This window comes from Carica papaya, chromosome 1 (assembly GCF_054855325.1).
Source record: "Carica papaya isolate Zhongbai chromosome 1, ASM5485532v1, whole genome shotgun sequence".
Lineage (NCBI taxonomy): Eukaryota > Viridiplantae > Streptophyta > Magnoliopsida > Brassicales > Caricaceae > Carica > Carica papaya.
Window position 1 is genome coordinate 4,619,350 of NC_142309.1, and position 70,725 is coordinate 4,690,074.

The 70,725-nt window shown below is 36.8% G+C and overlaps 6 protein-coding genes and 1 long non-coding RNA gene across 18 annotated transcripts; 5 read left to right on the forward strand and 2 right to left on the reverse strand.

The window, feature by feature from the left end:
* Window positions 1-397: 397 nt before the first annotated feature.
* ACR6 (ACT domain repeat 6) lies at window positions 398-4,635 on the forward strand. The gene is made up of 7 exons (XM_088215714.1): window positions 398-817; window positions 1,522-1,567; window positions 1,796-1,910; window positions 2,015-2,082; window positions 2,665-3,273; window positions 3,767-3,871; window positions 3,968-4,635. Exons 1-7 carry the CDS (start codon window positions 771-773, stop codon window positions 4,307-4,309), a joined length of 1,332 nt encoding a protein of 443 aa, XP_088071840.1. The 5' UTR covers window positions 398-770; the 3' UTR covers window positions 4,310-4,635.
* A 113-nt stretch (window positions 4,636-4,748) lies between these two features.
* Window positions 4,749-10,041, forward strand: LOC110825052 (Tetratricopeptide repeat (TPR)-like superfamily protein). The gene is made up of 3 exons (XM_088215707.1): window positions 4,749-6,592; window positions 7,166-7,415; window positions 9,936-10,041. The coding sequence occupies exons 1-3, from the start codon at window positions 4,942-4,944 to the stop codon at window positions 9,991-9,993; spliced, it is 1,959 nt and encodes a 652-aa protein (XP_088071833.1). The 5' UTR covers window positions 4,749-4,941; the 3' UTR covers window positions 9,994-10,041.
* Window positions 10,042-10,743: 702 nt separating this feature from the next.
* On the reverse strand, window positions 10,744-19,558 carry LOC110825532 (uncharacterized). Of its 2 annotated transcripts, none has more exons than XM_022055999.2 (11): window positions 19,130-19,558; window positions 18,126-18,188; window positions 17,930-18,024; window positions 16,546-17,415; window positions 16,362-16,461; window positions 16,121-16,279; window positions 15,223-16,017; window positions 12,745-15,135; window positions 12,601-12,667; window positions 11,389-11,528; window positions 10,744-11,295 (listed from the first exon to the last, which is right to left on the reverse strand). In XM_022055999.2, the coding sequence occupies exons 1-11, from the start codon at window positions 19,203-19,205 to the stop codon at window positions 10,967-10,969; spliced, it is 5,085 nt and encodes a 1,694-aa protein (XP_021911691.2). In that variant the 5' UTR covers window positions 19,206-19,558; the 3' UTR covers window positions 10,744-10,966. The 2 variants fall into 2 exon arrangements, with proteins under 2 accessions (XP_021911691.2, XP_021911689.2); XM_022055997.2 differs by having other exon boundaries at window positions 16,121-16,294.
* A 1,268-nt stretch (window positions 19,559-20,826) lies between these two features.
* On the reverse strand, window positions 20,827-29,045 carry LOC110825514 (uncharacterized). The gene is made up of 10 exons (XM_088215729.1): window positions 28,647-29,045; window positions 27,888-27,982; window positions 26,627-27,502; window positions 26,444-26,543; window positions 26,203-26,361; window positions 25,266-26,060; window positions 22,768-25,173; window positions 22,619-22,685; window positions 21,760-21,899; window positions 20,827-21,651 (listed from the first exon to the last, which is right to left on the reverse strand). The coding sequence occupies exons 1-10, from the start codon at window positions 28,720-28,722 to the stop codon at window positions 21,326-21,328; spliced, it is 5,040 nt and encodes a 1,679-aa protein (XP_088071855.1). The 5' UTR covers window positions 28,723-29,045; the 3' UTR covers window positions 20,827-21,325.
* Window positions 29,046-40,998: 11,953 nt separating this feature from the next.
* On the forward strand, window positions 40,999-48,513 carry ARP2 (actin related protein 2). 11 transcript variants are annotated; one of them, XR_015817762.1, is made up of 16 exons: window positions 40,999-41,157; window positions 42,129-42,239; window positions 43,509-43,643; window positions 43,756-43,827; window positions 43,922-44,000; window positions 44,258-44,307; window positions 44,779-44,882; window positions 45,007-45,075; window positions 45,155-45,218; window positions 45,523-45,591; window positions 45,987-46,070; window positions 46,473-46,531; window positions 46,757-46,823; window positions 47,423-47,506; window positions 47,706-47,894; window positions 48,196-48,513. XR_015817762.1 is itself a non-coding variant. In XM_088215746.1 (16 exons), exons 1-15 carry the CDS (start codon window positions 41,116-41,118, stop codon window positions 47,784-47,786), a joined length of 1,170 nt encoding a protein of 389 aa, XP_088071872.1. In that variant the 5' UTR covers window positions 40,999-41,115; the 3' UTR covers window positions 47,787-47,824; window positions 48,196-48,513. The 11 variants fall into 11 exon arrangements, 7 of the variants coding, with proteins under 7 accessions (XP_088071872.1, XP_088071877.1, XP_088071864.1 ...); XR_015817765.1 differs by having other exon boundaries at window positions 48,238-48,513; XM_088215746.1 differs by having other exon boundaries at window positions 47,706-47,824.
* A 3,593-nt stretch (window positions 48,514-52,106) lies between these two features.
* RWP1 (HXXXD-type acyl-transferase family protein) lies at window positions 52,107-54,709 on the forward strand. The gene is made up of 3 exons (XM_022056021.2): window positions 52,107-52,330; window positions 52,621-53,112; window positions 53,549-54,709. Exons 1-3 carry the CDS (start codon window positions 52,328-52,330, stop codon window positions 54,422-54,424), a joined length of 1,371 nt encoding a protein of 456 aa, XP_021911713.1. The 5' UTR covers window positions 52,107-52,327; the 3' UTR covers window positions 54,425-54,709.
* Window positions 54,710-66,003: 11,294 nt separating this feature from the next.
* Window positions 66,004-67,255, forward strand: LOC148269104 (uncharacterized). The gene is made up of 2 exons (XR_015817784.1): window positions 66,004-66,195; window positions 67,039-67,255. It is a non-coding gene; the product is annotated as an uncharacterized LOC148269104 (long non-coding RNA).
* The last annotated feature ends 3,470 nt before the right edge of the window (window positions 67,256-70,725 follow it).

A 70,725-nucleotide genomic window follows, 5' to 3' on the forward strand; every position in this document is an offset into this window, starting at 1 on the left:
AAGCCCTCGCAATAAGAATTAGGGAGAGATCGAAAAAGTTCAAACACATCAAGTCTGCGCTGCCCACTCGGGCAGCGTTAACCTTAGCTGTTCCAATAGAAATTTGCCACTTCATGAATGATCTAGTCGGTAATTGTAGTCGGGCTGCCCGAGATTTAAATGTAAGAATTTAAAATAAATTAAAAACTTTAGCTATATTATTTTAAATATCTTAGTAAATTTTAATTTGTTTTTTAAAAATATAATATAATTCTAGAGATTTCTTAAATTATAATTTATAAATGTGATTTTATTTTTTAGCATACAAATTTTAAATTATAATTTATAAAAATAATTTTCGGGGGTAATTTTTTTTTTCTTTATTAAATTTTGAAAACGGAGAAAGTCGAGAAAATAATTTTCAGACACCCCACAAGTGTATGTGGAAATATGGCTAAGGAGGTCTCTTTATACTTTTCTTATACCACCTTTCTTTTTTCTTCTTCTTCATTTTGAACTCTCTCTGTGAATAATCTTATATCTCCCCTGTTAATCTTCTCCTCTCTCTGTTGATTTCTTTTTTCTTGGTAAGATTTTTCTTGGGCTTCTTTTTTCCCTTGAAAATTGGAGGAGGCATCCTTGTACAGTATTATATCTACCTCTCAAGAGAATAAATTCTTTTTTAAGAAAAAATTCCAGTTCGTGGGTTATTATTCTTCTCTAGCATCTCATTATAAATTGTTTGGGAGGTTGTTTGGAGAATCTGTGAAGTTCTTTTTGGGAAGAAGGAAATGGATGATGAGTACGCTAAGCTTATCAGGAGAATGAACCCACCCAGGTAGCTTTTTAATTTTTTTCTTTTTCAGAATTTTTGGTTTGTTTCACTAGTTTTCTTCTGTGGTTCTGGATTTCTGCCGGACTTTTTTGGTTTTTATCGTATTTTTATAGTTAGTTTCTCTTTGGTTTTGGTGGATATTGTTGGGGTTGTGTTAATTTTTGTTTATTTCTTTGGTTATAAATCTTATCTTTTCCTTTTATAGAATCACATGGTTATACTTTGCAATCTCTGCAAGTTATCCTTTGTTATAATTGATATCTATATTCTTTAAGCTCCTGGAAAATATTGTTGCATGTTTCTGTTTGTTTCCCGGGAAATTACTGATAAGTGAGGGACAATGAAAGACCTGCCCTGAATTTTTTGCCGAAGTTGTACAAAACCTGATTGTTCCTTTTTTAAGTATGTATTTATTTTTTGTATTTTTGGGAAAAGCTACAAAAGTAGTCTACTACTTTTCTTTTTTCTCTTAGATCTCTTTTAGGTTACTTTCCCTTTTCCTTCTCACAAATTTCTCATACACAATTTGACTTCCATTTTCACCTCCCTCTAAACTAAAATCATGTGGACAATAATGGGTTTCTTTTGGATAATTCAAGTAATCTTTCTACGATTAGCCTTTTGATATTGTATTTCCCATTTTTCATGCCATTTTTTTAGTTAATATTATGGTGGCTTTGATCTTGATGTTTTTTTTTTCCTTGCAGGGTGGTGATTGATAATGATGCTTGTGAAGATGCTACTGTGATCCAGGTATGGAAGCTCATGTGTTAGCATAGAAATCCGACTTTGATTTAGTTCTGGTTTTTTGCAAAACCTTGTTGGTTAGGGTTATATAACTTGTTTGTTGGTTATTTGTTTTCTGATTTTCTATAATTTGATTACTCTAATTCCACCACGATAAATCTGTTCTAAGATGTTACTTAGCTCTTATTGGAAAACAAAGTGAATTCAGTTCTAAGAATCGGATTATCCACGCAGGTTGACAGTGTCAACAAGCATGGGGTTCTCCTTGAAGTTGTCCAAGTACTAACTGATATGAACCTTGTAATAAGAAAGGCCTATATCTCATATGATGCGGGATGGTTTATGGATGGTGAGTGTTTTGTCTTTTTTTTTGGGGCTTGAGTCAAAATGTGGCAAGATTTCCAAGTTTACAATCTGACAATCATCATCTTCTCTGTGAACTTTACTGTTCAGTGTTTAAAGTGATTGATTACGACGGGAACAAAATCAAAGATAAAGAAGTCATCGATTATATTCAAATGGTGAGTACTTATTTGATCATTTTTGTGTTTACTGCCTTGCACGAAGCATGATGGCTGAGAAACCAGGGTGAAGGGAAGGAAAAGAAATGGTCATTATTACGGTCATATGCTCTTTGGAATTGTAAAAATTCTGTAGTAATTTAAGTAGTATTGTTTTTTGGTTTCGGTGGAATGAAGTCTTTTCGGCTATTGTTCTTTGGTCTTATGAAAATTTAAATATCATAGTTGTCAAATTCTTTTTCTCTTCCTGCATTTTGTCTTCAAACCATGTTAGTTACAGAGCTCGGAGTAGGAAACCAAATTTTGGTTCAGGACTAGTTTCTCGTGGTCTACTCAAGTTTTCAGTTTCAAACTGCTTTTCTCATTTCCAATAGAACTCTTTACTCTCTACCTTAATTTGGAAAGGAGAAAATTAGTGAATAAAAAAAAGGTTGGTCAGCTTTTGTGGCCTTTGAGGTAACTTGTAACTTGTAAGAAACTTATAAGCATCCTACTTCATGTTACCGAACGCTAATATAAGAGCATGAGTGCTTAAAGTAGCTTATAACCACCAAATAAGTAATTATAAACACAATTTTGCAGAGGCTCGAAAATAATGCTAGCTTTATGCCTTCCATGAGAAGCTCTGTTGGGGTGATGCCTTCTGAAGAGCACACATCAATTGAACTGGCTGGACCAGATAGGCCTGGTTTATTATCAGAAGTATGTGCAGTTCTTGCAGACCTTCGCTGTAACGTTGTAAATGCTGATATATGGACACACAATTGTAGAGCTGCCGCTGTAGTTCGCGTAACAGATGATTCGACTGGATGTGCAATTAAAGATCCGGATCGTCTCTCAACTATAAAAGAGTTGCTTTGCAATGTCCTTAAAGGGAATAATGACTTGAAAACCGCAAAAATGACACTTTCAGCGTCTCGAATCATGCATACAGAACGACGCTTACATCAGATTATGTTTGCAGATAGGGACTACGAAAAGGTTGAGAAAGCAGGAACAGGAATTAATGTTGAGGATAGGAGCACAAGACCTCATGTTACTTTGTTGAATATCGAGAAAGATTACACAGTGATTACTATGAAATCGAAAGACCGGCCTAAACTGTTGTTTGACATTATTTGCACCTTAACAGACATGCAATATGTTGTCTTCCATGGAATGGTCAACACCGGAAAGATGGAAGCTTACCAGGTAAGATGCTTTTTCAGAAAAAGCTACTTAAGTACCATGTGACTTAGCCAACTTCTTTTTGTCTGGTAAGTAGACTATGAATGTAAGTACCAACTAGGAGCAGGGTTTTCAATATGAACTTCTTATGTTGCACTGAAATCCTTTTTTGTTTTGTGTTCGTTTGTTTGATTTTGCATGACTAAAACCATGTTTGGCTCACTTTAAATTCTAAGAGCTTATAAGCTATAGGGTTTATAGGCACTTCAATAGCTTATGATGATACAGTTTTTTCTTATATGCTCTTTTATATTTATCAAGTATGTTAAAAAATTTAAAACACTTATCAGAAAAATTTATATAATTCATCTTGATTAAAAAAAACACGACGAGGCAAACACCATATTTTATCTGTTAACGGTTGGCTAATGACAGTAATTGTTTCCTCTTTCTCATTAAACAGAATTATAATTGTTTCCTCTTTCTCATTAAACAGAATTATTCTGTTTGGTTGTAGGAATTCTATATCAGACACATTGATGGACTCCCCATAAGCTCAGATGCTGAGCGAGAACGTGTTGTACAATGTCTGGAAGCAGCCATTGAAAGACGAGCATCTGAGGTAAACGAAAAGCAGAAAACTTGCAAGAAAAACTCAAGTTCCATGGGCATTACAAGCTATGAAATCCATACTAAGATGCCTTTACTTACATTGCAGGGACTGGAGCTAGAATTATGCACAGAAGACCGAGTTGGACTTCTCTCAGACATCACAAGGATTTTTCGAGAAAACAGTTTGTGCGTCAAGCGAGCAGAAATCTCAACAAAAGGTGGGAAGGCTAACGACAGATTCTACGTTACAGATGTAACAGGAAACCCAGTTGATCCCAAGATCATTGACTCAATTCGACAACAGATTGGAGTAACCAAACTACAGGTGAAACACAACTCAATGCTTCAACCAAAACCTCCTCGGGAGACGACAATTGGTTTTCTCTTCGGAAACCTCTTCAAAGCTCGATCTTTCCAGAACTTCAAGCTGATCAGATCTTATTCATGATTTCTGTACATATATTTTCTACCCAGTAAAAAGGGTAAAATAAAAAATGAAGATCAGATGTTTAAGAAAAGAAGAATTTACCTTGCTGGGGAGCAAGATTTGTTGTAAGTAGTCTATATATCTTCTCTCCCCTGTATTAGCACAGCAATGAATCTAGATCTACTCCACTGTGATAACGGTGGTGGTTATAGATGTTTACTGTGGTGAAACTATGTAGCATTATACATCTCTGTGTCACATGGCTTGTACAGAAGCTGGATGGTTGTGTATATGTACAGCAGTAAATATCAATTGATAATGGAAATAAGAAAATATGTAAATGTGTATATATGTATGTATGTATGTGTGTGTGAAGGTATTACATAATGAGCCTTTTGAATTCTGTAATATAGGGGATTTTTTTCCCCTAACATTCTGATCTAAATTATGGTTTTTTACTATCTAGTTTTTTTACCCTTGAATCACAAATTTATCCTGAAAATTTGAAGAACATAAACTGGAAGAACGGTGTCGTTTAATTAGTGAGGCAACAAGGGGAAGAAAGGATAATAAAAAACTGCGCGTTTTGGCGTATCATCTCTTTCCCTCTCCCGCCCGCGGCTTTTTCCTTTTCGTTGCTCGGTTATTGGTTCATGAGATCTGCAACTGACTTGGCCACTCGGATAAGCCGAGCTCTGATCTCCTACTCAAACAACTTGAGTCCAACTCGGACATGGAATCCGTCACTCGAGCAGACTCTTCACCGACTCGGTTGTCGCGACTCTCTGACTCCATCACTCGTCGCCCAAGTCATCGATCCGCATCTCCTGAACCAACATTCACTAGCTCTAGGGTTCTTCAACTGGGCAGCTCAACAGCCGGGCTTTTTACACGAATCTGTATCTTACGAATCCATCCTTAAGTCTTTGTCTCTGTCCCGCCAATTCAGCGCCATTGACGCTCTGTTGAAACAAGCAAGAGCACAGAAAATAACCCTCAATTCTTCTGCATACCGAGTAGTGATCAGTTCACTGGTACTGGGACAGAAAACCCAGAACGCGTTTTCCGTTTTCAAGGAAGCAAGTTCACTAAGTCGAGAGATTGGTACTGATGTCTGCAACTCGCTTTTAGCTGCCTTAGCCTCAGATGGGCAATTCAATTCCGCCCAGAAAATGTTCGATGAAATGACTGAAAGAGGTATCTCGTTTACTACTCTTGGGATTTGCGTGTTCATGTGGAGGAGTTGTGGGAAAAGTTTGACGTGTCAGATTTTGTGTATGTTAGATAAGGTGAAGAAGCTTGATTCAGATATTAATGGGTCAATTCTTGCTGTATTGGTCGTTCATGGGCTCTGTCAGGCTTCCAGAGAATCAGAGGCTTTCTGGCTATTGGATGAACTGAGGAGCAGAGACTGCAAGCCGGATTTCATGGCTTATGGGATTGTCGCCAATGAGTTTAGATCAAAGGGGAATGTGTATGAGAGGGAGATGGTTTTGAAGAAGAAGAGGAAGCTGGGAGTAGCTCCAAGGAGTAGTGATTACAGAGAGTTCATTTTAGCTTTGATTTCAAATAGGCTCATAAGAGAAGCCAAGGAGTTGGGGGAAATAATTGTGAGTGGAAACTTCCCTATTGAGGATGATGTTTTGAATGCATTGATAGGATCAGTTTCAGCAGTTGATGCAAGTTCTGCAACTATGTTTCTGAATTTCATGATTCGTAAAGATCAATTCCCGACACTATTAACCCTGAGCAATTTGAGTAGGAACCTATGCAAGCATGGGAAAGCAGAAGAACTATTAAAGGTCTATACGGCTTTGTCTTGCAATGATTATTTTACAGACATGGAGAGTTACAAAATAATGGTTTTCTTCCTCTGCAAGGCAGGGAGAGTGCGAGAAGCTTATGGGATCCTCAACGAGATGAAGAAAAAAGGAATCGAGCCAGATGTCTCATTATACAATTCAATCATGGAAGCGTGTTGTCGGGAAGATCTACTTCGACCCGCAAAGAGGCTGTGGGATGAGATGTTTGCAAATGGGTGCCGTGCAAATTTGAAGACTTACAACATTCTTATTAGGAAACTATCAGAAGAAGGTGAAGTTGAGGATTGTTTGAGGCTTTTCCACCACATGTTAGACAAGGGAGTGGCTCCTGATAATATGACATACAGCTCTCTTTTTGTTGGGCTTTGTAAAGAAACAAAGGTTGAAGCTGGTTTTGAAGTCTTCAACAAGGCTATTGAGCAGGATCCAGTGCTTGCACAGAGCATATCAAGCACATTTGTCCTGCAGCTATGTCGAAATGGTATAGCCCTAATCCTACTTCTATACGGACCGATATGGTTCCGTTTCCTATCCTATTCTCTTCCTTTATTTGCTTGACTATTCTTGATGTGTAGATTTAAATGGTAATTTTCATGTTTGATTAATTAAGTCTTCCACTAGATTTGTAGTCTTAGGGGTAAATGACTGTAGGCTCGCATTAGATTCCTTGAATGGATTTGACTCCTATATAACTATTTATAGTAAAAAATCACCCAACTTAAATTGAATAATAAACATACTTCTGTTTTACCATTGCTCAATTTTGTTACAAATCAACAATTTCTAATAAATTCATTTCTAAATGGTAGAAATGCATGGTTGAATTAGGAAATGCTAAGAATCTATTTAGTCCAGAAGGAATTTCAAATAGAACTATGATAAGATATTTGAAAACCTATTGATCTTGATAAAATTTGGAATATATCTTTTCAATTTCACTTGGGTTATTTGTATGAACTCTATTTTTATTATTTTCTGATAAAATTTTCAGCTGTCCTAATATCAAAACTAAATTTTCAAAGAAATTTCTCAGAAATCCATATGAACTATGCAGGTCATTTTCTTTCTGCTTCGAAGTTGCTCTACAATCTTCCTGCTGATATAGTGTCCTCACACTCCCATGTTATTTTATTGAAATGTTTGGCTGATGCGAAACTGATTGAGATGGGAATTAAGCATTTGAAACAAATAGAAGAAACCTCACCTTCAATGGCAGAAGCTATTTCTTCTGAACTCTCAGCATCACTTTCTTCCTCGTTGACTCCGGAGCCGATTCTAAACATGCTTCGAGCATTACAAGAATTGTAATGTCCAATTTTAATTTAGTGTAAATTAAATTAATTTATGCAATTTTTTTAATTTTTTTTAATTTCAATTTAATGTAAAAATGAAAGAAATTTGATGGAGAATGAAATTGAAAACATTTTTGGGAAAACTATGTGAAAATTTGGGTTTTGAAGGTATTTTTGAAAGAAAAATAGGAAAACGGGAGTTAAAATACAATTTAGAAAATTTGTACCACGTAGGATGTCCGGTCAACAGCTCCGGCAAACTAGAACGAGCCGCTTGACAACGGACGTTGACGCAGTGCTACGCAGGAGGTCACGCGGGTGATCCCCGTACCTGCGATCGAACGGCCTAGATCCGTTTCCACGCACACGGATGGCCTGAATGCATTCTCTCCCCAAAATGCGATCGGACAGTCAGATTTAAACGCGATCGAACGGTTCAGATTGGATCGTGATGAACAGTCCATATTAGATCGCGATGAACGGTTCAGATCAAACCTCGATGGACGGTTCAGATTAATTAGGGACGGATATAAATAATCCTCTTCATATCAAACCTTAACCCTAACCGCTAGACACCTTTACCGGAAAAGAGACCCAGCCACGGGGAAGGAGAGCTATCGTCACCCGCCACCGTGCCGGAGCTACTTCGGACCGCCAAAAAAGGTAAAAAAAAATTTTTTGGTTCGGAATTCAATTTTAAACACCTTCATGGCCAAATCAGAGTAAAATTGTCAGTCGATTGACTGAAAATCGCGGGTAAAGCCCGGCGGCGCCGTCACGAGGAATTTCACAAAATGTCTCCGATGTGACCCTTTTCGATTTTCGTTCGGTGTAATTTTTCTACCATTGTGATCACGGTTTTCTTCTCTATAGGTTGACCAAAACAAAATACCCAACCGCAACGTGAGCTGGAAGAGCCACTGCATCGTAGAGCCCCGCCATCGGTGAGTTTCGATTTTTTGTGTTTTTTCGGTCAACCGAGACCTCTTAACGTGTTTTCTCGCATGGATTGATGCAAAATTAGCCGAAAACAGCCGACTCGAGGCGGACCACCGCCGCAAGCGGCAACGCCGTCATCGGAGTACGGCGAAGCCGCTGTGTCGGAATTCTGGAATTGACCAAAATTGGGTCTTGAGACTGATTGTGGATTTTTTAGAATATTTATAGGTACTTATAGCGCGTTTTAATTCTCAAAGAAAAATTTATGGAATATAGGGATAGTTGGTAGATGCAGTCAACAAGTTTCGCTTTTCGGGTATCGAATTGAGTAAGAATCTCTCACTCTATTCTCTATTATGGAATTGAAGTATAAATAAATAATAATACGGTATTTTGTACAATTTGAAAAATATTCATAATTAATTATGGGTTACTAATGGAGGCAGAACTGGAAATTATCTATTGTTGATTCTGTTGAATTATCTTACAGTTAATTGCATGATAGTATTTCATTGATCGATTTTATAATTTTGAATGCATGTATTGTTTAATTTATGTGATTACCATTTAATTGAAAAATAAAGACTAAAGAAAAACGGAAAATTGTGTGATTAAGTGAATAGATGAAACGTCAGCCTTACTGAATATCCTGAGAGATTGTGGACGGACCGAGTATAATAGAGAACCCTAACGTAAACGTTGTCTCATACCGGACGGGGTGTCGAGACTTGATAATTTGGCGCTCATACTGGACGGAGTATGGGGACAGCTTGTTTCACCCCTATACCAGACGAGGTATTGATGTTTAATAATTTGACGTTCATACCAGACGGGGTATGTAGACGGCTCATTAATTGAGAATGTCAAAGAAAAGGGTTCAAGCGTACTAGGGATATCTCTATGAACCCCCATGAATACCAGCAGGCTGATGAAAAGGACGGAGTATGGGGACAACTTGTTTCACCCCTATACCAGACGGGGTATTGACGTTTAATAATTTGACGTTCATACCAGACAAGGTATGTAGACGGCTTATTAATTGAGAATGTTAAAGAAAAGGGTTCACCTGTAGTAGGGATATCTCTATGAACCCCCATGAATACCAGCAGACTGATGAAAAAGACGGAGTATGGGGACAGCTTATTTCATCCCTATACCAGACGGGGTATTGACGTTTAATAATTTGGCGTTCATACCAGACGGGGTATGTAGACGGCCCATTAATTGAGAATGTTAAAGAAAAGGGTTCACGCGTAGTAGGGATATCTCTATGAACCTCCATGAATACCAGCTGGTTGATGAAAATGGACAGTTATTGTTTGATTTATTGAATATGGATTTATAATATGTGCATGTTACTGATTGCATATGAAATCATGATAAAGATTATGTTATTGTCTCTAAAGGTTTGTTTTTTATAAATTTCGTTGCGATAAGTGGACGGTAAACGGTTTTATTATTAATAAATGCATTTGTTTAATTAAATGCTCCATTAGTTGTTTTAATTTTCTATCAATCTTTATTTCTGTGTCGGTGAGTAGTGTAATATTCTTATTAGGTTAGTGTATCTCATTCTTTATTTAACTATTTCAGATCAAGAGGATCAAGATCTAAAACCCGATCCACAAGAGTGCTGCGAGTGAGATACTAATTTTATTTTATTTTTTATTTATTTTCTTAATTTTTTGTATTTCTTTTAAGTCATATGTAAAGAATGTAAATCTTAACTAATCATTTTGTGTTCGTACTTAAATTATTATTTATTTTTTTAAAATTTTTGAGATCGTTACAAGAATCGTATATGTATAGCAATAAGGACAATTGGAAGGATTCTGCAACAAATTCTACTGCATCATTTTAGGGGTCCTCTCTTGTATAGACAACAAGAAAGGGATAGGGACAGTGAGTTGCCCTTAAAAGTAATAAAAGTACAACTAAAATTTATGTATTGTGTATTTGGTTGTATATTTTATATATTTATATGAAATCGGAAAATACTACATCTTAGTTCTTTATTATTTTTTAAAATTTTTGAAATAAATTTTGAATATAAAAATAAAAATAAAATGATTATATTTATAATAATTAATTAAAGTAAATTCAATTATTTTCTATAAACTTAGAGTTTGACTAAAAATTTGTAGAATGGAACATTAAACCATTATTTATTTTTTTAGGGAAGAAATTATTTATATTTTATATTCCTACCATTTTTATGACCAATTGAAATAGCAGTCGGCTGGCCGATTAAGTGGGTTCTGTCTCTAATCCATTAAGTAGGTACGTCAAATTCTTCTACTGAATTATCAAAACATTCTCTTCTCTACCATTCCACCTGAGGCAGAAATCATTATTCACTTCCAACCAAAAAACATATCCAGAAAAATAACTTTGAATAACATTCCCATTCAAATTTTATTTTATTTATTCTACCTTTTTAATTCTTATTCCATAAAGTCACCATTCTGAAAAAAAAAAAAAAAAAATCAAAGAATTTTGAATAGCTATGCTCATCAGAAAAAAACTGTACAAAACTCATCTAAAAGAAATGAAGAACAAAATTTACAGAAAATGTACAAAAAATATACTGGCCGCCGAGTGATAAACAACAAGGGGAAGTCAAACTAATCTTCAGGTCGTTGGATCTCCCCCATGAGAATGCGATTGCTGGAAACTTTGAAGCCAAGAAGAGCTGGATCTATCTGCCTACCTTTCTTCCCTTTTCTTTTACCAATCCGACCTGCTTGTGCACCATCCGATATCTCCTGTGCAGCTCCATTCAAAGTATCAACTTCGGAATGCACAGGTTTCTTAAGCACATCCATGAATGTTTCTGCCACAAAGGCATCCCCACAAGATGATGTCCTCCTAAACTGAGCGTCCTTCTTACTTGATGCCTGAGTTTCGGAAATTCGAGTTGCAACCGGAATTCCTATAGCCTCTCGTCTTACCTCTGAAAGTTTATGAGAGTGTCATCAGAAGTTAACAAAAAGTTATCTAGATCTGATTCACATTGGTTGACTACTCGAGTGATGAAATATCATACCGCTAGAAGTTGCAAGGGTTTTTGAACTCTTCTGCTTGACAAATGCTACTGAGGTCAAATCAGACACTACATCCATGGAGGATGATGCCCGCAACATAGGGGGACGTTTATGCAAAACATTGTCGAATGCTTTTGATGACCTATATCAATTGAAAGTGGACATAATGTAAGGAAAGCAAATGATGACTTAGGTTACATTGTTGATATGCTAACCAATATGTAAATCTTTTGTATACAGGTTGTGCCCCCTTGGCACAAATACTTAATACAATTCTCACACTTTTATTTCAAAAATAAAAAATAAAAAAAAATAATGTCAGGAAAGCAAAAGATTGGTAGCAGCTGTTCATATGTGAAAACCCCATAATTCCTTATGATGCACACAGTACAAGTTCAATTAATAATTGACAACAAATAGACAAAAGCATGGGCTACCTATGAGAGATGGTATTACGACCCATGTGGTAATATTTTCTAATCACTGGCAGCTGCTCAATTAACATTTTCCAGCCACTACAAGAATAGAAATTCACATATACTAGCAAATATGTGTAAGAGAAAATGTCAATCCAAGTCATTTAACTATGTCTAAGACACCTTAGAAATCTCTAGTAAGTTTTGTTATAGCACGAAATCAACCAAAGACAGCAGACATCTCAGTGGTGATGCAACCAATCATTTACTTAAAACTACAGCTAATCATTTGCACCTAAACAACCCACAAAAAAGGTCCATTAGAGAATACTGAGCTTCATTCTACTAGCAGGTGTGTCAACATTGACCAGTTAACCTACCAGTTAGGTATTTCACTCAACTCTCGCTTATGGTTTGGCCATAACTTAGATATTTTTAATTATGAATTTCCAGTTAGGTTATTTTAATCCATTGGCTAGTGGAGATCAAACTGCAACCCTAAATTCCAAATAGGAAGAGCACACAAGTTCTTCCACCCAGGACAAAATCAATCAAATCATAAGCATGCATCTTAACACTTCCATCTTTCACTATGTCTACGTAGCAATCTAACAAGAAATTAGGAATATTTGGAACATCAGCTTATGATGATTTCTCCAGTGCAGAGGGGCTCAATTGTAATGCAAAAAACATCAGCACACCAACTCAAATCAAATATTAGATGACATCTTATCCACAGCATCAAGGTCATCACAAGAATTAATCCAGCAATGTAAAACAGCGTGAAAAGCACCTTACCTCTCATTAAAAATCTCCTCTCCCACTGATTTATCTGTTCCAATTTCACATGGAGCTCCATTTCCACCTGTGAGTCATTTGAAACAGCTTCTAAAATTTCATCCAGGAAAGGGTCCTAAAAAAGAAGACATTTTAAAGAGTTACCTGAACTACTCAGTGAGCTACTTCTGCTATGGGCATCAACTCTTAGCATCCCACCATCAATTGTTGTTTTTGTTTGCTCTGCCTCTAAAAAGGAGCTACCCATCATGCCCTTGGAGACATATCTCTTCCCTTCCAGCTCAGATAGATCTCTATCCATGGTTGACTTAGCAATCAGGTGTGGCTCTGGGAAACTAATATGCGGATCCTGAGGACCTAGGAACAGAGACTGTTCGGCTACTGATCCAGATTTTGATCTTAGCGGTACCTTTTCACTATTTCCCACAGGGTTTACTCGTTCATCAAAAGCTACACCAAACAAATGATTGTGCAACAAGGCATCCTGATTGCGATTTTGAAGTTCTTCCACAAATGAACTGTTTGTACCAGCTTCTTGAGTTATAGGAAAATTTGAAGTATACTGCTCAGAGAGAGGCACAAAGGCTTCCCGACCTCTAGAAGATGGAACATATGGATAATCAGTTTTTGATTGCTTTAGATTCAGAATGTCAAACAGAGCTTGCTTAGATTTGTCCCCATCGGTCATAGGAGCCCAAATGCTCGACTCTGAAGAAAAAGAATTTTCTGACATCTTCCTCTGCTTATCAGCCTCAAAATGCAACGAATGAAGATGTTTTTCAATCCAACTGTTTTCTGCTTGTCCCTTGTTTCCAGAGCGGTAGCTGTCCATTACATCTGGATGAGAAACATAAAACTCATCTGAGGGGATACCCGTAGAGAAAGAAACAAGTTGGTCATTGGCATGCATATGGTGGTGGTCTGACAAATCAAAAGCATTCACATTGTCCAAGTTGATGTCAGGTGCACCAGCAGCTAGCGACATTTTCCTCTCAAATGACAAAGAGCTGGGCTCAAAAAGCCCTCGGTGATGACGCTCCTGTAAAGCATGATTTCGTTTGAGGTTGCTTAAATGATCCTCAAGAGAGGAAAGCCTGTTCTGTCGGTGGTAAGTATCAGCAGCAGTAAATCCAACAGATGGAGGGAGGTGATGACCAGCAGGATTGCTGAAAAGCTGATCAATTTCATCGACTGACCATTGCGGAACAATATGTCTTTCCCCATCCATTCCTAATTGTTGTTTAAGTGCCATTGACAACTGTTGCGCATGCAACTGCTCATGTTGCGAACAGAGCTGCTGTTCTGAAGGGAAAATACTGCCATGCTTTGGATGTGATATCATATCCAGTAAATCAGTTTGCTGCCCCCGCAGCGCATTCTGGCTAATCTTAGCTTGCATGATCTGCTCCATTGCTGGGTCAATGTGCCTTGGCGAGTGAAAACTCTGCTGTTGAAGCTCGCGAAGAAGATGCATCCTGAGCTGAAGTGGATCAACTAGATTGTCCCTCATAGGATCTAACTTTGGTTGCCCATAACCAGGATCAGACATCTGATGCTGAAGCAACTGTTCAAGAAGAAGCTGTTGAGCTTGAGAATGTTGCTGCTGCTGCACCAACTTCTTCAGATGTTGGTTCCGGAATTCTTGTTCTTGCTGCTGTTGCTGCTGCATCAATAACTGCTGCTGCATAAGTTCATGCTGCTGCTGAAGCTCAAGTTGCTGTTGAAGCTCAAGTTGCTGTTGAAGCTCAAGCTGCTGCCGAAGTTCAAGCTGCTGCCGAAGTTCAAGCTGTTGCCGAAGTTCCAGCTGTTGCCGAAGTTCCAGCTGTTGCCGAAGCTCAAGCTGCCGCTGCTGTTGAAACTTAAGCCGCAACAGATGTTCCATATCTTGCACTGAATGATGTTCCATATCTTGCGCTGGATAATGAAGTGATTGCTGGAGATTAGGATTCCTACTCTGCAAAGCAGCGAAACTTGGTATTTGCTCTACACCCAAACCGGTAGAATGTGAAAAAGAATCATTTACATGATTCTGTTGTTTAAAATGTTCCTGGAGAAACTTTTGTGAGGACATGTGCTCACCCAAGTCAAGTGCATTAAATTCCTGGTCCATAAGAGATAACTGCTGCGCACCAACAGGACCTAGACGTGCATTAGGGTTAATGCTAGAACTTCTACAATCATCAGACCATGTTTCCAGAAAAGCAGGTTTGTCAGCCATGGCTCTGAAAGAACTCGGACTGGCAAAAGCAGCATCTCTCTCAAGCAAATGATCGCTAAAGTGACTTCGATCAGTTAAATTTGAAGCCATGTTGGATGACTGAGAACCCCTCACATGAGAGGTCTCTCTAAGCTCAGACATCAGCAAACCAAAAGGATGTAATTTATCATCCTGATTAGTAGGCAAACAACCTTCTGAAAATTCATTTACAGGAGAAGGGTTAGTAGTATGATTGGAAAATGAACTACTAATGCCTGCAGCAGGAAACTTCAAATGGTCACTCTTGCTACTACCAGGCCTTCCAGGAAAGACAATTTCTGCATTAACAAGAAAATGAAAGTGACATCATGAGCAGTGAAAAGAATTAAATAAAAATTAATTGCAGATCCAGCCCAGAAACATACCCTCATCTTGAGCAACAAGATTTTGGAAGGACTGATAATCAGAATGCTGGATGTCAGAGTATGAACTTTGATTTGCACTTGACTTAGCATTCACACTTGAAGTAGCTTCAAAAGTAGATGAAGCCCACTTCCGCTCATTTATAGCTGTAGATTCAGGAGCAGAAGCAGAAATTAAGTCTCCTTCCTTAACACCACCAACAGTATTAAGTTGTGTGCTATTAACCAGATCAGTGTCAAGGCCAGGCCCAGCTCTTAATTTTAGATGTGGCATGACTTCCCCAAGTTCCTTAAAAGGTGATCCATCAGGAGCATCTGATAATCGAATAGGTAAGTCAGTTCCAAAGAAACCTTGCTCAAACCATGCAATGATATCCCTCCCCTGATAGGGCCCCTGAATTACACCCTGTGGGTCAAGATAACAAAAACTTAAATCCTCTGGAAGGATAACAGTTTCTGGAGTATTTATGTTCTTCTCAATCTCCAGAGGGAGGAGCTTGTTGCTTAGATTTTGTTCCTGTGATGTATAATCAAATACGGAACTTGAACCTTCAGGAACCTTGATGCAAACTTCTGAAGTAGATGCCTTACTAACTTCAAACTTAGAATGTTTAGAAACCAAATCAACAACTTCTTGGTTCTCAAAAGATTTTGGTTCACTAACATTATTTCTTGCAAGGTTAACCTCATTGCCACTGCTTGAATTGTATAACTTCAAACCTGCTAGCATTGAGGCCTTGGCTGCAGCAACATCAGCACATTTTGGGTCTTTGTCAGCATATCCAGACGTGTCCCTTTCTGAAATAAAGGGCACAAAGTTACACTAGAAAAACCAAATGCATTATATTTGCAGGAGAAATGAATCAGCAACTGTGAAGAAATATAAACAAAATTTTCTTACCCCAGCTGGTAACTATCTCCTGATCCAAAGCAGCATCTGCCTCACCACCATAAACTTGATTAGAGTTATTTTTAGCAACCATCTCGGAGATTTCAATCATTTCTTCTTTGTCAACTGAAGAACTGTATTCCCCCTCAGTAAAGGTCATATCACCATATCCTGAACATGACAAACCTGTTCCATCAGAAAGGAGTCTTAAGAGTTTACTAGCAGAAGTCGATGGAAATGCCACTTTGATTACCTATTGTACCATTACTTAGTCCGGAATTTCTGTCTAGAAACAAATTCGGTGACCCTCCACGCCCGATGATTCTTCCTTTCCACATATCCTCAATGACAGTCTGCAAGTATTATATAACCAACTTCAATTTGAATTATAATAAAAGAAGTTACCACCTAGAAAATTATAATCAATAGTGCCATACCTCCTCCTCTGCATCAGGAGCAACAAATGCTAAGGGCTCAATAGCACCTATTTGTGTTATTGGTGATATATCGTCCATATCGGGTACAGTACCAAAATTTGGAGAAGTTTTTTGCTTGCGATAAATGTCAAGAAGTTTTCCTCTTGGGTAGCGATATAAACCAGTAGGTTGACCAAATTTTAAAAACGTACTGCCATTCCTATCAACAGATGCAAATCCAATAGCAGATGTAGTGGGAGGCCTTCCAATCTGAAAACTTCCATTAATGCTACTATTAGATCTTCCTCGGCCAGGAGCAAACCGGAAACTTGAGCCCTCCATTCTTCCCTTCTCCAGCCCAAGTCCAGGTGGAGGGCGATATGGGGCAGATCCACCAGCATTAACTTCCATACGATGGCGTGGTCTCCACTTATCGCGAGTATCAGTATCACGATCAGCAGCTGGGCGGTTGCCAGTTACAAACAATTGTTTTTCAGTGTGAGCATCTTCCTTTTCAGTATCCATTCTCTTCTCAGCTCGAGTATCCTTTTCTTTATCTTCAGGACCCCACCTCGTAGACCACTTGTTATCTCTTCTGGTTTCAATACCAGAACTACGAGTATTGGTATCCCAACGATCTGAAGAAGGTAAAGGTCTACCTTCAGAAGCATCCCTAATAGAAACATCAGCACGCCGATCTTCTTTTCTGCGGTCTCTTCTACCAAGTAAGCCTGTTTCTCTCTCCTCTTCGCGCCAACGGCGACTGCTTTCAAGGTCGATGGCACTCTTCCTCCATTCTTTCTTGTCTTGAGCTCCATCTAAACGCCAAGAGTCCTTCAGGTTTTGGTCCGTTGAGTTACCTTGGGGCAAAGGATTGGGTGCTCGCATTTTCTGACATTTTTTTTGGATACAGAGAATTATAATGTAGACTAGTAGACATATCAACAAGGGATATATTGTACCATGAATCATTCAACATTCAGACATACAACATGAATAGTAAAGAAACATCTCTCAAGTCAGCTATTTAGATATTGTGGAGAGGTTGCTTTTCAGTTAAAAACTTGGTATCCAGGTCAACATAAAAAACTTAATTTTCAATCTCTATAGGTCTAATTGCAACTAAACAACAAAGAAACGTGGGTGTTATCACTATAGCCCAAAGCTAAAGCATGAAATCATAAGAAAGAAAGTATACTTAACAGCTGACAACTGCAACTGTTGCATAATTGTGATGATAAAAGCCTAAAGTACAAGCGACAAACACCACACCCCATATCGCAAAAGACTACCAGGAAAAGAGTGCGGCAATTTTTTACTAAGCTTTCATAAAACTTGAACAGATCCATTCACTTCTCATGTAGCTAAAAGCAAGAAAGCGGAGTAAGTATTCAAAATTTCATACCCCGGATGGTCCAGTCGTTAACATCTTTGCATCCGTTGATTTAGAATACAGCCACTGAGGAGACAGAGGTATGCTACTTTCTGAGTTTACTTGATCTACAATTGCAATAAAGGAAAATATGCAAAAAAATTAAAAACTTCGAACAGACAACACATGAATTAGGACTGCGTGCTAAACACATTTACAAGACAACTACCTTTTGTCTCATCAGCTAACCCCATAAGCACCTTCTCCTCACCATTTCCTTCCCAAGACTCATCTGATTCAGGATTAGAAAGAGAGAGAGAGTGAGAGAATACCAAGACGTCAATGACAGCTTTAAGCTCAAGTTTTTCTTTTAAAAAAAAAAACCTATTATATGGAAAAGAGAACTAAAGAAAAAATCAGCATCCTATACCCAACATCTTAGGCTGCAATTATTAAAAGAGAATTATAATTAAGCAAAAAACCAACGAAAGAAATTAAAAAACATGAGTGAGAGAGAGAGAGACAGAAGTATAAAGGATAGAAAGAGAGGTATAAAGGATAGCTTATAGAAAAAGAAGTTCAACTCTATCCTCAAAGAGACTTAGGGCACTAATATAAACAACATTTAGATGTGCACGAAAGCCATGCCAATATTAAGAACAACCACAGGGAATTTGTACTTGATTCAACTTCTGACATGTCCGATTGAAACCTCAAAACTAGGTTCTGTAAACTTCATAATTAACCAAGTGGATGACTAAAAAAAGAGTAGTACAAAATTCGCTCAAAGTAGTAAATCTCCATCCCCTCCCCCCCGGGGCATTCTCGAACAGCTAAGCAGATAATTGAAAGAGGATTCTCGCATCAAAGCATATAGAACACTGGAACAGGTTTAGAACTCCCAATTCGAAATGATTTTGAGTCCATTTATTACTCCAAACTGACGCTAAACAAATAACACCAAAAATAAGAAGACGCGACCTCAGAAGAAGTCTAACAGCAGTAATAGAAGCAACGAAGTCAATGAAGCTTACCGAGTGGATATCTTTCAAGAACTAAATCAGTGATAGGAGAAGATAACGCACCACAGATCCATAGAAAATGACTTGAGAAATCAAATAAAGGGAAAAAAATACAGAAACAAAGATCACCATAAAAAATGCAACTGAATAAAAATAAACGAATACGTTAAAGACAGACAGATATAGCGCAAGAGAGTACTGTAAGAAATACCTTTAACAGAGCAGTGTTCATCAATCGTCTGAGAGGAGAGGAGATCTTCAGGCAGATCAAGCTTTCCGTCAACCATCGCTGTCTGGCGCCTACTTCCGAGAAAATTCGAGGCAAAGATCGAGAAGAGAACGCGAACACGGCGCTCAAATGACAACACTCAGAGAGCGGGAGAGAGAGAGAGAGAGAGAAAGACGGAATCAAATAGTTGCGGACCTCGGAGAGAATCAATCTTGTGTGCAGAAAACGATTTCTAGGGTTTGAGGAATTGCAGAGAACAGATGCAGAGAGGGAGAGGGAGAATGGAGGGAGGAGAGAGAGAGAGGGAGATAGAAACAGACCGAGATGGTAAGGGTTTGGAGATGTGTTTTTGTGCTGGGATCTTTTTATTTTTCATCCGAGCTCACAGAAGATATACTGAGCAGTTCTGGCCCTTCTGGGCTTGTAGCATCATTTTCATGTGTAGTTTTAAAATTCTCTCTCTATCATGTGTAGCAAAATTTCCCATAACAGAGTTGAGACCCGGAAGAAACGTAAAATATTTTTCTTTTATTTTTGTTTTAAATATTAGGGCATTTTTTATTTATAATAAATAAATAATTTAGCAAATATAAAATTTTAAAAATGGTAAAATAATATAATACTTACGTTATTTTTATTATTTTTTTAAATTCTAAATTTTACTTTTAATAATTATAAAATAAGTTCAATACAAAAAAACCTTCATTTATAAAACAGGACCTACATATTTTAATTTCTGATAAAAGAAAATTTCTTACTAGTGTTCTGTTGTTAAATATTTCTTTATGAAATTTAACTATTTAATAAACATGTTGTTTAAACTAATGAACTAAAAAATCTAAACATTTTAAATATAAAATTCTTCAAACCAATGAGACAATCACAATTTAAATCTAACTATACTCCATTAGATATGCCAAATTTCTAAAGAAAATTATCTACAATAAAATATTTTTAATTAAAGTTGTAATAATTTATTATAATAAAATTTTATTTAATCATCGTAATTATACCAACATATCAATATATTAAATTATAAATTCATTAAATCAAATTTTATAAATAGTTAGTCCACAATGTACTTATAAAAAAAAATTTACTGTCTTTAATAAAATTTAAATATCTAACTTTTAACTGAAACATTCAAATCTCAATCACTAATACTTATGATAATACACCAAATTTAACTAATCCTACCAAGATTATTAAATTCAATTGGCTCAATTCAACCTAATTTGGTGGAAATTCAAGTTTGTCCAACGTAATATTTCATTAACAAAAACAATAGATGAATAATTCATCTATTGCAGTTGATAGAATTTGAAACAAATTTATTTGAATTCTACAAAAGTTTTCATATAAGTTCAATTTTTATTACCTCCCAAAAAAGTTTACATAGTTCCTAACTAAAATAGATATATGAATTTACAAATAAATTCCGCTATCTATTTGTGCAATTCCACAATAACTAGAGTAGAAATGCTTAATGAGATCTGCTTTAACAATACGCAACTCATTTATACAAATTATCCCAAAGGAAGCAACTAGACGATGCAAATTAAGCCAAAAATAACTCAAAACTCTCACGAACCTGTCAAAGGAAAACCATAAAGATTCCTTCCAAAACCAACAAGGTTGCCAAGAAGCCCAACTTTTTATACACAAGTATAAAAGGACACTTTTCAGTAAGAGGCAAACCATTTTAAATTAAGCATCTCACAAATATCTTTTGTTAGTAAAAATCTATTTCTTCTACTCACAATTTAAATTTCATCGGGTGAAAAAAATACAAGACTGATGGTTATGTTGAATCCTAATGGTCGGCAACTGCAATTTTTCCTGATCTTATTGAAACTAAGACTTAATCTTTCCATATGACAAGAGTAGCCTAAATAAAACTTAAAATTAGAGCAGCTCCAGCCTCATCCTCCTACCATATATCCTAAACTACTACCCTACAAAGAATCTATTACGCACCTTAAGACATCCTCCGGGCAGCTGCCTTGGCAAAAAGCTCTTTCCGCTTCTGTCTTCTGCATCTCGGGATGTTTGCATAGAGCTATGTTTATCGAATGAACTATACAAAACTATCTAAAAGTAAATGGAGAACAATTTACAAAAAGATGTACAAATATGTGCCAACTGCGGAGAGATATACAACTCGGAGCCACAAACCAATTAATCTTCAAGACGTTGGATCTCACCCATCAGGATACGGTTACTGGAAACCTTGAAGCCAAGGAGAGAAGGATCTATCTGTCTTCCTTTTTTTCCTTTCTTTTTGCCACTTTTTCCCACTTGTGCACCATCAGATACTTCCTGGGCCCCGATCAAGGTGTCAGGCTCAGGATGTACAGGTTTCTTAAGCACATCCATGAATGTCTCTGACACTGAAGCATCACTACAAGACGATGTCCTCCTAAAATTCACATCTTTCTTGCTGGATGCCTGAGTTTCAGAGGTTCGAGGAGCAGCCGGTATCCCTACAGACTCCCGCCTTACTTCTGAAAGTTACCAGTCTCCTCATCATAAATAAACCATCTATGATTGAATATATATGAAACCAAAATTCTATACACAGGTGTAACTGTTCAAGTAATGTAATCTCATACCATTTGAAGCTGCAAGGTTCATTGAACTTTTTTGCTTGACAAATGCAACTGGGGTTGAATCGAACAAAACATCCTGAGATGATGCAGCCCGTGATAAAGGCCGCCGCTTATGCAAAGTATTGTCAAACCCTTTAGATGACCTATCAATCAAAAGTGGATATAAATAGAAGTAAAAAAAAAAAAAAAAATAGCAAAAATGTCCATTTATCGAAACCCAGTAGTTCCTCAACAAAGTAATATCCTTCAAATCATTGTGCTTGCTCAAGTAACATTTTCCAGCAATTCCATCAATTATAACCATATCCTGAACAACAGGTGCACAAAAACATATCAAGTGCTGCGAGTTATTTAATGGGCATGGCCATTAGATTTTACCAATCTTTATCATGTTTCCTGAAATACCAGTCTTCATTCTATAGTTTGCATTATAATTGAGTATAACTTGACCATGCCCATAACTTTCCACATGATTGCAACACCAAGTCATGCAACACAAAGTAAAACCAATTACAAATAAGTATGCTACATAATTTCCATTTTCCTTGAGATGCTATAATAAAATAACAAGAAATCAATAGTATTGCCAAACAGTCATGTAAGATTGAAACCAAACTAATTAAATCTCAAGCATACCACCCAACCACCCAACTTCCCAACTTTCTTTTGAGTTTATAATGAATTAACAAGAAACTATCAATTTTTCGCTCATCAAGTAAGACTCTTCCCCAAGCAAAGAACCTGAAGTTGCAAGGCTGTGTTGATAAACTGATTCCCTGAGCAAATATGTAGACAACTTATTGGGCATCAAATTCATGACAAATATCAGTCCAGCAACATGAAACAAAGAAAAGAATCCCACCTCACATTAGAAACATCCTCTCCGGTTGATTTGTCCAATCCAATTTCATATGAACTGACAATCCCACCTGCAACATTTAACACTCCTCCTGAGTTTCAAACATTAATTATAATGATGAATCACAGAAAATAACAGATTTTAAATATTACCAGAACTACTAAGCGAGCTACTCCTGCTATGGGCATTAATCTGCAGCCTCCCACCATCCATGGCTTTTTTTTTTTGCTCTGTCTCTAAAAGGGAGCTGCTTGTTGCTTTGGAGCCATACCTCTTTCCTTCCTTCCCTCCTTCCAGCTCTACCAGGTCTTTATCCACGCTTGATTTGGCAATCAAATGAGAATCCGTGTAAATAGCATGGGAGAGATCCCGAGCACCTAATAACAAAGACTGCTCATCTGCTATTGCTCCCGAATTCGATCTAAGGAGTAACCTTTCACCATTTCCAGTACGATTTACTTGTTCATTCAAAGCAGCACCAAAAAAATGATTCTGCAAGATGGCACCTGAGTTGGAATTCTGGAGCTCTTCCACAAATAAACTATTTGAACCAGTTTCTTTAGGAAGGGAAAAACTTGAAGTATATTGCTCAGAAAGAGGATCAAAGGTCTCATGTCCTCTAGAAGATGCTTGAGGATATGGATGATTGATTTCTAATGACTGTGTAGACTGTACGCTCTCAGCCTGACGATTGAGAAGGTCGAACAGCACTAGCTTAGACTTCTCCTCAGCAGGTACAGAAGCCCAAATAGTTGGATCTGAAGAGATCACAGAATTTTCTGACATTTTCCTCTGCTTTTCACCCTCAAAGTGAAACTGTTGGATTGGATTCTCATTCCAACTATTTTCTACCTGCCCTTTATTCCCAAGGCGGTAGCTGTCTATCATACCTGAACGGGGAACATAAAACTCTTCTGAAGGTATACCCGAAGAAAAAGAAGCAACCTGGTCATTTCCATGCATGTAGCGGTGTTCTGGTAAATCAAAAGCATTCACATTTTCCAAGTTGATGTTAGGTGTGCCAGAAGCAATGGGCATTTTCCTCTCAAATGAGGTAGAGCTGTGCTCAAAAAGCTCTCGCTGATGCTGCTCCTGTAAGGCATGATTCCATTTAAGTTTGCTGAAGTGCTCCTCAACAGAGGAAAGCCTCGGCTGTTGGTGGTAAGGATCGGAAGCACTAAATCCTGCAGATGGAGGCAGATGATGACCAACAGGATTACTGACAAACTGATCAACTTCACCAACCGACCATGGTCCAGCAACACGCCTTTCACCATCCATTCCTAATTGCTGCCTCAAAGCCATTGATAATTGTTGTGCCTGTATCTGTTCATTTTGCATGCGAAGTTGTTGCTCTGGAGGCAAAATATTACCATGCTTTGCATGTGATATAAGGTCCAACAAATCACTCTGCTGTCCCCGCAATGCACTCTGGTTAATCTTAGCTTGGATTATCTGCTCCAATGCTGGGTCTAGGTGCCTTGACGAGTTAAAATTGTACTGTTGAAGTTCATGAAGGAGATGCATCCTCCGTTGAACTGGATCAACTACATCATCTCTCAGCATGTCTAACTTTGGTTGCCCATAACCAGGATCAGACATCTGATGCTGAAGCAACCCTTCAAGAAGTAGCTGTTGAGCATGAGATTGCTGCTGCTGCTGCTGCTGTATCAATAACTTCAGATGTTGGTTGCGGAGCTGCTGCTCCTGCTGCTGCTGCTGCATCAACAGTTGCTGCTGCATAAATTCACGCTGCTGCCGAAGCTCAAGCTGCTGCTGGAGCTCAAGTTGCTGCCGGAGCTCAAGCTGCTGCTGAAGCTCAAGCTGTTGCTGAAGCTCAAGCTGCTGCTGAAGCTCAAGTTGGTGCTGAAGTTCGAGCTGTTGCTGAAGCTCCAGCTGCTGCCGGAGCTCAAGCTGCCGCTGCTGCTGAACTTTAATTTGAAAAAGATGGTCCAGATCTTGCACAGGATGATGAAGTGACTGCTGAAGATTAGAATTTTTACCCTGCAAAGCAGCAAAACTGGGTATTTGCTCTACCCCCACTCCACTAGCATGTGAAAAAGAATGATTTAGATGATCCTGTTGCTTAAGATGTTCCTCAAGAAACTTTTGGGAGATCATGTGCTCTCCCAAGTCAAGGGCATTGAACTCCTGTTCCCGGTGAGATAACTGACGCACATCCACAGGACCTAGATGAGCATTGGGGTAGCGATCAGCAGACCATGTTTCCAGAAAAGCAGGTTGATCCACCATGGTTCTGAGAGAACTCTGATTAACAAAACCAGCATCTCTCTCAAGCAAATGATTGCTGAACTGACTTCGAGAAGCTATGTTCGAAGCCATGTTGGATGACTTAGAACCCCTTAAATCAGAGGTCTCTTGGAGCTCAGACATTAACAGACCAAAAGGATGTAATTTATCATCCTGAGTAGGCACTGAAAATTCATCTGCTGGAGAAGGATTACTCATATGATTGGAAAATGAACTACTTATGTCAGTAGCAGGAAACTTCAACGGGTCACCCTTGCTACTACCAGGCCTTCCAGGAAAGACAATTTCTACATTAAAGAAGAAAATCAAGAAAGATAAATAAGAAGTAAAAAATAATAATAATAATAAAAGTAATAGCAGATCAAGGCTATTAACATGCCTTCATCTTGAACAACAAGATCTTGGAAGCTCTGATCATCAGAATGCTGAACGTTGGAGCAATAACCTTCATTTACACTTGACTGGTCATTGACACCAGAAGTACTTACAACAATAGATGGAGCCCTTTGCTGCTCATTTATAGCTGCAACCCCCTTAAAATAAGGTGCTGAACAAGAACTTATGCTTTCTTCCACAATGCCTTCAACAGCATTCGATAGTTGCATCCTAGTACCAACATTGGCGTCAGATCTTTGCCTTAGATGTGGCATGACTTCACCAAGTTCCTTAAAAGGCGATCCATCAGGAGCATCTGACAATCGAACAGGTAAATCGGTTCCAAAATATCCTTGCTCAAACCATGTAATGATGTCAATCCCCAGATAAGGTCCCTGAATTACACCCTGGGGATCAAGATAGCATAAACTTAACTCCTCAGGTGGGAGAACGGTTTCCACTGGCCGTGTGCCCTTTACCTCCAGATGGACCTGGTTGCTGCTTGCGATTTGAGGCTTTGATGGAAAATCAGACAGAGAACCTGATTCTTCCGGAAGCAGCTGACTCCCAACTCCAGAAATAGCTGCCTCAGTAACTTCCAACTTAGCATATTTTGAAGCTAAATCCACCAATTCTTGCTTCTCGAAATATTTTAGTTCACAGATATTCTCTCCAGCACCATTTATCTCACCACCACCGCTGGAGTTGTATATTTTCAAAGCTGATGGCACTGAAACCTCAGTTGCAGCACCATCAATGGCGGTAAGATGCTTATCACCATATTTAGAAGTGTCCCTTTCTGAAATGAAAAGCAGAAACAATTACAACCATAATAAAAAAAATACATTATATTTGCAGGAGGAATTAATCAGCCACTGTCAACAAATACAATCAAGAACATTTTCTTTCCAGAAAGAATGAATGAAATGGCATTTTTTTACCCTGGACAGTAACCTTCTCCTGATCAAAGGTAACTGATGTGTCAGCATCATAATCTCTACGAGAACTGTTTCTAGATAGCTCCCCAGAGATTTTAACCATTTCTTCAGAGTTGTCTAAAGAACTATCTTTGCCCTCAGTTAATGCCATGTCACCAATCCCTGAAAAACAACAAATATCTGCATCAGAAATAAGTCTTAATATTCTATTAGCAAAGGACGAAGAAAGTGACACTTTGATTACCTCTAGCACTATCATTTGTCGCCCCATTCCTGTCTCTGGATGAGTACTGTAGTTCTCCACTGCTTGTAATTCTTCCCTTCCATATATCCCCAAGGACAGACTGCAAGCATCATAACCAATTTGAAGTGACAATATATATAAAACTTTGTTACCGAGTAGAAAATTTAAGATACAGTAATATACCTCCTCCTCTGCATCAGGAGCAACAAAAGCCAATGGCTCAATAGCAGATATCTGTGTTATTGACGATACTTGGTCCATGCCATCAGGTACGGTATCAAAATCTGGAGAGGTTTTTTGTTTCCGATAAATGTCAAGAAGTTTTCCTCTTGGGTAGCAATATACACTAGTGGGCTGCCCAAATTTAACGTATGTGCCGCTATTTCTATCAACAGGGGCAAAACCGATGGCAGAGTTAGAGGGAGGCCTTCCAATCTGGAGGCTTCCACTAACATTACTGTTAGATCTTCCTCGGCCAGGGGCAAAACGCACACTTGATCCTTCCATCCTTCCCCTCTCCAACCCAATTCCTTGGACAGGGCGATATGGTGCAGATCCACCAGTATGAACTTCCATACGATGGCGTGGTCTCCATTTATCACGAGCATCAGTATCACGCTCAGAAGCCACGCGGTTGCCGCTTACAAATGATTGTTTATCAGTATGAGTATCTTCCTTCTCAGAATCCATTCTCTTCTCGGTCCGAGTTTCCTTTTCTCTATCTTCAGGACCCCATCTTGTGGACCACTTGCTGTCTCTTCTGGATTCAAGACCTGAACTACGGGTATTGCTATCATGCCAACGGTCAGAAGAAGGCAAAGATCTACCTTCAGAAGCATCCCTAGCAGAAACATCAGTTCGCCGTTCCTCTTTTCTGCGATCTCTTCTACCAAGTAAGCCTGTTTCTCTCTCCTCTTCACGCCAGCGGCGACTATTTTCAACATCAAGGGAATTCTTTCTCCATTCTTTCTTGTCCTGGGATCCATCTAAACGCCAACTGTCCTTCGGGTTTGGATCAGTTGAGCTTCCATGTGGCAAAGAATTTGGTGCTCGAATTTCCTGTCATTTTTTTAACACAAAACATACTTATCAGACCACAACTGAGTTTTAAGGTATAGTAGCCAGGAAATAATCTGAAACAATTATGAGAAGCGGCAGAAAGTATAACAAGCAGCACAAGAAACTGCTACATAACACAAGTTCTCTTGAATAACCGAGGTGAAAAAGTAATGAAGTCAAGTAACAATTGCCAACTCTTAACACCCACCAAATCCCCCCTCCAATAAAAAAATGGAAAAATAGCAAAACATTAATTTTCAAGTAACATGCAGTCTGTCACATATCAGTGAGTAAAAGTTGAATAGGCCATTTCCTCTCATATAGCTAAATCAAACAACCAATGAAGTTAAATATATTAAAATAGAACAGTTCAAGATTCTCATACCCCAGATGTTCCACTTGTCAACATCTTTGCATCCATCGATTTTGAGTAAAGCCACTGAGGAGAGAGAGGAATGCTGCTTTCTGATGCTACTTGATCTAAAACCAATATAGAAGGGAAAAGTCACGAATTTAAAAGAGAGATGGAAACTATAATCTGCTAATGATAATTTAACAGTACAAATGACCCTACATCCGACCACCATTGGAATGAAATGATAAGGAAAAATATACATCATTCAGCTCAGAATAAAAGATGGAAACCAAACAGATAAAAAGAGATAATAGTTCATAACAAACAACTAAGCATTCCTAACTCAATGGCACAGCTCAAACTCAGTGGCCACTGTACATATATAAACTTCAAATAATCACGTAATACATAAGCAGATGACTAAAAGAAGGTTTGTCCGTCAAATTCAAATCTGCAAGTGAGAACAACTGGTTTCGATTCAATGATTGAACAATTTTGAATCATTTTGTTATTAGAAAGTAACGCAAAATAAATAATAGAAATGAGAACAACAGGATCTCAAACCAATCTAACAAGAGATGCCAAGCCAAAAGAAGCAAGGAAGTCAACGGAACCACCTAGATATTGAATTTATGTCCTCCAAGTACCAAAAATTTGATACGACAGATCGATGGAACACAACTTAAAATTCAATAACAGAAAGAGAAGCATAAAAGATAAAATCAACGTAAAATGCAATTGAATAAATGGAAGGGACATGTAGCATAGAGATGAAGCAAGAGATTTTACCTTTGACGGAGCAGTGCTCGTCAATCGTCTGGGAGGAGAGGAGATCATCAGGCAGATCGAGCTTTCTGTCAACCATCGTCGTCTAACGCCTAAATTGCAGGAAGTTCGGGAAAGAGATCGAAGAAATACGAGCAGAATACAGCTCTGAAATAACTTATGGATATCAAATCGAATGGCTCGGGGACTCGAAGAGGATAAATACTTTCTGTGAATAGATGAATAATCTGAGAGATGGCAAAAGAGAGATCGCTAGGGTTTGAGGAATTGCAGGGTTTGGGAAAGAGGGAAAATATGCAACCAGAGAGCGAGCGAGCGAGCGAGCGAGACACAGAAAGAGAGAGCGAGACAGAGACGGAGACGGTAAGGGTTTGGGTGAGGCGAGTCGGGTTGAGTTGAAATCAATTTTTTCTCCTTTTTCTTTTTTCATTTAAGCGTTATCTCCAATTTTCAATAATCTAATATTAATATTTTCATAATGTAATAATATAAATACTATAGCTTGTTAAAAAATTTTAATTAATTCAGCTAAATAATATTACAAATTTTTAAATGTATCAACAGTAAATATTAACATTTTAATATCATAATTTTTGTACTTTAATTAATTTTTCTTTTGCTCCAATTCGACTCTCTCACAATTTCTTAATAAGTTAAAAATATATATTCTCAAATAATTTTTTATTATAAAAATTATTCTTACATTTTTACGTAAATATACTCTTACATTTCTTAATAAGTTAAAAAATATGTTCATAATTTTTTAAGAAATGTATTTTTTTATTCCTATTCGTTTTCTCAATCATCATTTCATTTTTTTAAATATGCACATGACTAAATATTGTATAAAAATATATCTTATATTTTTAAAAAAATTTCAATGTCAATTTATTTAATGAATTATTATTAGTTGTAGGCGACTAATTATTTTATGTTATTCATGAAATTTAATATTTATTTTTTATTTAAATTTTTTATATATTCTCTAAAATTAAACTGTTTTATGAGTTTTGATTTCTTTAATTTATTAATTTTATGTGATTGTTTTGATATGGTTTTGGTTTTTCTGTTATATAATTTTATAAGATTTATCTTAATAAAAAAAATATTATTTATTTATAAAATTTATTTTGATGTGAAAAATATTATTTATTATAGTGTTATTGGTAATGATTATGTGGGATTTCTACAATTTTTTCTCACTTTATATTCTTTATTAAAATTTTTATTTTTATGTTAAAAAATACAAATAAATAATTCGATTAATATATATATTAAAACTTAATAATGTTTAAAAATTAATAAATAAAATAAAAATAATTATTTTAATATTTATAATTATTTTTAGTATATACGATAGCTTCTGTTTTTTAAAATGATAACATTTTTTTATAATTATTTTTACAAAAGATATTACAACTTATTTACTAAAAAAATTTGACTGAAAAACTTTTATAATAATACTTTTACTAATAGTATAAGATAAATAATGTCAAATGGACTTTAAGACAATGTTATTATTTAGAATTATAAAAATATATTAACGATAATCTTGTAAATAAAATAAATTTAGCAACATCACTACGCATATTATTAAAAATTGTTTACTATAAATTGTTTAGATAATTGTGATGTTCATCAAAGTTACATATAATATTTGTGCGATAAAAAACTTAAAAACTAAAAATCCAACCTTTACATGAGTGATATAAACATAATGTATCAATCTTCATATTTAAACTTAATATAGCTTTTCAATTATAGAATTTTATGATAGAGCATAAAAACTTATGTTTTAAATGTAAGGCCTTAATAGGATAGAGGGATAGACGGTGGGGATCAGAGTTATGATGGATGGTTGGGATTAGGGGAGAGGTATATATATATATATATATAATTGCAGTAAATTAAAAAAAGGGAAAAAAAGGGCCAGAAAAAAAACAGAAAAGGAAAAAAAAAAAGAACAGAAAAGGGGGGAAAGAATAAGAGAAATTGAGGAATCGGGAGGGAGACTGAGAGGAAGTCAAAGAAGAACAATTGAGTTATAAGACTATGGAAGTAAGAGGTAAATGAATTTGAAATTTCAACCTTTGTGATGGTAAATCGGTATGGACTTGGTTATGTATTCATTTGTGAGTTTGGAAAAAATAGAGAGATGAGGAGTGACAAATGAAACGAGTGTGTGTGTGCGGTGGATTTTGAGAGGTGATACACCGATATTGGTGACAACCTGTAACCTATTTGAGGTGCCGATATTGATGTCGATGGTAATGTGTGTCTGGTGGAGTTCAGGAAATGGTGCGCCGATATTGGCAACGACTTGAAATGTACTGGAGGCGTCGATGCTGGTGGTGGTGGGGTGTGTGTGTGTATCTAGCCGAACAGGGACCGGTGTGTGTGTGTATGAAATATATTCACTAGTTGCTGGTGGTAACGTTTAAATGCTTGTCGGGTGTGTGTGTATGTGTGTATGAGATATATTCACTAGTTGCTGATGGTGAGGTTTAAATGCTTGTCGGGTGTGTGTGTGTGTGTGTGTGTGTGTATGAGATATATTCACTAGTTACTGGTGGTCTGGTTTAAATGCTTGTCGAGTGTGTATGTGTTGTTGAGATGTGTGTGAGTGGCTGAATTAGGGCCAGTGTGGGTGAGTATGAGGTGTCTTTTATGATTATTGGTGATATTACTGAGATGCGTGTGTTTGGCAAAATTAGGGTCGGTGTGTGTGTGTGTGTGTGTGTGTGAAGTGTCTCACGAGTGATGGTGGTATCATAAAGGAAATGGAATTATATATATGTGTTGATGTTGTGTTGGGAAGAAGTGGTACGGTGGTGTGTGTGTGTGTGTGTGGCTAATTACAGGTCGGTGTGTGTACAAATTTTAAGTAGTTGAGGTATTTTGGGAGTGTTGATGTTGGGCCTGTTGTTGGGAGAGAGTGTTAAGGGTGTGTGAGTGCACGGATAGGGAAGTGTGGGAAGTGGGTGTTGGGAGTGTGTTAGGTGAGCAAATGACGCATTTTATTGGTGGTGAACGTGGTAGTATTATTGTATTGGTTGTAATAGTGTGGGTGGATGGATATATCAGGGAGTATGTGGAGAGGTTGAGGTGATGTTGGATAGGGAGATGGGGTGACTGGAGAATTAACTAAGGGTAGGTGAAATAGTTAGGAGAGGGTTACAAGATACAATAGATGGGGAATGGGAGGAGAATTGTGTCATAAGCGTAGGTAGGACATGGGGTTAACGGTCTTTATGTATTTTCATACTCTGTTTGAACTTTGAATTTATTTCACTATGCTATGCGCTCACTATATGTCATTGCAGATGTAGTAAAACGAAAAGTATAGCTAAAAACTCAGGTAGTGAGACAATACTTAGATGAAGTAAATTGATAGTATATTACTCATTAATTTCCATTTATTACTTGGGATAGTAAGTTGTAAATCGAAACACTAAAATTGCTTGAGGTAGACTCAACGAGTTACATGTATACTGAACTTTTAGTCTTTGATGCATTTGTGGATAGAACTTAATAAAATACAGGTGGAATAATATTTTTGAAACACCAAAGGGTGTTATAGTTAGTATTATAGTAAGTTTATAGGGTTTAATAATTGTGTAGTAGGTGGTAGGAATGTTACACTTCGAGTAACTGATGGGGATCATTGTCACGCATGTAGACAAAGAGAGTGGATGAAGAGAAACATAGGTCGTCCCCACATAGGATCCACACCAGCACCCCAGGATCCCCCAACGGCACCTCAGGAGGCGCCTTCTTTCCACCAAGTGCCCCTATTTACTTTTTAAGGACTGCCCCCTTTTCCATCTGTGCCACCCATTACCTACCAGAGACCCCTTCCATTTCGCCAGCACCACATTTGAGGCAAATAACGAGACACCAAGATGATTTCAATCGTTTGTGTAGGGTAGTCGAAAGCTTGGTGACAATTATTCGAGAGAGGGAATTGGGGGTGGAGACATCCTACATCTCAAAATATAATGTTAGTCAGGGGGGAGTAGACACAAGTAACATTGAGAAGTATCAGAGACTCAACCCCTCGGCATTTAATGGGGGCTCCGACCCACTAAAGGCTGAAGATTAGATAAAAAAAATAGGGAAACTATTCGATGTGATAGAGGTTACCCCTGAACATAAGGTACAACTAACTACTTTTATGTTGAGAGGTCTAGCAGAGCATTGGTGGAGTTTAAAAAGGGGAGCCTTAATCCCCCAATTGACTTGGGAAGTCTTTCTTAAAGTTTTCAATGCAGAGTACTTCCCATATTTTATTAGACAACAAAAAGAGACTGAGTTAGTAGAGCTCCGACAAGGGAGACTGTCGGTGGCAAAGTATGTAGAGAGATACATAAGTTTGGGATGGTTTTCCCCAGAGGATATGATGAATGAGTAGAAGAAGGTTGGGAGGTTTGAAAAAGTGTTGAGGCCGGAACTGTATCATCAAGTAGCGGTGTTCACGCTACCCACATATCAAGCACCATTAGAGAAGGCACAGCTAGTAGAGACTTTATACAGAGAACACATGGAGTACAGTAGAGGGTTTTCCAGCTCCAAACAGGTACCACCACAACTTTATCAGATAGAGAAGAGATAGAGGATAGTGCAAGATTTAACTCCAAGTCACCAAATAGTTGCGAGGAGTATAGATTGCATGCGTTGTGGTAGGAGTCATGGAAATCATTCGTGTACTACTATTAATCGAGGATGTTACTGATGTGGTAGCACCCAGCATTTTGTACAAAATTGTCCCCTACCTAAGGAGCCCATTAGACCATTGGTGCAGGGTCGGGTATTCGCTTTGATAGCTCAAGATGCAGAGGCGACCCCGAAGGTCATACAAGGTACACTTTATGTTTTAAGTTTTCCTACTTAATCAAATAAGTTCATAAGACCGAGTGTGTCACCATGGGAGCGCCAGTGTTGTTTGCAAAAAAGAATGACAGAACTATGCATATGTGTAACGATCTCAGAAATTTAAAAGAAAGTACATATAATAATTTGAGTGCGGAAGTGAAATAAACGTTAAAGTTAACATCCCTTACACGATAACTTAAAAGTACTAAACAAACATCACAGAATAAATTCTCTAAAAGAAATATGATAAATGGAAAAAATAAAGGAAACTATAAATTATCTAGCATATATTTGCAGACTTCTTACGGATCGGGCTCGAGAACAATGTCCTCCTGATCTGAAATGGTTAAATAAGGAGTGAGCTATACTAACCCAGTAGGGACATCACGCGATGTCGCCAGCACATAAGTAAAGATTGGTAGAAAACCAAAAATAACCAATGGAGCACTAAATTTAAACCAATACATTCATTAAAGTTAAAACTATTTACCCTTTTACTTACCATTGGAGAATATGTGAAAACAACTTATAAAGACAATAACATCATGCAGATCATAACTTCATGCACAATTAGTAACATAGAAATTTTATAAATTCATATTCATTGACAATAACTAATCATCACCATTTCTCATTTCACCAGCCTACTAATATCCATAGGGATCCATAGGGGTGTCCCCGTTATACGTGAACCCTTTTCCTTAACAATCTTAATTCCAAGGTCGTCCCCATACCCCGTCCGGTATGAGCGTCGAATGACCAAGTCTCCATATCTCGTCCGATATGAGACAACATTTACGGTAGGGTTCTCTATGAACCCGATTCGTCCACCATTTTTCAGGATATCTAGTGAGGTTGTCACCTTATCTGTTTATTAGATCACATCCTTTTTCTGTTTATCCTTAATCTCCGTTACCAAATTAAACACAATCACATAAATAATGAACATACATCCAGTAATATAATCATATCTTAAATCCCAAAATCACATAGTGGTCAAGTAATACAGTAATACATGCATTTAAAACTCTAAAACCAGATACCATCATGCCTTTAAACTGTAAAATAAATCAACAGGAATCAACAGAGAACAATTTCTGATTTCGGACTCCATTAGCAATTCGTAATTAATTATGCATATTTATCTAACTTGTACAAAACACCGCATTATTATTTATTCAAACTTGACATCTATGATAGGAAATAGGGTGATGGGTCATTATCTGATTTGACGCCGAAAACTAAATGGTTACTGCGCCTACGGGCGGTCCCTAGGTTCCCTAAATTTTTCTTCAGGAACTGGAACGCGCTTATGGTACCTATAAATGTCCCAAATAAACCCAAAAATAAGTCCCAGGACCCATTCGGCCAATTTCGAAAATCCAGCACGGCGGCTCCGCCGTGCTCCGGCGACGACCCACCTCGGGTTGGTTGTTTTCGACCGTTTTCGGCCGAATTAAGCCAAAGCTGCATCGATTCCTACGAGAAAACACACTTAGGGCCCTCGGTGGGCCAAAAAAATGTAGAAAACTGAAATTCACCGGCAGTGGGGCTCTCCGATGCGGCGGCACCTCCGGCTCACGTTGCGATTGGGTGTTTTGCTTCGCTCAACCTGTAGAGAAGAAAATGGTGATCAAAACGGTGAAAAAATTACATCGAATGGGAATCGGGAAGGGCCTCATTGGAGGTATTTTTCAAAACACCCTGCGGCGGCATCGCCGAGCTTCGACGATTTTTTCGACCAATTGGCTAGTTCTTTCACTCCGATTTGGCTATGGATGGTTTTAAAATTGAATTTCGTGCAAGAGGGAAAATTTTTACCTCGTTTGGAGGTCAAAAATTGCTCCGGTGCGGCGGCGGGTGGCGGCGATCGGCTCTCCAACGGCTGGGTTGTCTTCTCCGGCGAGGGGCTCTAGCGGCTAGGGTTAGGATTTGGGTGCGGATGAAGTTATTTATACCAATCTACTTTTGATCTGGGCCGTCTATCATTTTTAATCTGGACCGTCCAATCGCAATTAAATAGGGAGTGAATCTGGGCCGTTCATCGTAATTTAATCTTGATCGTCCGTACGCGATGCAATCTGGGTCATTCGTGCGCGCACGCGGATCGCCCACGCGGTTCCCCTCCCTCGTGGCCTCCTGCGTCAGTGCCTCTACCACCTGGTGTGTCCTGGTTGGTCGGGGCTGCTGACCGGACATCTGATATGGTGTAACTTTTCTAAATTACGTTTTGACCTCCGGTTTCTGATTTTTCTTTCAAAAATATTCTGGAACTCAAATTTTCACCCTTTTTTTCCAAAATTATTTTCAATTAAATACTTAACCAATTTTTCACCCTTTTTATTATTATTATTATTTTTTTTTTTATTAAATCAAATTAAAATAATTTAAATTAAATTAAATTAAATTAATAAATAATTATATTTATAAACAAAATAAATGTTGGGTGTTACTATGCGTATGTATATAGATTACAGAGATCTGAATAAGGTAACTATCAAAAACAAGTACCCACTTCGAAGAATGGATGACCTATTTGATCAGTTGTAGGAGGTCATGATATTTTCAAAAATTAACTTATGATCTGAGTATCATCAGTTGAAGGTTGAGACTGAGGACATAGTAAAAATGATATTTCGTATTAGGTATGGACATTATGAATTTCTTGTTATGTCATTCGGATTAATGAATGCACCTGCAATGTTCATGAACCTGATGAATTGAGTATTCAAACCCCTACTGAACCGCTACGTGATTATGTTTATAGATGACGTACTAATATATTCCAGAGATTTAGAAGAACACGCTAAACATCTAGTAATTGTGTTAGAGATTCTCCAAAAGGCTAGATTGTATGCAAAATTTAGTAAGTATGAGTTTTGGATAAAACATATATCATTTATAGGCCATATTGTGTCAGTAAATAGAGTGTTTGTGGATCCTGCAAAAGTGGAAGCAGTGGTAAAATGGGGAAGACGGAATACTGTGACAAAGATCAAGAGTTTTTCGGGGTTAGCAAGGTACTATTGCAGGTTTGTCAAGGGTTTCTTGAGTATCGCGACACCACTCACTCGATTGACTAAGAAGAATATAAAATTTCAATGGGATGATGAATGTGATATTAGCTTCAATGAACTTAAACAGAAACTCACTACAGCACCGATGTTAACTATCCCATCTGGTGAAGGGGGTTATGCAGTACAGTGATGCATCACATTTGGGATTAAGCTGTATGCTTATGCAACAGGGGAAGGTAATTATTTACAGGTCTAGATAGTTGAAGGCACATGAGAGAAATTACCCCACGCATGATTTGGAATTGGCTGCAGTGATCTATGTATTGAAACTGTGGAGACACTACCTGTATGAGGGGACGTTTAAAATTTACACAGATCACAAAAATTTGCAGTACTTATTCACACAGAAAGAACTGAATATGCAATAGATGCGATGGATAGATTTGTTAAAAGACTTTGATTGTAAAATCTAATATCATCTAAGAAAAGGGAATGTAGTGGCAGATGCCGTCAGCCAGAAGAGTACAAGAATGTTAACACATTTAATGGTAGCTGAGTGGGAGATACACAAAACTATACAACAATTGGAAATTTAGGATTAATGTCGAGGGAAATATATGCTAGATTGAGGGCTAAGTCGAGCTTAATCTAGATGATTAAAGAAATAAAATTAGTAGATACCGATCTACAAGTGATCAGGGAGAGAGTCGAGCAAGGGGTGTCAGTAGGGTATAGTGTGCATAGTGATGGGGTACTCGGTATGAGACTTAGATGTGTATTCTGAATGATACAGAGTTACAGAAAGAAATTCTTAAGGAAACTCACAATACAAGATTCGTCATGCATCCTGAGAGTATGAAAATGTACAGGAATTTACAGAAGCAATAATGGTAGAGGGGAATGAAACGAGACATCACAGAGTTTGTATCAAGGTGCTTGACATGTCAACAAGTGAAGGTAGAACATCAAAAGTCGGGGGATTATTGCAACTCTTATCGATACCAAAGTGGAAGTGGAAATATATATCTATGGACTTTATGATGGGGCTGTCAAAGACCCGCAAGAATCATGATAGTATTTGGGTGGTTGTGGATCGTTTAACCAAGTCTTTGCACTTTCTAGCAATGAAAGTGTTCGACTCAGTTGATCACTTGGCCAGGTTATATGTTAGAGAAATAGTCAAGTTACATGGTATTCCGGTTTCAATTGTTTTAGATAGAGACCCTCAATTTACTTCTAGATTTTAGAGGAGTTTATAGCAGACTGTGGGCACCCATTTAAATTTTAGCACGATTTTTCATTCACAGATTGACAAAAAAGCAGAGAGAACTATACAAGTATTGGAGGATATGTTACGAGAATGTGTTATCAATATTGGAGGAAATTGAGAAAAGATGCTACCTCTAATGGAATTCACTTATAATAATAGTTACCATGCTAACATTGGAATGACTCATTATGAGACTCTTTATGGTAGGCCCTGTAGATCACTCATTTGTTGGGATGAGGTTAGAGAGAGACAGTTACTTGGACCAGATTTGGTAAAAAAGACTATGAAAACGGTGGCGGCAATAAGAAAAAATTTACAGGCGACACAAAATTGGTAAAAAATGTATGTAGATAACAAAAGAGGGACTTGACTTTTGAGATAGGAGATCATGTGTTCTTGAATATATCTCTAATGAAGGGCTTGTTGAGGTTTGGGAAGAAATAAAAATTGAGTCCTTGATTTATAGGTCCTTTTGAGATTCTTGAAAAAGTGAGAACAATGGTGTATCTAATAGCACTCCCTCCGCAGTATGTCAGGTTTTATAATGTATTCCATATTTCAATGTTGCGAAAGTATCAACCTAATCCGACACATTATACAAACAGAGTCACTTCCATTGAAAAAGGATTTAACTTATGAAGAAAAATCGATTAGCATTTTGGAGTGACAAGAAAGGAAATTGAGAAGTCGGGTGGTGTCTATGGTGAAAGTATTATGGCAACATCACAATAATGAGGAGGCTATGTGGGAGCGGAAGGACGAGATGAAGAATAACTATCCGCAACTATATGAGCTAATATGCCAAAATTTGGGGGTCCAAATTTCTGCTAAATGGGGGAAGTGTTGTAAGGCCTTGATAGGATAGAGGGATGGATGGTGGGGATTAGGGTTAGGATGGACGGCTGGGATTGGGGGAGAGCTATATGTATATATATATATATATAATGGTAGTAAATTAAAAAAAAGGGAAAAAGGGAGGAAAGAAAAACAAAAAAGGGAAAAAAAGAAGAATATAAATGGGGGAAAGTGAGAGAGATCAGGGGAGAGAAGAGGAGAAATTGAGGAATCGAGAGGGAGACTGAGAGAGGAAGTCGAAGAGGAACAATTAAGCTAGAAGATGATGAAAGCAAGAGGTAAATGAATTCAAAATTTCAACATTTGTGATGGTAAATCAGTATGGACTTGGTTAGGCATTTATTTGTGAGTTTGGAAAGAATAGAGAGATGAGGAGTGACAAATGAAATGAGTGTGTGTGTGCGGTGGATTTTGAGAGGTGATGCGCTGATATTGGCGATAACCTGAAGCGTGTTTGAGGCATCGATATTGGTGCCGGTGGTAGTGTGTGTGTGTGGTGGAGTTCGCGAAATAACGCGTCGATATTGACAATGACTTGAAGCGTATTAAAGGCGTCAATGCTAGTGCCGGTGTGTGTGTGTATGTGGTTGAACGGTGTGTGTGTGTATAAGATATATTCACTAGTTGCTAGTGGTGAGGTTTAAATGTTTGTCGGGTGTGTGTGTGTATGAGATATATTCACTAGTTGCTGGTGGTGTGGTTTAAATGCTTGTCGAGTGTGTGTGTGTTACTAAGATGTGTGTGAGTGGCAGAATTAGGGTCGGTGTGGGTGAGTATGAAGTGTTTTGTACGCTTGCTAGTGGTATTACTAAGATGTGTGTGTTTGGCCGAACTAGGGCCAGTGTGTGTGTATGTGAGATGTGTCTCACGAGTGATGGTGGTATCATGGAGGAAATGGAACTGTATATATGTGTTGATGCTGTTTGGAAAAAAGTATTGTAGTGGTGTATGTGTGTGGCCAATTACAACCCAGTGTGTATATAGATTTAAGGTAGTTAAGGTATTTTGGGAGTGTTGATGTTGAGGGTATTGTTGGGAGAGAGTGTTGAGGGTGTGTGAGTGCACGGATAAGGAAGTGAGGGAAGGGGGTGCTGGGAGTGTTTTAGATGAGCAAATGCCTCATTTTGTTGCTGGTGAACGTGGTAATATTATTGTCTTAATTGTAGTAGTGCACATGGATGGATGGATCGAGGAACATGTGGAGAGGTTGAGGTAAGGTTGGATAGGGAGACAGGGTGACTAGAGAATTATCTAAGGGTAGGTGAAATAGTTAGGCGAGGGTTCCAAGGTACAATAGATGGGGAATGGGAGGAGAATGGTGGTGAAGGCGTAGGTAAGATACCGGGTTAACAGTCTATATATATTTTTATACTCTGTTGAAACTCTGAATTTATTTTACTGGGCTATGTGCTCATTATATGTCATTACAGATGCAGTAGAATGGAAAGTGGAGTTGAAAACTCAGGTAGTGGGACAATACTTAGAGGAAACAAATTGATAGTATATTAGTCATTAATTTTCATTTATTACTTGGGATAGTAAGTTGTAAATCGAAACACTAAAATTGCTTGAGGTAGACTCAATGAGTTGTATATATATTAAACTTTTGGTCTTTGATGTATTCGTTGATATAAAATAATAAAATACATGTAGAATGATATTTTTGAAACACTCAGGGGTGTTACATTAAAAGTGTCAAAAATCTTCTTCAATAATGTAATATTCTCGTCAATCTCTCACAAAATTTCAATAAAATTTATAACTTAAATATTTTGATTATAGAAAACAAAAAACATTGTGCATTTACTCATACAACTGAAAGATTTTGTTAGTTTTTATTTATATTCTAAAAAAATGATACATCTCTAGTTATACACTGGTACCATAATAGAATTTATAGAAAATTAATATTTTATAGTCGTAATTTTTTTATTTTTAAATAGTTAGTGATGAAAATTTAAAGACAAGATTTATGATGAAGTCATCGACGATGTTGGATATGGTATTTGAAGCTTCAAGGAAAAAATAAATACGTTATGAAATAAGATAAGTGGTGACGGTTAGACCAATAAAAATAAAGATTAATTTAAAATAATTTAATATTTATTTTTTTATATATATTTTAAATTATCATAAATTATTGGAATTAAGCAAACATTTCTTTTTTTATTTTAAGGAAATGTAGAGATTGATTCAAAGCAATTGGAAAATTATTTTTATCATTGTTTGAAAGATGAATAATTAAAATTAAGTGGAAAAGGAATAATTTGTTTCCGGAACGACGTCGTATTGAGAAATGAACTATTCCGCTCTGACCAGCGACCGACCAACGAGGCTCAAGTCTTTCCTTCAAGAAGACGTAATTTTTGTCGAAGAAAACCAGTTCGATGCAACGAAATAGAGGAGGAGGAGCACGAGCACGAGCACAAGCACGAGCACCCGGATCGGCAAGCAGGATATGGATAATAGAAACGTCGTCGTATGCGACAACGGCACCGGAGTACTCCTTCTCCCTCCTATATTTGCTTTTTATTTCTTCATCGTTAAACGTTTTTGTCTACATCCACAGAAGTTCATGATATCAGATATCTATCTTTTTCTTTTTTTATAAATATGCAATGAAATTAAGATTTACGCAGCTTGGTATCACCAATTATGCGCTGTTTAGATCTGCTCAGATTTTAAATTCTGTTTGTATCTGATATGGTCTGTTTGGGGGTTTGTTGGATTTGAACTGATTTAAGTGTTTAAGTTAAGCTTAAGCATTCGCTGATACATTTATGGAGTTTTTTATTGCGCATGGGTGAAAATGCCTGTGAGAATCTGCAAAGTTGGGCTGCGATGCGATTGAGAATTAAATGGCCAGTTGAATCATCCATTACTAACGGAAATAACTTCAGGTCTTTTATGTGGTTTTGAATGACTACTCTGCTTTCAGTTTTCCATGCTCTAGTTTGTTGTCTGCAAGGAATGGCTCCATTATTGACCATGGATTAGGAATAAGAATACGGTAGAAATGAGGTAAGATTGGATAAGAATAATTCCACGGGGTTATTTACGTTAGCGGAATTTCAAATTATTTCTTGTCCAAGCACATTACAAAACCTATATTAAAAAATGGAAAAAAAATCAAAGTAGGAGCTGAATTGGTATGATATATATATCAAATATGAAAATTGTGATGTATCTCAACATATCAAGAATGGAATTAGACTATAGTAAAACAATAAGAATGGAGTTGTCTCTGGGACCTTGTAGATATTTTGAGCGAACCTATCATGTAAATATTTTCGTACATGGCCAGCAGCCTTTGGTGTGTTGAATGGGTTTCTTTTTCAGTCAAAAGAATGGTATTCAACTAGGCAAAAAACTAAATGTGAAAAGCAATTATTTAGGAGGATATGCCAATTATGATGTTTTAACGTGAGTTATCTCTCATTGGTTTCTGAGGCTTGCTACTTTTCATTGCAGTATGTTAAATGTGGTTTTGCTGGAGAGAATTTTCCAACCTCTGTATTCCCTTGTGTGGTAGGGAGGCCTTTGTTGCGATATGAAGAATCCCTCATGGAACAACAGCTGAAGGTGAAGATGACTTTATTGTATCAGGGATGTGAAACATTTTATTCAATGGGGATTAGTAAAAATGATTTTGGTAATTATATTGATAAGATTCTTTTCCTTTGAGTTTTGGTGATGTCATCAGTTTTTACTTGGTTGCATAAGTGTTCCATATTCTCATATTTAGACATATGCAAGCATATATTTCTGTTGGTTGCATAAGTGTTCCATATTCTCATATTTAGACATATGCAAGCATATATTTCTGATGTTAATTAATTCTCTTAAGTGAGATTTTCATTGTCTTTTTCATGCCTAGTACATGAACTTTCCCGTTGTTGAGGTGCATACATCACTAGGGGAATGGGAGAGAGATCAGTTTCTGGAATGATGACTGGGTGGGCTGCTACAATACCAGAATTTATGAAATTGCTTGTGATAAGGAAGCCAAGGTGTGGGATAATTATGTGACGACGGGGGAGGGGTGGGTGTGGAATGTAAGAACTGTTAGAAACCTGCAGGACTAGGAAATTGATGAATTTTGTAAGCTGTTACAATGCTTGGACAGCATAAAATTAAATGATTCCAGAGATAAGTGGGTGTGGAAACCTGATATGAGGAAAGGTTTCTCTGTGAGGTCTATGTACATGGTTTTGTGTAAATGGAATAATTGCAGACCTAGCGATGGTGCTCCCTTCAAACAGATGTGTAAGAGTAAAGCTCCGCCTAGAGTGGCTTTTTTTACTTGGGAGGCTACGAAGGAATGCATTTTAACTATTGATATGCTTAAAAGAAGAGGAATCACTTTGGTTAACAGATGCTATGTGCAAATCGGATGAGGAAAGCTGCAATCACTTACTGCTGCGGTGTCCGAAGACCTACAGTTTATGGACTTTTGTGTTTGGGTTGTTGGGGTTGAATTGGGTTATGGCTGAGAATGTGAGCAGTGAGTTGTGGACTTGGACGAGTTTTTGTAAAAAGAGTAGGCATTTATTTTTAATTTCACTTACTATTTTTTGGGTTGTGTGGAAGGAAAGGAACGCGAGAGCGTTTGAGGACAATGAGACTAATTTTACATATCTTAGAGATAGATGGATACATACTTTTGGTTTTATTTTGCTTGGTCATGACATTAATGATTGGGAGGATTTGGGGATGGTCATAGACCATTTAATTGACTTACTAGCTTATGTACTTGGGTGATACCTCCTTGATATTTTTGTGAATAATATCTTTTCTTTTTTATTTAAAAAAAAAATTTAATTCTAATAAGCTTTGCCCGGTTACATTTAGGACATTGTTGTTGGAGAAGCTTGTGCAGATTTGCGGCATCAATTGGATATATCTTATCCTGTCCACAATGGTATTGTGCAGAACTGGGATGATATGGGACATGTGTGGGATCGTGCTTTTTACCATGAATTAAAAGTAATAATTCTGATGCTTCTAGTGATATGAAAATTCAAAATTTTCAGTTCCTACTTTCTTTTTCTCGTATCGTCTCTCAGGTGTCTAACTCTTCTACATTCTCCATCAATAGATCAACCCAACAGAATGTAAGATCTTACTCACAGATCCGCCTCTTAATCCCTCAAAAAACCGTGAAAAAATGGTTTGTGATTTAGTTTTATGATACCGTGCTTGATTTTTTTTCTTGTCATAATTAAGTTGCACCATATTCGTATTATTTGGATTTGATGTAACAGGTAGAGACCATGTTTGAAAAGTACAACTTTGCTGGTGTTTTCATTCAAATCCAGGCTGTTTTGACTTTGTATGCTCAAGGTGCTTATGAAGATGATTGAAGGTTTAGATTTAATTTCATTTAGTAATTTATGAAGTTTTTTTGAATGCCTCTGAAGACCATGGAAACTTTTTCTCCAAACTGCATAATTACTTACAAGAAAACTTGCTAAAGTTTTCTTGTAGAAGCAAGAACTATTGTTTTTTTCTTTTTCCAACTTATACACCACTGTTAATGCTGGTAGTGTTAAGTTCCTTTATTTTTGAAGTGCAATTCACATAACCTTGAATTCTAACAGGTTTACTTACTGGATTGGTTATTGACTCTGGTGATGGTGTCACTCATGTGGTAACCTCTGACAACCTTTTATTCACTAAAATCAGCAGTGTTTCAGACTATTCCAAATGTGTCTCCATTACCTCATTGTAGCTTGATTAGTTTTTTTGGATGTTGCTTGTGGATAAAATTATTATTTTGATATTTAGCATTTGGATGAACTCATCCTATGTCAAAGCATTTTCGTTTCATCTTTAGTAATTTCTCTCTCTCCTCCTTCCCCTGCCACCCATCTTGCCCCTCATCCAAATAATGATAGAACTAAAAATAATGCATGATAGTATCTTCAAATTCTTAGACCTTCCAACTTCATTGAGTGTTTTCTTCTAGCATGTATTGATTTACGTATGATTATTCTGCAGCCTGCATCTGCATCTCACTTTGGCAAAGGAGAAAATCTATAGCATTGTGACACTGTACGGAGTGCAGTGTTGGCACACTACAGGTTAATCCTAGTGCGTATTTTGTTGCCTTTATGTGCAGGTTCCTGTTGTTGATGGTTATTCCTTCCCTCATCTTACCAAGCGAATGAATGTAGCTGGCAGACACATAACATCTTACCTTGTTGATTTACTTTCACGAAGAGGGTGAGGGTCAGGGCCAGTTCTTTGTCAAATATGTTAAAAAAATAAAAAATTAATTAATGGCTGCCAGAATCTTTGTCATCAGATGGTCTTTGTTTAATTGGATACAAAAATGTGTTTCTTACAGATATTCAATGAATAGAACTGCTGACTTTGAAACTGTTAGGCAAGTCAAAGAGAAACTATGCTACATAAGGTGAACAAAGCAATCATGGTGCAGTTTTTTTATGGAAATAATTGCATGATGATACAATATTGCTTCTGGTATCCTGCAGTTATGACTACAAGAGAGAATATCAGCTAGGGCTTGAGACCACTATCCTTGTTAAGAATTATACTGTGAGTAAATTCTTCTTGCAGTTTGTAAATCTTCCAATGGTGATTTCTCTTTAAATATTCCTGTTGTCACAATCTTAAGAATGGCCTTACAAAGCAACATGATAGGGGCTCATGCTTGAATATGCAATATTGTAGTTTTGCCTTACTGTGAAAGGAAAATGGAAAAAAATATTGCATAATTCCCATTTGGTTTTAGTTTATTTTATCTGCTTATGCTATCTCTCTCTCTCTCTCTCTCTCTCTCTGTGCAATACTTTCTCTAAGAGTTATTATATAATGAACTGACTGACATCTGCTTAATCAGCTTCCTGATGGAAGGGTTATTAAAGTTGGCACAGAACGGTTCCAGGCCCCAGAGGCTCTTTTTACACCAGTGAGTCATACTTCCCTTGTATGCATACTGTGGTATAAGAAATTTCTATGCTATATAATTGCTCATCTAAATATTGGTTCTGTCTTGAAATTAACTAATTACTTTTCTGACAAAAAGTCCATTTACGTTGTGTTTGATGGTTCAGATTAGTTTTGGCTTTCTGCCACTCGACATGTCCATGATGGATCTCATTAATTTAGATGCAAGAATGACTAGTTACAAAATAATATTTGTTTAGGACCAGAACCTGCTGATATGATGTCACTATTAAGAGCTTTATTGCTCTCATCCACGATATCGTTTAGAGTTATCACATGCTAAAATTATGAGGTTCTTTGCTGGCAGAAATAATAGTAAATAATCAAATGAAAATCAAGCAATGATTATTTTTGCAGGAGCTCATAGATGTTGAAGGTGACGGAATGGCTGACATGGTTTTCCGCTGCATTCAGGAAATGGATATTGACAACAGGATGATGGTATGTATTAAGTTTATATCTTCTATTTCATAAACTTTATATCTATTGTTATTTTTTCAGGAAGGATGCTGAAGATAGCTTCTTATGAAATTTTTTTCTTTTCAATTAAAGTAGATTAAAAATAAAAATACATACCATGTAGATAAAAAATACGCTGGTATTTGCTGTTGGTTGCCTTTTCAAAACTGCCCTCTTACTTTCATGTGTCATATGATGGAAGACGCAGCCTCTAATGGATCTATTTCCTCATGCTCCATTTTAATTTTTTTTTGTATAGTTATCCCATAATGTTCTCATTTTTCTAGAATGTATCTGCAATTGCTTTGGTAATCATAAATTCAAGCATGTAGAACTGGCCGCCTGCTATGAACTTCTGATTTTTCTCATGTTTGATCTTTGCAGCTCTACCAGCATATTGTTTTAAGTGGAGGCAGCACCATGTATCCTGGATTACCTAGTCGGTAATATCTCAATATTTCTCTTGAGGGATTTAAATCATGGTCCTCTTTTCAAAGATATCTAATGATGCATCGACTTGTAGTTTGTGCTATATTTGATAGGATTGCTGTGTTCGAACTTTGAGATAACTTTCTGAATTCTTTTCTTTCTGAGTGCTGGGCCATGTGGTCTTCATGGTTTCCTCATTTTTTAACATGGTTACCAGTGAGCTTCTTCATTTGTTTCAGCCTGGAGAAAGAAATCCTGGATCGATATCTTGAAGCAGTTCTGAAGGGAAATAAAGATGGGCTAAAGGTGAGATCTGAGCTATACCCATTTATTTGAGAGACTTATCTCTAAAGCTTCAGTAACTTTCCTTTTGTCTTATACAGCAATAAATGATCTTTTGCACCAGTGAATTATATAAAAGTCACCCAACAAACAGTGAGAAAATATGGAGAAAATAAAAAATAAGGAGCTTCATGCAGCCAAGGTGCAACAAGAATTATGTTTTGAGTAGATGGAAATTGTATACACAGAAATAAGTGTTAACTAAAGTGGACATAATATACTTAGGTAACTTTTTAGTACATATTTTGCAGACCTTGTATTTCATATTTAGGAGAATGTTTTCTTTAATTTTCAGCGTACTGTACTTCTCAATATCGTGTTTTGAGAGACCATGCATGAAGGTTACATTTTTCAGATGTTTCTGGCCCATTATTAGGCAATTACATGACTAAAAAGCTCTCTTTTTTTAATTGTGGAACGGGAGAAAATCATTAGATACATGACTTGAACTGTGAATCTGCAAGTTTTACTGAGCACCAGCTTCAATTTTTTATTTTTTTCCTTTTCTTCATTTTCATATCTTGTAACTTTTTCCAAAGAAGTGTTTCATATCTTTCTAACAGAAACTGAGGTTGCGGATTGAGGATCCACCACGAAGAAAACACATGGTGTACCTTGGAGGTGCAGTTCTTGCAGGCATTATGAAAGTATATCTCTCTCTTTTTCTCTCTCCTGCGCATATAAGAGTGTGGACACACTTACATGCTTACAAATGAAAGATGCAATGACTATTGTGGACAGTCCTTTGTGGGAAATTTTTCAAAATGAAAAATAATTTGTTACATTTGTTGGAACCATTGAGTTGAGTCATATAAGAAATTTGGATGTGGTGGGTAACTTATGCAGGATGCACCTGAATTTTGGATTAGCAGAGAAGATTATCTGGAGGAAGGAATTCGTTGTCTAATCAAGTGCGGCCAGGCCTAAGTTCTGGATACCAGTCTGCCTGTGACCTACAAGCAAAGGTGTGGCCTAGGCTTAAGTTTTAGATACCAGTTTGCATGTGACCTACCAGCAAAGGTGTTGAAGCCACTCGTAAGTAAGGGACTGATGCTAAGTTTAGTCTCATTTATAACGATCTGCCATGTGTAAAATTGTTCCCAGTGTATAGGATAATTTATTAAAGTCAATAATTACTGGCAGTGGCTTTTCAATTCCTCAGCCTTGTACCATTATAACCAGAAAGATTAAAACAAAATAATAGATTCTTTCCTGTTTAATTTCCTTTTTTGTAATAATTAGAAAAATGTATAATTCAAAACTTATACTCATTTTGGCTTATTCTCAGCTTTTGTTTTCATCTGGGTAAGTTACTGTTCATATATCTGCTATCCAGGTTTCAAGAGCTTCATTTGCTACTCTCTTAACTCTTATACAGCCTAGTGTGATATTTCATCAACAAGCACAAAGATTCAGGCTTTTTAGGAGGGGCAACTATCGTGATGTGAAGGCCAAGATGGGTTTGGATTTTGGACACTACAATCCTACTAAAATGACAGCAAAGGCCTATGTCCACATCACTGGAAATTCTCAAGGTAATATGGTTTGATTCTTGAGAAAGTTATTATGACTTGTAATATATTCACTGTTATATTTTATGGGTTACTGTTATAATTTTATGGGTTAGTATTATGATACTATATTTTTATCTTCATGCCGAAATGCTTTTACATTTTATGTTGAATCAATTAGTTTTTTTTTCACTTTATAAGATGTAGGAAATGACACCATAAAAAACATTAAAAGAGAAGAGATTTGTCATTTTGTTCTGCATTCCGAAGAAAAAGGATTTGAATTGAAAGTATGGTTTATGAATTAGTAAAATTTTCATGGCAAAAAAATATATCATAAACAAATTTTTGTCATTGCTTGATGTTTATTTGATATCTCTCTTAAATTTATACAACTAAATTATTTCAATTAAAAACAAAATAGCAATTTAATGCAATGGTGAAATTGAGGCACATGGATTCATGTGGCAGTAATAAGTGGGTGCTACTGTGGTGCCTCTAGGGCATCAATTCTTTTTTTTTTTTTTTTTAAAAAAAGATAACTAGTCTCAAACTTTTAGAATTATACAATTCAAAACTATTGCAGCAGGTAAAAGGTCTGTTTTTCTAGTGTTCCATAATTTACAGAATTTATTTTACGAACGAATTTTTTTTCTGTCCAAATCTATTTTAAAATTAGTTCCTGAGCTGATTTCTATTCACCAACCATATCTTTTCTGCCCATTTCTCCTCTTTGTTGTCTTGCTTTTTTTTCTTTAGTTGCATTGAGATATTCCCTTTTGGTCACATACATAAAGAATAAATGAGAGATCTGATTCATAGCTCCTTAAGTCTTTCCCATTAATCCTAGCTCTTTGCACCTCCAGGCTCCAACAAGAGGAATGGAGCTCCCTTTTCTAATTGCATGATAACAAGATATCCTGCTATTGATTTCATCACATGAATTTGTTCGACCCCGATTTAGAGATTGACTAATACCCAGTTGGTTGAGAGAAGGGAGATAAATCAATCTGATAACGAGGTGTTTTGATGATTTGGGTGGGTTGTACTGGTGATTTAGCAAACATTTGAGAAAATTTGTTCATTTTAGCATGCTTAGTTGTCATAAGAACGAACTTAGTAACTAGAAACTATTCAGTAAGATGAGGGTCAGATACTAAAATAGGAAAAAGATATTAGGTTCCTACCAAAGATATGTTTAAGCTGAATTATTTGTAATGAAGATACAATTCAGATTGGGGGTAGAACAAGTTTTAATCTTTTTCCCTGCTCTATAGGAGTCAGTTATTCAGGAATCAAATAAGTTGTGCGTTTCTAATAGCTCTGATATACACATAATCTATATATATATATATATATATATATATATATAGATATGATTTAAGTCCTTGCCTGTTGGAAAAAAGATCAAAAGGCCAAGTTCTTCAAGTTAAAAGGAATTAGGATTTCCTACTGAAAAGACTGTAGGTGAACTCAGGCAATTGTTCCCTCTAGGTTTTTAAGAAATCATGCTTTAGTTCAACATATTATATTTGAGTGTTGACATATTTTATTGATTTTGAGTACTATATTGAACATTGAAGTTTTTTTGGCTGCAAAGACCTAATTAACTATTGACGAAGCATAAGATGATGCTTTTTGGGTATTTGCATTGAATGAAAAAAAACACTTCGGCTTAGTTTGGGATAAATGAGCATGAAATTGGAATTCATTTGCAAATGAATTCTACAATGAAATTTAATTTAATTTTTCAAATAAATTATTGTATTTTATGGAATTTAATACATTATTAGACTATTATGTGGAATAAAATTCATTTAAATTCATTTTTTTTTTAATTTTCATATAAATACACTTATAGTTTTTTCTTTTCAAAATTCATTCAAATTCAATTTTTTTGTTTTTATATAAATACCCTTCACATTTTATTTTACAAAATTCATGACCAAATTCGTCATTATATTTTTATTAGGCTAATATATATATATATATATATGTGTGTGTGTGTGTGTACATACATATATACTTATATACATTATCCAATCCCAGTGAAACTGGGATAGTGAATTGTTATAAGCATATTAATGGTATATATACTATTATGTACATAATTTGTTATATAGACACGCGCACACAGTCGGTTACGTATAGCAACATATTGAAGTATAAATTGTTATTATACATTGTTATATATATTACTATTATTCTTGTAGTTACTGTTGTGTGTTTGTATAAACTGTGATGTACTTGACATATATTAACAGATAATATCTATATATATATATATACACATATACAGAAATAAACATTACTGATATTTCATAATTTTTTGTTATATTTTGTTATCATTTGACTGCATGATCTTATTATTTTAACTATCAATTTTTAGTTTCTTCTCTCTCAATTGACATAATGAAAGTTGATGATAGTAAATAATACCCCAACGGTAATAAAATATTGTGAAATTTACTCTTCATCAGACTTCTTATCTTATTAATCACTAATCAAAGATTTCATGATTTTGGCTGATACCCAATTGCAAGTTCTGGTTAACTCGGCAGGTAGAAGGAAAAATGATAGAAGACTTGTAAAAACCAAGTAACCATCAATCACACTGAAGTGTTAAATTGTCCAATAAGCAGTCAACATTTCAAGTAGTGACTTATAGATTTAATAATTGAAAGACTAATTTAAACCAATTATATTACAAAGTTTTTTATTAATTTCAGAATTTTAATAGATAATGTTGGATGTTTTAGTACATTATGTTTATTCCAACTAAATAAATTTAGTTATTATAAAATATTTATTTTGCCTTAAATATATGATATTAAATTTAATTTGATCATTATAATTCTATTAACATATTAATAAATTAAATTTTATATTTTGTTAAATCAAATATATAGATAGTTATTGTTAATTTATAATACATTTATAAAGTGACAAGTTCTTTATTCTCGTGGTGCAAATATTTAACCACTAAATTAATGGACAGTAACATTATATTTAGAGTCTTATATAATTTTAAAATTTACGATGACATACTTTAATATTAATTATTTATGTATAAAATATTTCACAGTGAAAAAAATATATGTAACAATAGTAATGAAAACCCATGATACTAAATAGTCCTACCCCTCTTCCAGAATCAAAGAATAATTATCTTCCAAAAACAAAATATCAGTCTAAAAAGAAAAAAGCAATCAACCTAATGCGAATACAATATTGTACCAAACACTTAACGGAAAAAAAATCAATCAACAGCCTTAACTACTCCCTAAATCTAAAATACAAAAAAGCAGAAGAAAACAAATATAAAATATAGTATGTATATATACATAATGATGTGTTAATAAGTAAAATTGGGATGCCAACCCTACCAACCTATTCCACTAATTACACTTCCACACACAAAAGCAAGCCTTTTTCCTTCTATATGTTGTGTGGTTATGTTAGGTTTTATGATCAGTGGCCTACCTCCTCCCACCAATATGACCAAGAATTAATCCAATCTCCAAACAAGCCTCTATTAGTATATACACACACACACATACAAACACAAATATATATAGTCAATTCTTCAATTTTGAAACAAGAAAGATATAACCCTCCAATCAACACTAAACACCTCTTCTTTTTCCACCTTTCTCATTTCTTGAACAAGTAAAATCCAAAAATTTGGTCAACTTTCCACTTATATATATTCATATATATATATATATATATATATGGGAGAAGAACCCAAAATTCAAAAAGGGCCATTTACAAATCCCTGACACTCAACACCACTAATTCTTCTCTGCAGTTGCAATCAGAAAACCCCCCTTTTTTTCTCTCTTATTAGTTTCCAGTTTTCTTTCACTGCGAGCTTCTGCTCTGAGTTTCTGAGCATTCCTTTGCAGTTTCTTCAGAAGGGTCTTTCTCTGCCTTTACTCACTCAACTTTACTCACATGGTATATATGCTCCCTCTCCTCTATATGTATTTACATATATATATATATATCTTCTCTCTCTCTATATATATATACATGTATGATTAATGTATTTGAAAACGTATGTTATATTATTTATCGTGCAAATGGTTCTATTTAATAATATAATACGTTATTTTCTCTGTACGTTATTTAATTATATGATATATGTGTGTGTATATTTTTGAAATTATTTTTATTTATTAAAAAATTTATTCCATAATTTTATATAAACTCCTCGCACCACCTAATCGGTTGATAAAACCACGCAGGGTGCAGAGGTTCCACAATCTGAACCAACAATGTCAAACATCACCTCCAACGGGGCAGCAGCCAACTCGGTGTTTCAACTCAGCGTGAAGCAACTCGGAGAGCCAACTCTGGTAACTCCGGCGGAAGAAACCGACAAGGGCCCGTACTTCCTCTCCAACCTCGACCAGAACGTCGCCGTAAGCGTACGTACAATCTACTGCTTCAAGTCTGAGGAGAGAGGCAACGAGGACGCCGGAGAAGTGATCAGGAATGCTCTGAGAAAAGTTCTGGTTCATTACCACCCACTCGCCGGCCGGCTGACGATCAGCTCGGAAGGAAAGCTGATTGTAAACTGCGGCGGAGAAGGAGCGGTGTTCGTGGAGGCGGAAGCTAACTGCGGCATCGACCAGATTGGTGATATAACGAAACCCGACCCGGAAACTCTGGGGAAGCTGGTTTATGAGGTGCCTGACGCCAAGAATATACTGGAGATTCCTCCTCTTGTTGCTCAGGTAAAAATAATAATTTATAAATTTTTTTTTTAAATCTTACTAAACACTTAAAAATATTAATTTATAAATTTAAGAAGATTATAAATATATATTTTTTAATTTTTTCAAAAAATTATAATTCATGAATTAAAATTAATTATTATTAATTTATTTAGAATTTTAAAATTATTTTAGTTATATATATAAAATTTTTTTGCACAGCCATAAATTATTTCTTATTCCTCACATTTTTAACAAAACATTACATTGAATTAGTTTATCTCTTAAAATTTTTCCCAACAATCACAAAATTAAAACTTAATTAGTATCTCATCTTCTTCTTCCCGTTTTCAACGAGGCATTATCTTGAGTGTTTTAAATTTTTCTCAAACTAGTCGTATATTGTGTATTATATAATATATGCATAGTTATATGTATAGATATACATACATTTCAGGTCACCAAATTCAAGTGTGGAGGCTTTGTTCTGGGATTATGCATGAACCACTGCATGTTCGATGGAATCGCAGCAATGGAGTTCGTCAACTCATGGGGTGAAACAGCCAGAGGATTACCACTTTCAGTCCCTCCATTCTCCGACCGAACCATTCTCATATCCCGAAACCCGCCGCAAATCCACCACCTCCACCAAGAATTCGCCGAGATTCACGACAACTCTTCCCCCGGCGCCGGCGCCGGCGACGACATCTACAACCACCAATCTATGGTCTACAGCTCCTTCTGTTTCGACCCAGACAAGCTCAAAAAACTCAAGGCGACCGCCATGGAAGACGGAGCTCTCGACAACTGCACCACCTTCCAAACCCTCTCAGCATTCGTCTGGAAAGCTCGAACCAAAGCGCTTAAAATCCGCCATGACCAACAAACCAAGCTCCTTTTCGCCGTCGATGCGCGGTCCAAGTTCAATCCTCCACTCCCCAACGGCTACTTCGGAAACGGAATTATCTTGACGAGCTCCATTTGCCAAGCCGGCGAGCTCCTCGAGAAGCCATTATCGTTCGCCGTCGGACGTGTTCAGGAAGCGATCAAGATGGTTGCGGATGGGTACATGAGATCCGCCATTGATTACTTTGAGGTGACGAGAGCAAGGCCGTCGCTGGCGTCGAGTTTGGTGATCACGACGTGGTCGAGACTGGAGTTTCACACGACGGATTTTGGGTGGGGTCAGCCGGTTCTGTCAGGTCCGGTGGCGTTGCCGGAGAAGGAGGTGATCTTGTTTCTGTCTCACGGGAAAGAGAGAAGGAGCATTAATGTTCTTCTGGGTTTGCCGGCTCCCGCCATGAAAATCTTTCAAGAAATTATGCATATATAGATTTTATAACATATATATATATATCACGATAGAAGAAGCAGAGATCGATCTGTTTTTCTTTTTCATTTCATCAATTGGTTTTGTTGTTTGTTACTGTCTAAGATTCAATAATTTGTTTGAAGTTTGGTGGGTTGGTTCATGGATGTTGATCGTGGTTAAAGAAAATACATGCATGGCCAAAGCATATTCATGTATACGTTAGACATATATATATATATATATGTAGAGGCTATGTATGTATCTTTTACGTGGGAATATTAAAGGTGAACTTATATGTTTAATTTATAAATATTTATTTAAAAATAATCATATATAAGCTATGCATGTATGATTTTTTCAAAGTTTGATTTTTTCATTTTATTTCATAAGAGTTTATAAAAACTTTAAGTTACATCTTTTGATGGAATAGAAAATTAATATTATTTTTTAACAAATAAATTGTTAAAGTTTGAATAATATAAAATTGTAAATTATATTAACTTATGTAGATATTTGTTAAAAATATAGTTCGAATGTGACATTCAAGATGTCCTGTGACACACACCTCGTATTCAAACAAATCACCAATGAAGTCCTTCAAATCAATTATATTCTATGTATTTAAAATTATTAAGATTAGTGAACAATATATTTATCATTTAGATTTCAATTCTGCTATAATAAGAAAAATCAACAAAAAACTCATGAAATGTTCTCGGTCACTGCGTGAGTATTAAATGGATAGACGTCTTGTACAATCTATTACACATTTATCTATCTAATTTCTGATTTTTTCTAGGTGGGATCTCCCAAGTTGAGACTTTGGGTTCCCCTCCAGTCTTACTAGATCTGCAAATAACATATAATGAGCACAATTTAACTCAGTAAAATAAATTCAAAACTTAAATATGATATGAAAATACATTCGAACATCTACTCTAGTATTACTCCACTCCCCATCCTCGTATTTCTCTCCCCACACCCTCTTATTCTTTCACCCTACTCTATTCCTAATTTACCTTTAAACACCAAACACTATATCTTAGTTCAGCCATACAAGCCACTCATCAGCCTCAATCTGGTCACACACGCACCTCGACCTTTTGACCGCACACACACTCCCTTCTCCGCCTTGGTTAGTCACACACGCACTCTATTTCCACCACTCCACCATCGGCTTCACTTAGCCACACACCCCAACCTTTCCTTGGCCACACACACACCCCAACAGTAATATACAACCACACACACACACACATCAAGCCCTCCTTTGGCCATAATCATGCCGATTATATACTACCGCACACACACACACCGACCATTCCCAACCACGTACATTGATAGTATACTGCCACTCACGCACACATCGACCGTTCCCGGCCACGCACATTGGCAGTATATTGCTCCTCACGCACACACGACCTTCCTGTGGCCACAACATACCGATCTTCCCTGATCACACCCGCACAACAACAACACACATGCCACACTACTCACAGTATATATACCACGTACTTGATATTGAATAAATACTTATGCCGACACCACTTTCTACTCTACCATTGCTTGTAGTTCTCATCTTCTCCAGTCCCGATTATCGACACATCGCTAGCAAAATCGCTCCCAAACCTCACCATGCCTTGACCTAACTCCATTTCGGCCGATTGTCTTCCCTCTCCCTCTCTTACACTCAGCTCACAAATCCAATTCACACCTCCTTTCCTCCTCCTGTTCGGAATTCCTCCATATCAATAATCTACACAGAAATTTAATCTCTATATCACCGTAATAATATCTGAGTATATGAATTTATCTTACCTCTAGCTTCTAGCTCCTCATAGCTTAATAAAATTCTCTCCACCGGTACGTTTCTTTGACTTGCTATTACTAATCTCACTTTCCCCTCTTCCCTCTCCTTCCTCCTTATCGACTAACTCCCTCTCTTCTTTCCTCTTTCTGTTTCTTTTTTTTTTCTCTTTTATATATCCTCCTCCCCATCAAATCCTACCCATCTATTCCTAACCCTTTAATCCCCACCACTCATTTATTTGACTCTACTAAGCTATTACAATACTCCCATCTTAAAAAGAAATTTGGACCCTCAAATTTCGACATATGACTTGGAATAATTACGGATAGGTCCTCATTTCATCCTCCTGTTCCCATGTTGCCTTTTCATTATTGTGATGTTGCCACAACACTTTCACCATAGGTATTACTTGACTTCTCAATTTTCTTTCTTGTCTTTCTAGGATATTGACTGATTTTTCTTCATAGATCAAATCCCTCTCCAACGGAAGTGACTCAACTAGTATAATATGTGTCCGGTTGGGTTGATACTTCTGCAGCATCGATACATGGAATACATTATGAATCTCGGCATACCTCGGATGAAATGTTATTCTATAAACCATTGTCCCCACTCTTTCAAGAATCTCAAAAGGGCCTATAAACCTGAGACTCAATTTTTCCTTTTTCTCAAATCTTAATAAACCTTCACTAAAGATACCTTCAGGATTACATGATCTCCTACCTCAAAGGTCAAGTCTTTCATTCGGTTGTCTGCATACACTTTTTACCTACTCTGAGCTGTTCGTAAGTTCTGTCGTATCACTATCACCTTTTTAGTAGTCTCTTTTACCAATCTGGGCCCACTAGCTGCCTCTCCCCACCCTTATACCAACAAACGGGTGACCTGCATGGTCTGCCATAAAGGGTCTCATAAGGAGTCATTCTTATACTAACATGATAACTATTGTTGTATGTAAATTCTATGAGAGGTAGCATTTCTTCCTAACTTCTCCTAACCTTAATGATACACGCTCTCAACATATCTCTAGTACTTGTATGGTTCTCTTTGTTTATCTGTCTGTTTATAGGTGGAAAGTCGTACTAAAATTTAAGTGAGTATCTATCACTTACTATAGACTCATCCAAAATCTAGAAGTAAATCTGGGGTCTCTATCCGACACAATTAAAATTGGAGTTTCATGTAACCGGACTATTTCTTTAATGTATAATATAGTCAATTGATCAACTTAGTTTGACACCTTCATCGGTAAGAAGTGTGAAAACTTGGTTAGGCGATCATCCATTACCCAAATACTGTCATGATTTGTACGAGTTCTCGACAACCCAGTCACAAAATCCATAGAAATGTGTTTCCATTTCCACTCTGGTATAGGCAACGGTTGTAATAAACCCCCAGACTTTTGATGTTTTACTTTCACTTGTTGGCACGCCAAACACCTTGACACTAACTTTGCAACATCTCGTTTCATTCCCTTCCACCAGTAATACTTCTGTAAGTCTTTGTACATCTTGGTACTCCCCAAGTGTATAACAAATATGGTATTATAAGCTTCTCTAAGGATCTCTTTTCGTAACTCCGTATTATCCAGAACACACATCTGAATCCCAAGCCTAAGTATCCCACCACTATGTATATTATACTCTATTTATACTCCTTATTCGATCCTTTCTCTTATTATCTGTAGCTCGATATCCTTCAACCGGCCTGCTTTAATCCTCTGAATCAAAGTCGGCTGAGCCCTCAAACTAACAACATACTTTCCTCTACACTGTTGCCGAATCTCTATCTGCTACATAACCTCACTTAGGTCCCATTTGGACACCATTAGATGTGTCACTATCTCTGTACTCTTTCTACTGAGGGCATCGACCACCACATTCTCTTTTCTTAGATGGTATCAAATTTTATAGTCAAAGTCTTTCAACAAATCCATCCATCATTTTTGCCGCATATTCAGCTTTCTCTATGTGAACAAATACTGTAAATTCTTGTGATCGATATATATCTCAAATGTCTCTCCATACAAATAATGCCACCATAATTTCAGTGCATAAATCATAGCAGCTAACTCCAAATCATGTGTTGAGTGATTCTTCTCATGTATTTTCAACTGCCTTGACCTATATGCAATCACTTTTCCTTGTTACATTAGTATACAATCCAGCTCCACCCGTGATGCATCACTATACACTGCATAACCCCCCTCACCTGTCAAAATAGTCAATACCAGCCCTGTAGTGAGTTTTTGCTTAAGTTCATTGAAGCTAGCTTCACAACTCTCATTCCACTAAAATTTTATGTTCTTCTTAGTTAACTAAGTCAGTGGAATTGCAATACTCGATAAACCCTTAACAAACCTGCGATAGTATCCATCCAAACCCAAAAAACTCCCGACCTCTGTTATAGTCTTCGGCCTTTCCTACTTTACCACTGCTTCTACCTTTGCAGGGTCCATAGATACTCTATCTTCAGATATAATATGACTCAGAAATGATATATGTTCTAGCCAGAACTCACACTTATTGAATTTTACATACAACTTGGCCTTCTGAAGAATCTCCGATGCCCTTAATGGGTTTTGAGCATGTTTTGCTGAGTCCCTAGAGTATATTAAAATATCATCTATAAACACGATCACATAATGGTCCAACAAAGGCCTGAACACTCAATTCATCAGGTTTATGAACATTGTAGGTGCATTCGTTAGTCCAAAAGGTATAACAAAAAATTCATAGTGTCCATACCTGGTGCGAAATGCCGTCTTTGCTATATCCTCAGCTTGGACCCTCAATTGATGATACCCATATCGTAAGTCTATTTTAAAAATACTCTGACTCCCTGCAACTAATCAAAGAGGTTATCTATTCTAGGGGGTGAATACTTGTTCTTGATGGTTATTTGATTAAGGTCCCGGTAATCTATACACATTTGCATAGTTCCATCTTTCTTTTTAACAAACAATATCGGCGCTTCCCACGATGACACACTTGCACTTATGAACTTTTTATCCAACAATTCTTGTAATTGTTTACTCAGTTCCAATAATTTTGACCTCGCCATTCGGTATGATGCCTTTGAAATATGTTGTATTCCCGGTTATAACTTTATGGTGAACTCTACCTCTCAGTCCAATAGTAAGCCTGAAAGGTCCTCTGGAAACACATCAGGAAAATTTCGTACCACTGGTATCTCCTGCAGCGTGGGTCTTTCACTCTTATGACCTACTAGACACACTAGTAAAAACATTACTGTCCAACATACAATTAAAAATGCTCCACACCACTATCATAATATTATTAATGCTTCATGCAACCGGAAGTATCAGCAAACTGTTTATTATTACATTTAGCTAACAAACTTTATTTAATAAATTCTTTTTTTTTTTAAATACAGTGCGATCCATTTCCTTTCGATGGAGATAGTGTAATACTCAGGCCCGAAAAACGACCTGAAATATTTTTTTTATTAAATTATTTTATTAAAAAATTATTTAATTTAGTTTATATTTGTTTAATTGAAATTTTGAGAAAAAAAATTGTGGACGATATTGAAAATCATTATAGAAAAAAGGATTGAAAATTTGAGTTCCGATTGTATTTTTGAAAGAAAAATTAGAAACAGGGGGTCAAAGTGCAAAAAGAAAAAATTCGATCATATAGGATCGCTCAGTCAGCAGCCTCGTGAAGCGGAGCACGTTGCGTGGCAAGGCACGCTGATATCGGTGCCATGCTGGCGATTCGCGTTCCCTGCGATCGGACAGTCCAGGATCGATCCCGTGCACGCAGACGACTCGAATTCATTTTTCCTTACGCGTGATTGGATGGTCGAGATCAATTGTAATGAACGGTTCAGATTCGTTTCTTCTTTAAGTACGATCGAACGGACGAGATCGATCGTAATGGATGGTCCAGATCAATGCTAGATGGGTATAAATACTTTGCATCACACGAGAACCCGAACCTAGTCATTAGCCCTCGCCAGAGAAGAAGAACCAGAAGCCGGAGAAGGAGGCCGACCGCCGCCACACTGGAGCCACCGTCGGCCGTTAAAAAAAGTAAAAATTCTCATACCCGCTCGGAATTCGATTCCAAGCACCCCTGTGGCCAAATCAGAGCAAGAGAGACAACGGGTGAGCCGAAAACTGCGGATAAAGCCCAGCGGAACTGCCGTGGCCAAAAATACCTCTGATGAGCCCCTTTCTGATTTCTGTTTCACATAATTTTTCGATCATTGTATTTATCGTCTTTTTTGTGCAAGTTAGTTTAAGAAAGAACCTCAGTCGAGAAGAAGAACCAGTGGAGTCGCTGTACTCGGAGGTTTCCCTCGCTAGTAGGTTTGATTTTTTGTGATTTTTCGACCAACCGAGGCCCCTAATGTATTTTTCTGCAGGGATACGGCCAAAACCAATTAGGGCGAGGTGAACTGTCACCGTGGCCGGTGGAGCCAGCGCTGCAGCAAAGCGGCGTTATCGTGCCGCAACTCTAAAATTAGGCGAAATAAGTTTTGGACACTGATTTTAGATTTTTGGGGTATTTTAAGATATGTGAAAGATATTTTGGATTTCACATGAAAAATTTAGGAAATCTAGTACCCGTTAGGAAGCGTAGTAGACATCTTGACATCTCGAAACACCGATCCAGGTAAGAATCCCTCACCCTATTCTCTGTTACAGTAAATTGAGGCCTAATGATGTATAATTTTGTATTTTTATAAAAAAATTAGAAAATTCTAAAAATAATTATAGGTTATTAGTGGAGGCCAAACTGGTTAGTTCACAATTTTTTTGATTTTTCGTTTATTTTTCTGTACTGTCTTACTTGCTTGATTGATCTACCGTACGATTAAAATTATTATTTTTTAAATTATTTTTCTCATTTATTGATTGTCTGATCGTGATCTTTATCTGATTTATTGATTTAAAATAAAAGCTCCAATTACGTTTCTTAATCATTGAGGTATAAAATCGTACTGTTTGCTTGAATGTCATTTGATTGATATGTGAATATACAATGAGATATTATTATGCACTTGTTGGTTGTTTGTTGATGAAAATCTGTATGTGAAACACTTACTGGCTACCCGGAGAAAGGGTGAATGGGCCTGGTATATAGGGAGCCCTACAGTGAACGTTACCTCAGTCGATCGGGGCTGAGAAATCCCTTAACAGAAAGGTTTGGGAGATATGATTCACTCTCATACCGGACGGGGTATCGAGACGATGGAATGTTTAACGCTCATTACCGGACGAGTTATGGGGATAACCAGTTAATTATTTAAATTGGATATCGGGTTCACGGGTAGGAAAAATGGACCCCTAAGGATACCAGTAAGCAGGTAAGAAAGGAAAGCTATTATTTATTGTTTTCTTATGCGTGAAAGTGAAAAGTGGTATGAATATTGGTCTTCATAGGTTATTTTTGGAAAACTCATTATGGTAAGTATTAAACAAACGTCTTCAAATTTAAATCTATTTAAATAAAGCAATGGCTCCACTAGTTATTTTTCTGATTTTTATCAATATTCAGTTTTTCGTATCTATGATTAGTGTGATATTCTTAATGGGATAGCGCAACTCACTATTTTATTAACTATTTTAGATAAAAAGAATTAAGATCTAGATCCCGATCAGCCAGAAGATTGTGAGTAGTTCACTATCCGGACTCTCTTCAAGTACTAGTGAAGGTTGTCCTATGATACTTAGTTATTCGTTTTTCATTTTATTTCTTTAATTATCGTTTGTCTTTTAGAATTGATATTTTTGTAACTCTATTAAGCATTCAAAATTATTATGTAAGGAATGTAAACTTTAACTTTGTTAACCGCTTCCGCATTTAATTTATGAATTTATTTCCATTTAAGTTCCGGACTTTTACAGATAGTGAAAGGCTTTTCGTGTGGAATCTTAAACACTACTTTTTTACTAAAGTAATCTACGTGTATATGGTGTGAAGCGAACTAATCCATACATAAAATTACATCAAAATCTCTAATGTCTAGTAATATTAGGTTTACTTCTAATTCCTCCTGACTACTTCTACCCCACATGCAGTATAAATCACATTAGTACATAGAGCCCCATTAATGGGTATTAGTATGTAGTCTAACACTATTGGTTCTACTTCTAACCTAGATGCAAACATGTGTGAAGTGAATGAATATGTAGCTCTAGGGTCAATTAAAACCCTAACAGGAGAACCTGAAACATAAAATGTACTTTGTATCACTTCTGGGGTTTCCTATACATCCTGAGCTGTCAATGCGACTACTCGACCTTGCACCAACCGTCTATTAGGTTCCCTAGGCAAGGGACAATCTCCCACCAAGTGTTGGGTATTACCATAATGATAACATCCATGATTACCATCGGCACACGAGCGATCTCCATGACTCTTGCCACAACGCGAACAATCAATATTCTTCGTGGGTATTTATTGACCTAGGGTTAAGTCTTGTACGGTCCTCTGTCTTTTTTCTATTTGGTTGAACTGTGGTGGTATTCGCTTGTATCCAGAAAACCCTCTATCGCACTCAATCTGTTTTCTCTACAAAGTCTCTACTAATTGTGTCTTTTCTAACACTGCATGGTAGGTAGGGAGAGCGAATATAGCTACCTGATGATATAACTCTGGTCTTAACCCCTTCTCAAACCTCATAGCCTTCTTCAACTCATTCATCATGACATCTGGAGCAAATCGTCCCAAACTTATATACTTATCGGCATATTCTGCTACTGATAATTTTTCTTGTCGGAGTTTTGCAAACTTATTCTCTTTTCGTTGTCTGATAAAGTCTGGGAAGTATTTCGCATTTAAAGCTTCAAGAAAACTTCCCAAGTCACTGGGGGAATTAAGGCCCCCCTCTTTAGGCTCCACCACCTCTCTGCTGGACCTCTCAACATAAAAGGAGCAGTTGTACCTTTTATTCAAGAGTAACCTCTATCACATCAAACAACTTCTTAATTTCTTTTATCCAGTCTTCAGCCACCAGTGGATCAGAGCCCCCGCTGAAAGTCGGTGGGTTGAGTCTTTGGTACTTTTCAATATTACTCGTGTCTACTCCACCATGACCATCGTTATGTTGTGGAGCATAGGTTGTCTCCGTTCGAGATTCTCTCTCTCTAATCATCATTGCTAAACTTTCGACCACCCTATATAAACAGTTAAAATCATCTTGATGCCTAGTGGCCTGCCCTACTTGTGGTGCTGGTGGAGTGGAAGGGGGTCTCTGTTGGGTAGTGGGGGGCACAGGCTGATAAAGGGGTGGTCCTTGCGAAGCAGAGAGGGGCACCTGGTAGAAGGAAAGTATCCTCTGTGGTGCTACTGATGGGTCTCAAAAGGTTGGAGTAGGTTCCCTTCAAGGTTGGCCTCTGCCCTTCTTCATCCCCTCTCCTTGTCTACCTGTATCATAAGAATTCCCGTCATTACTCAGCTATAATGTCACTATAGTCTATTACATACTCCCACCCTAGGAACGTGCTCTGATACCAACTGTGACATCCAAGATGTCCTGTGACACACACCTCATATCCAAACACGTCACCAATAAAGTTATCCAAATCAACTACATTCTATATATTTAAAATCATCGAAATTAGCGAATAATATATTCATCATTTAAATTTTAATTCTGCTATAACAAGGAAAATCAACAAAAAAAACTCATAAAATATTCTTAGTTACTGCATGAATATCAAATGGACAAACGTCCTGTACAATCCATTACACATTTATCTCTTTAATTTCTGGTTTTCCCTAGGTGGGATCTCCCAAGTTGGGACTTTGATTCCCCCTACAGTTTTACTGCACCTGCAAATAACATATAGAGCAAAATCTAACTTAGTAAAGTAAATTCAAAACTCAAATATGATATAGAAATACATTCGGACATCTATTCTAGTATTACTCCCTCCCTATCCTCTTATTTCTCTCCCCACACCCTCTCCTTCTTTTACCCTACTCTATTCCTAATTTACCTTTAAACTTCAAACACTATATCTTAGTTTAACCGCACAAGCCACTCATCGACCTCAATCTAGCCACACACGCACCCTGACCTTTTGGCCACACACACACTCCCTTCTCGACCTTGGTTAGCCACACACCCACTCCATTTCCACCACTCCATCATCGACATCACTTAACCACACACCCCAGCCTTTCCTTGGTCACACACACACCCACAATAGTATTATATAGCCACACACACACACACATCAAGCCCTCCTTTGGCCATAATCATGCTGATTGTACACTGCCACACACACACCAGTTTCTGGCCATGCACATCGGTAGTATACTGCCACTCACGCACACACCAACCGTTTCCGACCACGCACATTAGCAGTGTTCTGCCACTCACGCACACACCGACCTTCCTGTGGCCACAATATAACGATCTTCCCTGATCACACACACACACCGGCCTACTCAAGGCCACACACACTAGCACAACAACAACACACACATGCCACACTACTCACAGTACACATACCACGTGCTCGACACTGAATAAATACATATGCCGACACCACTTCTTACTCTACCGTCACCCGTATCCCTCATATTCTCCAGTCTCGATTATCAGCACATCACCATCAAAATCGCTCCCAAACCTCACCATACCTTGGTCTAACTCCATTTCGGCTGATCCTCTTCCCTCTCCCTCTCTTACACTCAGCTCACTATCCAGTTCACACCTCCCTTTCTCCTCATGTTCGGACTTCCTCCATATTAATAATCTACACAGAAATCTAATCTCTATATCACCATAATAATATCTGAGTATAGGAATTTATCTTACCTCCAGCTTCCATCTCCTCCTAGCTCAGTTAAATCCTCTCCATCGATATGTTTTTTCCATCTGTTGTTACTGATCTCACTTTCCCCTCTTCCCTCTCCTTTATTTTTGTCGACCGACTCCCTCTCTTCTCCCATTTTTCTATTTTTTTTCTTTTTTTTTCTTTTTCTTTTATATATCCTCCTACTCATCCATTCCTAACCCTGAAATCCCCACAACTCATTTATTTGACTATCTCCCTTTGACTCTACCAAGCTATTACATCATAAATGGTTATTTTTATCAATTTTTTTAAAAAATATTTTCACTATTTTTTATAATACAAAAATTTGTTTAATAAAAAAATATATGTTAAGTTTTAAATTTATTATGACTATTTCAACTAACTAAAACTAGTTGGCGCGAATATTTCTTTCTCCCATAAATATAATAAACTCATTAAAATTTAATTTAACTTAATTATTGGTCTCATAATACTCTTAAAAACTAAATTTATAATCTTATTAAATAAAATATTGTAGATTGATCATCATCAAATATACTAATAAATTGACGAATTTTATGTTATCAGTGAAATTCAAACTCACGACTTTTAAATAAAATATGTGTGTTTTAACTAGCAAACCATTACATTTTAATTAATAATGTAACAAGATTTTCTTTTCATAGATTCAATTATTTACATTTTTGTAATGAAAATGATATAAAATTAAGAAGAATATATAAATTTTTAAAATAATTAATTTTTTATTTTTAATATTTAATCTAACTTAATTATTATATTAACAATAACGCTATAAATACATGTTAATTGATAAGATAAAATGATAACAATATATATTAGTTATTGATTAACGAAGGGAATATATATTTATAGTAAATACGTGAAAAAAAAAAAAAAAAAAAAAAAAAAAAAAAAAAAAAAATATGTAAAATGTACATATAGAATTTTATAAAAATATCGAGAGATAAAAGAACAAAAATAAAAAATAAAAAAAATAAAAAATAAAAAAAAAGTGTTGGGCACCAATTAATTAAATTCAGAACGCTGTTAGGGATGAGCTCCTATTTACAAGCTAGCCAAGCCGAACACCCTATAAACTCAGTTCAGAGACGGAGCGTCAACAACGGACGATTTTAAGCTTCAATCCTCACAGAAACGCTGTCCTATAATATGGTTCAGGTACAAGCATAACTCCATTAACAAGCAGACTTGCAGTCAATCATTTGTTCGAATCTTTGAGTATTATCTGATTTTTTCGTAGTGATTGATTGGATTGTTTTTAATCAATAGCATCGATCACCCGCTTCTTTGTGTATGCCTTTCAAAATGATGAGAGAGGATTTGTTGATTTTCCGTTTGGTTACTGAGAAAATTGCCGGATCAGTATTTTGTTCATGTTTTTGCTGCTTAAAAACGAAAATTAGGAGCTTGACTGAGCTCATAGTTGAATTGAGTTTGAAGTTCGCGTTTCTTTTTCTCCAATTCCATGATATAGTTAGAACTTAGTTTCCGTAGTTTGCTTTGAATTAATAGTTGGGAGACATAGGGGATCTGGAAATAGCTTTGAACTAGCACTATATAATAATGAATTTAAAATGGTGTACCGGACACAAGTCAAAATCTGAAATTTTGGTTGAAGTCATGAAACTGATTATGTGTAATTGCCCGTAGAGCAAGCATGTCACTGCAGCCTTGTTAAAGGCGAAATACATGATAACTCAAGTAACTATAGTAACTTGCTTGAGCATATTTCACCACTGTTTTTTACGATTTTGAAATTTTATGGTGGATCTTTAGGTGTGGAACCATTGGATTATATAATTAAATCGTAACTGTTTAAGAATTGATGGTCAACAATTCATTTATTCGATCCAAAATTTTTAATCCTTGGAGCCAGATCATATTGATCCCATTCCCCTGTTTGTTCTGCAATTTTTGGTTGAGGTTCTGGAGACTGGAGAGAGGAGAGTGTGTAAAACTGTTGACAGTTAACTTGATTATATCTGGAAAATATTTTTACAGATGGTGGTAACAATCAGATGATTTAGAAGGGACCATGGTAGGGCACTTGAGCCCATGTTAGGAATCTTTAATAGGGACAAAATGACAATGTCAGCTAGTGTCAAATGGAAGCTGAGTAATAGTGTACTTGAAATGTTAATGGAGATAATGAATTGGAAGCATGACAGATGCTTTGGTCATTGATTGTGTGGTAATGGAGATTTGGGTTTTTCTAGTAGACATCTGAAATATATGTGAGATTTTCTCACTTGTGAATTCGAAAAAGGATATTCTACATTTAGTATTTTCTCATTTTCGTTAGTTGATGATGTAAAAGCCCAAAAACCCATAACAGGAATTTCAAGGGTTTTGACCCAATCATGATAATGATAATAGTAATAACAATCATAATAATATTGAATTCCTTTATTTAGCAGAAAAATTAACTGTTCGAAGATATGATTAACCTCTATTAGAAATTAATAAAGCGGAAGAGGTAATTGTTTAGTTAGTTTTTTGCTGTTCAGAATTTGGGTTTTGGTCGTTATGATATGAAATGATCAATAAGAAATGGGTAAATTACAATAGTTCAGTAAAAATATCAACGCATTACCACTGATACGGAAAATCAAAGGGTTATAGAAAACCTAAAACGACCAATAGTGCATACTTTTAATAAAACCCGGATATTAATGCATTCATTACACATTTCACCGAAAACATTAGTATTTTCTCATCTAATCTGTAACTTCTCAAATGCCATACATTTAAATAAAATCAGAATAACAATTTAATTACAGATGGTATACATTTCAATAGGCATATAACGTTTAACTCTTCACTATTTGCCTAAAATTGGATTCTTTACCATACCCATCGCTACTCTATCATTTTACTTCTCCCTACTGGTGCCTCTGAGGGTCCATAGGGATTCTCACTACTCGTGGATACAAACACTTTCTTTGTAATTAAATCGGTCGTCCCCATACCCCATCCAATAATGGGCGCTACAACTAAAAACTGTCTCAATACCCTGTCCGGTATGAGCAAAATTTACAAACTCTCAAATCCATCCAGTATGGGACTTCCCAACCCCGTACAACTGAGGGTAATGTCCATGGTAGGATTCACACGATGTACCAAGTCCGTACACTCTTTCCCATAACACCTGGTAAGTCCTTTTATTTCATGACATTAGTTTACGCATGCACATTTTTCATGCAGATCCATACTTCAAAAAAATATAAGAAAGCGAAAATTCATACTTTGAAATTGTTAAGAAAACAAAAGTAAAGTAAAATATCATAATAAGATAAAAGCATCGCACGTCGCAACAACATGAACAATAGGATGAAACAATAACTCGAGGTGGAATTTTAACAAGCAGAGAGTGAAAATGAAGCATAGATAAAATTGACTAAAATGAAATATAAATAAGCAATTAAAATCAAATAAAGATAGAGGCAAAAATGACATATAGGCAGCGCAATAAACTAGAGACGAACATGGGCAGATTGATTACTGGCTTTATCGACAACCAGTATTTAATTAATCAAGGAATCGCCAAATTGTTTATAATTTTCCGTTTATTATTGATTTAACTTTAATTCAACCATAATAGGAGAAAAATGTGAGAGATTTTTACATTGGGTCGATGTTCAGGACATCGTCTTTTCAACTACGGTTCTCAACAGTTTCTGATTCTTGAATTTCTTGAGTTTTCTTGATAAAATTTGAAAACGTACATCAAAACAGCGTGAAAATATGCAAGAAACGGCAAAAAAAGGCAAAAAATCTCATCGAGGGTCGGATTGGGGTTCCAACGCGGCAGTGTCGTCGTGCTCCGCTGCTTGGTCCTCCTTCTCTGGCGCTTCTTCCTCTCGGCCGAACCGATTTTGGTCAGTTTCTGGTTGAAATTTGTTTAAATTGTGGTTACGGGGTTTTTTTTAGAGAAAGGAGGGAAAAAATATGGTCTTACTGGCGGTTTTGGTTCTCCAGTGCGGTTGCTCAGCCGAGCTCCACCGTCCCTCCCTTACGGTTTTATGGCTTATCTCGGTCATCCTGCATCAGAAATGTGATAGACGGTTAAGGACGGAGAAACGGGAAGAACAGGAAGGAAATTCGGGCTTGCTGGCGCATTTTAGGGTTCCAGCACAGTGGCGCCGGCGTCTCTCCGATGGTTGAGCTCTCCTCTGGCCGCCCCTCTTCTTCTTCTTCTCCGGTCAGGGTGTCGGCTAGGGTTTTGAGAAATCGGTCAATAGAGGTTTAAATACCTCTCATTCTTCAATCATGGTCGTTCGTGCAGGTCCACATGGAGCAACGAAGACCGTCTGATCGCACTTATTTGGGAAATGCATTCGGACTATTTGATTGGAGACACGTGGGTCGTTCGATCGAGTCTATTCGAGAAATCGATATGGGCCGTTCGTGCGCGCAGGAGTGGCCTCGAGCCATTCGATCGGCTTGGCACGCGGATTGCCAGCGTGGCTTCTCGCGTCGAGCCCATGTCAGGGTGTCTGCCACGCTATGTATGACAATTCGTCGTATTGCTGATTGGGCATCTATGTGACCCATTTCTTCCTTTTCACGAATTGACCCATTTTTCTGAATTTCTTTTCAAATATGTTTTCTTTTATTTTTAGTTTGGCTCTGGTTTCTAAAATTATTTTCAAAGATATCTAAAATACATATATCTCAAAAAGAATAATTAAAATTAAACCTTACACATTATATTATTAAAAAAAATTAAATTTCATCATTTCGAGCTTAATTTTCAGACTCGAGATGTTACAACTCTTTTCCCGAAAGAAAATTTAGTTCCTCAAATTGCTGCCCCCTAATCAAACAATTGAGGATACCTAACCCTAAAATCTGATTCTAACTCCCAGGTGGTCTCATCTTGCGAGTGATTTTGTCATAGAACCTTGATAAAAAGAATTTTTCTATTGCGAAACACCCTACTCCTTTGGTTCAAAATGCTGACAGGTATCTCCTCATAAGATAAATCCTCCTGAAGTAGAAATGACTTGTAAGACAAAACATGCGAAGGGTCAGGGTTATATTTACGCAATATTGACACATGAAAGATATTATGGACTCTGAATAGTTCTAGAGTCAGTGCTAGTCTGTAGGCGGATATTCCAATAATGTCCAAAATTTCAAATAGTTCGATAAACTTAGGATTTAATTTCTCCTCTTTCCAGACCTAATGATGCTCCTAAGGGGAGTGACCTTAAGAAAAGTCCGATCGCCTGTCTCAAATTCCAAATCTCTCATTCGGATGTGTGCATAACTCTTCTGTCTACTTTGGGTCGTTCGAATATTTTTCATGATTTTGACAATCTTTACTGTGGTCTCATTTATAAGATTTGGGCCAATCAATTTCCTATCACTTATTTCCCCCAAACAAATTGATGACCTATAAGGCTGACTATACAATACTTCATACGGAGTCATACCAATATTTGTTTGATAATTGTTATTTTAGGCGAACTCCACCAGGGGTAAATGATCATTTCAATATCCTTCTTAATCTAAGGCACAAGCCCTGAGCGTATTCTCTAGTGTGCGGATAGTTCGTTCTAATTGTACATCTGTCTGAGGGTGAAATGTTGTACTAAGAGATAATTTTGTTCTCATCGCTTGCTGAAGACTAGTGCAGAATCTAGAGGTAAATTTGGGGTCCCTATTTGATACCACTGTCATTGG

Excerpts from the sequence above, each read along its gene's own strand:
- LOC110825052 (XM_088215707.1), top strand. The coding sequence starts at position 4,942 with ATGAGATCTGCAACTGACTTGGCCACTCGGATAAGCCGAGCTCTGATC. Across the intron at positions 6,593-7,165 it reads CCTGCAGCTATGTCGAAATG|GTCATTTTCTTTCTGCTTCG; the intron begins GTATAGCCCTAA and ends TGAACTATGCAG. Across the intron at positions 7,416-9,935 it reads CTTCGAGCATTACAAGAATT|ATCAAGAGGATCAAGATCTA; the intron begins GTAATGTCCAAT and ends TAACTATTTCAG.
- ACR6 (XM_088215714.1), top strand. The coding sequence starts at position 771 with ATGGATGATGAGTACGCTAAGCTTATCAGGAGAATGAACCCACCCAG. Across the intron at positions 818-1,521 it reads AGGAGAATGAACCCACCCAG|GGTGGTGATTGATAATGATG; the intron begins GTAGCTTTTTAA and ends TTTTCCTTGCAG. Across the intron at positions 3,872-3,967 it reads TTGAAAGACGAGCATCTGAG|GGACTGGAGCTAGAATTATG; the intron begins GTAAACGAAAAG and ends CTTACATTGCAG.
- LOC110825514 (XM_088215729.1), bottom strand. The coding sequence starts at position 28,722 with ATGGTTGACAGAAAGCTCGATCTGCCTGATGATCTCCTCTCCTCCCAG. Across the intron at positions 26,544-26,626 it reads CTCCTGATGCAGAGGAGGAG|TCTGTCCTTGGGGATATATG; the intron begins GTATATTACTGT and ends TGATGCTTGCAG. Across the intron at positions 21,652-21,759 it reads GAACCTTGCAGCTTCAAATG|AAGTAAGGCGGGAGTCTGTA; the intron begins GTATGAGATTAC and ends GGTAACTTTCAG.
- RWP1 (XM_022056021.2), top strand. Across the intron at positions 53,113-53,548 it reads TTCCTCCTCTTGTTGCTCAG|GTCACCAAATTCAAGTGTGG; the intron begins GTAAAAATAATA and ends CATACATTTCAG.
- LOC110825532 (XM_022055997.2), bottom strand. The coding sequence starts at position 19,205 with ATGGTTGACGGAAAGCTTGATCTGCCTGAAGATCTCCTCTCCTCTCAG. Across the intron at positions 16,018-16,120 it reads GGAGATAGTTACCAGCTGGG|AAAGGGACACGTCTGGATAT; the intron begins GTAAGAAAATTT and ends CCTTTATTTCAG. Across the intron at positions 11,296-11,388 it reads AACCCTTGCAACTTCTAGCG|AGGTAAGACGAGAGGCTATA; the intron begins GTATGATATTTC and ends ATAAACTTTCAG.
- ARP2 (XM_088215746.1), top strand. The coding sequence starts at position 41,116 with ATGGATAATAGAAACGTCGTCGTATGCGACAACGGCACCGGA. Across the intron at positions 45,076-45,154 it reads GAGAAACTATGCTACATAAG|TTATGACTACAAGAGAGAAT; the intron begins GTGAACAAAGCA and ends GGTATCCTGCAG. Across the intron at positions 45,592-45,986 it reads CAGAGGCTCTTTTTACACCA|GAGCTCATAGATGTTGAAGG; the intron begins GTGAGTCATACT and ends TTATTTTTGCAG.